Below are 72,089 nucleotides of genomic sequence, written 5' to 3' on the forward strand. Positions count from 1 at the left end.
AGTTTAACTTTCATCCACTTAATCACTATGAATGTTTAGTTCATAATAGAAGATGAACAGAAACGAATACAGAAAATAAAATAGACAAAACAATAAATTAAAGATAGAACCATACCTTGAAAAGAAGGTAGATGTAAAAAGACTTGAATTAAGTCTTGAATCTTGATTACAAAAAAAGTAAATCTAACCTAAGGGCTTAGAGAAAACCCCTAGAAGACGACCTAGAAACGAGAAAAACTATCTACTTCTGACTTAACTTATGAAAACTGAGACCAGAGGCCTTAATTTATAGAATCCTGGGGCGATGGCCAAGCCGGCGGCTTCAGTGGGAAGCCGGCGGCTTGCCTCGAGTCAGTGACTCCTCGTGCAAGTTAAACTTAATCAGCAAGTCAAATCTTGTAACCGTCATACTGAAGCGGGCGGCTTTATGCCATGCTGGTGACTTCACTTGATTCGCTGGATCTTTCTGATTTTATCTTGATTTTGTTTCCATTTTTACTTGAACTTGATCAATAAGTTGAGAAACCGTGTCAACAAAGCCGGCGGCTTCATTGGGAAGCCGGCGGCTTTCTTTGCCTTTTTCTTGATCAACAAGTTCTTTCAATTTTTATCAATTCTGGAACATTCAGGTACTTTCAACATCAAAGCCGGCGACTTTATATACACCATGCCGGCGGCTTCATATAGCCACTTTGCAATTTTTTTCATTTTTGATCCTGTTTAATACATAACTTGGACATAATCATTATAAATATCTTTTTTCCTTTTTTACCCATTTTAGTGTGTTTTGGCATCAAAATGACTCAAAAATACTAAGATAACTCCTCAAAATGTTATCAAAAAACCGTAAAATTTAGGAGTTATAAAATATCCCACACTTAAACCTTTACTTGTCCTCAAGTAAACCTTATGAATTATATCATGGGTATTAAAGTAAAATTGCAAAGTTAAAAGTATGTCTTAATAAGAAGTTAGTATTTATTATTCATAAGAACTAGTCTGAACCAGACCAAGGATTACAAGTAGTCCTAAAAGTTTATTAAGTCAAATTTATACAGTTTGGTCATCATTGAACTCTTTTGTTTTCTAACTTTAAAAAGTGTATGGTTCTCACTGGAACTCTTTTCTTTCGTTGGCCTTCATTGGGCTCTTTTTCCTTTTATTTCTTTTGCTTTCATGCCTAGCTTTTAGCTTTACACTTTGCAAATTTTCTAAATTGGCCCTTACTTTGGACTCTTTTGCTGCCTCAGTGGTCCATGCTTCTTATGCCATATGGTAGTAGCTATAAGCTTGCACTCGTTTCACAATTTTAGGCTTTTAACTTCTTATCTTAAACAAGTAATCCGATCTCGAAATTGAGAGTAGTTCTATTATTAGCATTAAGATTAAGTTAGTAAAAAGACATAAGTTTGACTAAGAATTTATACTTTCGAAAAATCGAAAAAGTTAAAACTATACCATTTTTCAACCTTTTCGGGAAAATTTGATAGTATCTCTTATACTTTTTCAAGTGATTAATCACTTCCCTCCCCACACTTAGATTATGCAATGTCCTCATTGCATTTATAATAAAAGAAATGAAATAAATAAATGAAGGACATAATTAAAAATAAGGGAAAGAGTGATGTTACTCGATTTGTAGTATCATAGAATGATTTGCGAGCAGTTTTGCGGACTTCTTTTGAATTCAATAAGTAACTTGACAAAATATTAAATAACACAAACATAATACGAACATAATATTTCATTAATAACTCTTCATCACTTAAACATTTAAACACTTAGGAGCTATATTACTCTTACATTCATAATAAAGTAATAAAACAATAAAACATTTGGACATAATATAGTCCTAATAAACATATACAAATGGATAGGTAGTTTTGATTATAGAGTCATTTGCGCGTCTCTTTTCTTTTTACGGAATTACTTCTTAGGCTTATTTTCTTCACACTTACTTTTTTCATACTCATTTAACTTCCTTTTCAAACCTGATTTTGCAGTTATAGGCAGGGTTTCACTATGGTTTCCTTGATGAATAATAATAGTATTATTGACATAATTGATGATGGCTTTGGATATGGACAGAAATGGTGTTCCTAAAAGAATAGGTGTGATTTTATGTTCCACCATGTCCATAACAAGGAAATGAATAAGAAATTTAGTTGACCCTATTTTAACCTTAACATTTTTCACAATACCTGTGACGACCCGGAAATTTCTGACCAAATTTAAACCTAAATCTTTATATGATTTCGAGACGATAAGAAAAGTCTGTAATGTTGAGTCTCAAAATTTTTTTGAACCGTTTCATACATTCAATTGACCTTCGACCATTCCCGACGATTCACGAACAACTAATTGTAAATAGATACATATATATTTAAATGCATATATATATACATATATATATATATATATATATATATATATATATATATATATATATATATATATATATATATATATACACACATGTACATTAGGTATATAGGTATATGGATGATTCCTACATGTTTATCTAATATGAATTAGTGAATGTATTATTCACTTTTCCTGTATCATGAAAGATACATATAACAACATAACTTTATCTTGTCACTTTCTTTGTAAAATGAAATATCCGTGATTTGTGATTGAGCAACTGTTTCCATTTCCTTTCACCTTCACTAATACACATATATTGTAGTATATATTTCTACGTTGGTTTTATATTGCGATCTCAATCCATGCCAACTCATCTCCAACTATAACGGTAAATATACATGTTTAGTTTTATGGAAAAGGCTCCACATGTCTCTATTCTAATCCGAATTTCTACTCAACCACAACTTTTCATCTTTTAAACCCACTACTACTTATTATTAATATCTATATCTATATCTCTATTATATATATATATATATATATATATATATATATATATATATATATATATATATATATATTCGATTGTGATTTAAAAATGTGACTAATTATAATATAAAGATTCGGTAGGTTCAATTATGAGAAGAGTCAAGATTTAATCTTGGTTACGTATCAATAATAATGCAAAAGATATGTCCACTTGAGTGCCAACTTTACATACAACCCGTATGTTGTTCTCTTTTCCTCTTTATCTTGTTACATGTGTGTGTTTTTATATGTATTCTAATATGCGAACAATATATTCCTGCAATCCTCAATCGTCACGCTTGTAGTGACCCGAACTTTTCTATGTTTATATATATTAAATGAAATTGATATTTACATGATTAAGTGTTTCTAACATGTTAAGCAATCAAACTTGTTAAGACTTGATTAATTGAAATAGGTTTCATATAGACAATTGACCACCCAAGTTGACCGGTGATTCACGAACGTTAAAACTTTTAAAAACTATATGATGACATATATATGATTATATATATAGTTAACATAATATTATGATAAGTAAGTATCTCATTAGGTATTTTAACAATGTGGTATATATATAAAATTGTGTTTATTGAATTAAGAAACTCGAAACGATATATATATCGATTATCGTTATAACAACATCTTACTAATTACATATGAATCATATTAAGATATTGTTACACTATGTTTAATCATGATAAATGATAAGTAAACATGTCATTATGTATATTAACAATGAACTACATATGTAAAAACAAGACTACTAACTTAAGGATTTCGAAACGAGAAATATATGTAACGATTATCGTTGTAACGACATTTAAATGTATATATATCATATTAAGATATATTAATATATCAAAATATCATGATAATATAATAATTTAAAATCTCGTTAGATATAATAAACATTGGGTTAACAACATTTAACAAGATCGTTAACTTAAAGGTTTCAAATCAACATTTACATGTAACGACTAACGATGACTTAACGACCCAGTTAAAATGTATATACATGTAGTGTTTTAATATGTATTCATACACTTTTGAAAGACTTCAAGACACTTATCAAAATACTTCTACTTATCAAAAATGCTTACAATTACATCCTCGTTCAGTTTCATCAACAATTCTACTCGTATGCACCCGTATTTGTACTCGTACAATACACAGCTTTTGGATGTATGTACTATTGGTATATACACTCCAATGATCAGCTCTTAGCAGCCCATGTGTGATGACCCAAAAATTTCTAACCAAATTAAAACTTTATCTTTAAATGATTTAATGTTTTCGACACGATAAGCAAAGTCTGTAAAGTTGAACCTCAAAATTCTTGAACTACTCAATTACCCTTTGATTGTTCTCAACGATTCACGAACAATTATATGTAAATAGATACATATATATATACTATAACTTGAAAACGTAACAAAGTGTTGTGTATATGATACTGTGCATTAAACTTATTGGTTTGATTATCTGATTGATATAATTAGATAAGTTAACTAGAACGTTTAAGATGAACCAGTAAAACACTAAATTGCTACAGTATTTTCAAATTGCTACAGCACCCAAAAAGCTACAGTGTTTTCGAAAATCATTATTTGCTATAGTAAAAAAAAATTTCTACAGTAACTTTGCTACAGTAATGAAATGGCCCATCCTAATCCACCTGGACGAAGTCCATATCGATTATAAACGATTCATAATAGTTGATTACATCGCGAGGTACTTGACCTCTATGTGATACATTTTACCAACAATGCATTCGTTTTTAAAAGACAAACTTGCTTGACATCGAAAGTTGACGACACGCATATCATTTCATAATATATCCAACTATAATTGACTTAATAATATTCTTAAAGAACTCAATGACTCGAATGCAACGTCTTTTGAAATATATCATGAATGACTCCAAGTAATATCTCTAACATGAGCAAATGCACAACGGAAGATTTCTTTCGTACCTGAGAATAAACATGCTTTCAAGTGTCAACCAAAAGGTTGGTGAGTTCATTAGTTTAACATAAATAATCATTTCATAATTTTAATAGACCACAAGATTTCATATTTTCATTTCTCATAAACATATGTCCCATGCATAAAGACAAAAATATCATTCATATGGATTGAACTCCTGGTAACCGACATTCACAATATGCATATAAGAATATCCCCATCATTCCAGGATTCTCCTTCGGACATGATATAAATTTCGAAGTACTAAAGCATCCGGTACTTTGGATGGGGCTTGTTGAGCCCGATAGATCTATCTTTAGAGTTCGCGTCAATTAGGTTGTCTGTTCCCTAATTCTTAGATTACCAGACTTAATAAAAAGAGGCATATTCGATTTCAATAATTCAACCATATAATGTAGTTTCGATTACTTGTGTCTATTTCGTAAAATAGTTATAAAATCAGCGCATGTATTCTCAGTCCCAAAAATATATATATTGCAAAAGCATTTAAAAAGGGAGCAAATGAAACTCACGCATATAAATATTGTAAAACAGTTATTAAAACATTGCATGTATTCTCAGCCCAAAAATGTAATGAGTAAAAGGGAGCAAATGAAACTCACCTAATGTATTTTGTAGTAAAAATACATATGACGACACTGAACAAGTATAGGGTTGGCCTCGGATTCACGAACCTAAATCATTTGGATATTTGTTAATACACATCATCGTAATCGAATAGATTTATCTATATTTATTAGTGATATCATTCTTATATTAATAACTTATATGTTTCCTAGATATATTCATTTTATGTATTATATAGTTATGTTATATGTATTAAGTATAGTTTTATATAACTAGTAGTTATTTGATAAAATAATAATAAATAAGAAGTTGTATCTTTTGGTAATAATAATAATAATAATAATAATAATAATAATAATAATAATAATAATAATAATAATAATAATAATAATAATAATAATAATAATAATAATAATAATAATAATAATAATAATGATATTAATAATTCAATTAAATCATAAATAAATTTTTAAGGTTAATCATTTTCATAGTACATATAATAATAATAATAATAATAATTCTTATACTTAATGATAATAATAATAATGATATCCTAATCATAATAATACCTATATCAATATTGCTAATAATAATAATAATAATAACTCTAATAATATTTAGTGATGTTACTTGGTAACAAAATGGTAATAATATTAATATTATTTATAATTGGAATTGTAGTCATAATAATAACTAATAATAACAATACCACTACTTAATAATAATAATAATAATAATAATTTTAATACAAGTACTAATAATAATAATTAATAATAATAACACTAATAATAATCGTAGCTGTAACTAAGGTTATGGTAATAATAATAATAATAATCTTAAATATTAATACTTTGTAATAATAATATTAGTAATAATAACATTGGTAACAATTTACTTACCATAGTCATAATAATAATGATAAGTGTTAACTAATAATACTAATAATTATAACAATAATAATAATAACAATAATAATAATAATAATAATAATAATAATAATAATAATAATAATAATAATAATAATAATAATAATAATAATAATAATAATAATAATAATAATAATAATAAATGAAATGATAAATAAATAAAAAAATGAACTACCTTAAATGAAAAGGCTGAAAAAAAAATGCTCCATTAGGGACTCGAACCCCCAACCTCTCGCACACACACAAACACCCTTAACCACTAACCCGTCTGTTTTCTTTCTGTATTAAAACACAAACTTAAATTGATAACCCATAATTCTGTACTTATTCTCATAAACCCCAATCGATGGACTATAAATCGAGGCCCAAGTTTCTAAGCCCAAACGTATCATTCAGTTGCATAGTCCAATAATATGTATCAACAGGTTTCGGTATTTATAAAAAAAAAAATTGGAACGACTTCATTAATCATGTAACAGACATAACTTTCCAGCTCATACCCCATTACCATATCATTATCAATATCGTGCATCATCTTCATTGCACAACACACTTTTTAAATCGAACCGCAACAGAGACACCTCATCATCACCATACATTAAATTCGTAATTATCCTCATCATCCTTCGAGTTTTAACTTCTAACAGAACCCGCTAATAGCAACTGCGGCTACAGTATTTATCAGTTTAGATGGTGTTGGTGATGTTTGCATAATATAATAGAACCAAATAGCAGAAGCTATCATATAGTAGCGATAGAAATAGAAATCGAATACATACGTGGTGTTGGAAGATGGTTGTCGTGATGGTAGTCGATAGAGGGGGTGGTAGTGGTGATCCATTGGTGTGGTTATAATCAGAAAAGAAAAGAAACAAGAAAAAAATATGAGAGATTGAGAGGATGAGAGAATAAAGGGTCTGAGATGTTGGTGATTGCAGTTTGATGATGATGCAGGTGGGTCGTGGTGATCTGTAAAACAGAAAGAAAATACGGTGGTGTAATGGGTTAGGGGTTGGTTTAAGGTTGGGTGACGTTGTTCATGCCATAAAATAAATAAATGATAGTCGTTGGTGTTTTATCAATGGTGTGGGTCTTCAACGGTGGTAATCATTCGAGAAATAGAAACACAAGGGTGAAGGAGGTGATGAGAGTGGTAGTTTTAGGTCTCGTTTCTGTTGCTGGCCGAACAGGTGCAGTAGCGACCCAGTTGCAGCACTCTTCGAGGGTTCTTGTGATGGGTTTTATCGGGCAGGATTAACAAGGAGTGAGTTAGTTTGGTGGCGTTTATAGTGGTAGTTTATGATCATGTTGTGGTGGAAAGGTGGCGATGTGGTGATGTAGATTGAGTAGAAAAATAGTTAATCGAATACTGCAGTGGGTTTGTTAATGTATGAGGATATATGCCTATGTATATGTTTAGGGTAAAGCAAGGGTGATTGTTTTTGTGTTTTTACTGTGTAATCGATATGTACATGTTGATATCGATAATATAGATAGATATAATTAGTTAAAGATAGATAGGGACAGGTAGTATAACAACATGTACCAAAAGCAGAAAGGGAGTGATGGTTTGTTCTAATCGAATAATTCTCCAAAGATACTGTTACAGATTGTTTAGTGGAAGACAACAAAGATTTAATCAGGATATACAAACAAAATAAAAAAAATAGGATTGAGATTGGTAACCAACTTGTACGATTCCTATGACTTTTATGACTCACTTTTAGTTAATATTATTAACTAATAAATATATATATATCGATAATTTTATTAATACTACTAAAAATATACTAATATTATTAATAATAAAAATAACCATAATATTAATGATAATGACAATAATATTAATAATTATAATAAATTAAATGTATCAACTTCATATTGGTATGTTATATGTTATAATAATATTAATAATACTAATAACTAATATTAATATTACTAATAATAATAATAAGAATAGTAATAATAATAACATAACAATTACATTTAATATATTAGCCTTTCATATTACTAATTATGTACACTTAGTTATATATTTAACATATTTGAATGTTTAATGTTTATATATTTTATACTTATCACAATATACTAATTCTTATTAATAGAATTCATATATATATAGATTTATAATAATACCATATATACATATATATATATATATATACGTTTTAATAGTTTAATTATTCTAATTATTATTTTACATTTTTAATTTCACTTGATCAAAGTATACTTTACAAATTTGAGATGTTTATATATATATATATATATATATATATATATATATATATATATATATATATATATATATATATATATATATATATATATATATATATATATATATATATATATATATATATACTTTTATTTATATTCATATTTATTTACATATTTATTTACACACAATTGTTCGTGAATCGACGGGCATAGTTAAAGACTAAATGAATCCATGTAAACTATTCAAAGATTTTGAAACACGGTTTAACAGACTTTGCTTATCGTGTCAAAATCATATAAGATTAAGTTTAAATTTGGTCAGAAATTCCCGGTTCATCACAAGTAAAACACTATTTCAAAATGAAAATGTATATATGTATATGTATATACTACGAGACGATGATTTATAGAAGGAAATAACCAAAACACTTAATTGATTAAAGCTACACTTCGAGTGACATAGTTTATCAATGATTAAGTTTAATTTTTGATAATGGTACACGTCACGTAACGAAAAGTACTAGTTTTCTCAGTCTACGAAAGGACGTTCGAAAAACCGGAACCGGGACATAAGTCGAGTGACGACATACGACTTATCGGAACGAAAATTACAAGTCAACTATGCACATGAATTTAATATAATATATAATTAATTATATAAATTAAATATATTATAAATATAATTAATAAATATGTCGACGAGGTACACGATAAAACATTGTGAGCTATAAAACCAATCCATACAATCGCATGGGAATTGGTCATGGGAGCCATGTGATCGCATGGTGACAGATCCCAGCAAACATCTATAAATTTCGACGATTTTTGTTCATTTGTTGCACAATTACTCCCTCTGTTATATTATTATTATTATTATTATTATTATTATTATTATTATTATTATTATTATTATTATTATTATTATTATTATTATTATTATTATTATTATTATTATTATTATTTTTATTATTATTATTAAGATTAATCTTATTATTAATCTTATTATTATTAGTATTATTAATAATTAGTATTATACATAAAATACTACGACGAGGTTATGAGCGTGTCACTTTCAAAAATGGGTTTTCGAGCGGGATAGAGCTAAGGAAATTATGGGCTATTTCCATGGAGGTTATGGGTAATGTTCATGGGTAATATTCACAAGTCAAACCTAGTGTTTATCATCTCCGTTACGTCTACGTACTTTCCTACAATATTGAATCACAATATTCATACGTGAGCATTCATATCTTATCTTTTATATATTAAATGTGTATCCATGTCAAGTGCTCGAGTATATATATTTATGCATGCATGTATGCTAAATTTTGTCATTAAACAGTTTATAATGAATCATGAATTAAATACATATATTACTGGTAAATGGTATATGATATACATGTTTTTGGAAAGCTGGCGAAAAATCAATAACTTTTCATTTAGATATCGAATAATTTCGATGAACGGATTAAAAGATATGATCAACTGAATTATGATTGACGTTAATTGAAATTGCTTTTGAATCTACAATTAAGATTTAAACAACTTGTTTACGAGATTGATAAATTGGATTTTTTTGAATATTACCAACCGAGTAAATGAATCCTTATATAAGGTACGTCTCGTTTTGTTAAACAACTGTCAAAATTGACTTTTTGAATCGACTTTGGATAACTTTTGTATGTCGTTATCGAGCATTAGGATTGTGATACACTATGACCTGACCTAGCTTGATAGACATTTATTGACCAACATATGTTCTCTAGGTTGAGATCTACGGTTATTTGGTAATCCGAGTTTCGATCACATTTTGGTGAACGACTTTATATGCTGCTAAGGTGAGTTTCATTGCTCCCTTTTTAAATGCTTTTGCAATATATATTTTTGGGCTGAGAATACATGCACTTTATTTTAAACGCAATGGATACAAGTACATACTTAATTCTACACTGAGTTTGAACCGAAAATCCCTTAGCTTTGGTAACTAGTAACTGTCAGTTATAAGAACTGGTGGGCGCGAGTAGTTGTATATGGATCCATAGGGTTTGACATCCCCGTCTGTTCCAGGTATAGAAACCCAAGCCTGAACTATAAAACAGACGTATACTATTTGAGTTTAGTACACGTTGTAATGCGTGTATTGTACATGTTGGTTGCATGTATGTTAAAACAGGGGTACTTATTATAACGTTAAAGCTTAGTTACCAGGGTGCTCAATCTTGTAGAATATTTGATAAACGTTTCTGGATGAAACAACTGAAATCTTGTGATCCACTTTTATATACAGATTATGCGAAACACTAAAACTATGAACTCACCAACCTTTGTGTTGACACTTGTTAGCATGTTTATTCTCATGTTCCTAGAAGTCTTCCGCTGTTTGCTTATATGTTAGACAAGCTATGTGCATGGAGTCTTACATGGCATATTTATCAAGGAAACGTTGCATTCACCAAATCATCACCATGTATCTTATTTTGACTGCATTGTCAATAGAAGTACTATTGTAAACTATTATTTACGGTGATTGTCAATATGTAGAAATCATCAGATGTCGAAAACCTTTGATTTAAATAATCATTTATGGTGTGCCTTTTCAAAAGAATACAATGTTTACAAAACATATCATATAGAGGTCAAATACCTGGCAATGAAATCGATGAATGACGTGTTCGTCCATATGGATTTGGTGCGATCGTCACAGTTGGTATCAGAGCGTTGGTCCTAGTGAACCAGGTCTTGCAAGAGTGTGTCTAACTGATAGTTGTTAAGATGCATTAGTAAGTCTGGACTTCGACTGTGTCTGCATGTCAAAAGTTTTGCTTATCATTTCTTATCGAAAATTACCTGTCTATCATCTTAAGTCTAAATGCGTCTTATTGCATTGATTGCATAGATAGTGATGAAGTATTAACACCGACAACAACACCAACAGTACCAACAGTACCATTACCACCACCAACAACATCCGCATCGCAAACCTCAAATTCATAATCTGTTCCACGAGCATCAACGTCATACGCACCATAGTTACCAAGAAATACCAACAACAATAACTGATGAAGTATTAACTCATTTTCCCTGAAGAAATTTTATGTATATTTAATATATATGAATTTTGAAATCAAAATAAATCTTTTCGTACTAAGCTATTACGTGTGAATCTTAACTGGTAGGTACTACTCGGTTAGTTCATATTACTAATATGCAATGATGTACATCCTTCCTTAACAACTTAACCATTGTTAACTACAATCTCTGTTTCAACTTAATGAATTCCATTTCATAATAAACCAAGTGTATTATTCAATTACATAACTAATTTTACTTTTTCATTTTCGTTATACTCGAAACTTTCTAGAAAACATCATTTGTACCTTGCGAAGTTAGCAAGAGTTCCATAAGCACCAACATGATTCACTGAGGAAATATCAATAAAACTGAATAACGAAGTATTGATTACATTAGTAAAATACTCCACGAAGATTATGAAATCTTTAATGTTTTAGAGATTATTCATTTCTAATCCAGCCAAAAATTAAATGAGCTTAATATGATATTAACTCATTAAATCTGTGTTACATCTGAAGAAAATATACATACATATATTTTCAAAAAGACGGTAATAAAAATTCTTTTGTACAAAGTATTAATTGTGAAATCTTTAACGGGTAGGTAATACCCGGGAAATATATAAGTTCACAATTAACATGTTATACTGTACATTCTTCAACTTTGATTCAAAAAATTATTAACTATGCTCACAGCGATATACAATCGTTTCCATACAAATTCAATTACATATTCTGATATTGACGGATCAGAATCCAAGTCAAGATTTAACAAGTGATATCATTCTTAGATCTCTACATCTTTCAAAGCTATACTTTGACTTCAAAACGGTGAAAGATCCTTTAGCATTGTTATTACTGAAAATAATCTTGCAATTTCTTTTCAAAGTATCCAGTTTTATCACACTTCCAACTAGTCAACTTCGACTTTTCAGATTAACCTTATTATAACCTTGATATATACGTTCTTGTTACTGGGGAACCTTTCATGTTCCACCACATTAGCAGTAAATTTACCAAACAACTTTATTAATCCTTGACCTTTCGAAAAATCCTTATACTTATTGAAACCCTATCATGTACTCATCCACATCTTGTAACAATAATTGCCATACCAACCACCGGGAATTAGCAATCAGTATTTTGAATCTCGCAGCATTTTCTACGACAACAGTTATATATAGATAACATCTACCTTCTAGACTTACATACTTCGAATGTGAAGTTTCTGAAAAACACCCCAAACTACGAAACTAGTTCTCCGAATTTTGAAAAAATGCTGATGAAGCAGCAAAAACTGTAAACGACTTTAACAGTCGAAAGTTTGATGATAAAGAATAGTATGGTGGTAAAGCTGAGAAAAAGAAAAGGTTTGGAACTGGAAAACGGATTGAGAAGACCATGAAGGAGGCTGTGGACAAATCACAAAGACGAAATCTACCTTCAACGAATACAAATGATTCAGTGTCTGCTGAAACCATTAGTAAGAACCTTACTTCTTATTCTAAACCTTCACAGACAGATTTTCCGCATCATCCTCTGATATTAGAAATTCTAAGATATCATCGTATCTTCCATTATAAATATCCTTCATATTTCTGAAGATATTTTCATAACTATTCTTATCTGAAATCATTTATCTCTTCACGCTATCGGTGTTACATCATAAAAGAAACTATTTTAGTTTCTAATTTCTGAAAATTTCGAAAAATGGATGTTTTTGAAGTAGTGTTGGGAATTGAAGCATGAGTTAGTATAATATAATGACACTTGATCAACATGATTATATTACTGTAAGTCATGCTAAGTTTCTAATGGAACGTGATAACGGTTCACAGATTCCACCCACATCATGAACCATGTTACATAACTCTTTCATTCTATTTAATCTCTAAATATATCAAGAAAATACTTTTCTTGATGATTCGGTCTTTTCCAGATATTCTGGTAATTTGATAAATCAAGATCGTGTCATTACAATTTCTTTCTTAGAACATTAACTATGTTCATTCCGAAATGTATAGCTACGAATTCTGGACCATTATTCGCTTGACTTGAAGTTGGGAAGGAAAAACGAAAGCATGGAGCTCATAAATATAAGAGAAAATATAAAGCCTGACAACAACACATATATTATAAACCGTTTATATCAATGCGTATAGCAATATAAAGACACGGGAGAATAAAAAATACTATAACCCCAAGGTAATAGTAGAAGAAAATAACTTCCTCTGGTGGCAGATGAAAAAGAAGAATGAAGGATACGATAGCCAAGAAAATATCAAGAATCAGAACTGGATTAAGCATTTCACAATCTTTTGGAAATATGAAATAAGGAAGAAGATGTAGGAGTGGTGAAAATAATGAAATGGAAGTGGTTAATTTATAGCGAAATATCAGACATAACAATCGAGGCGGATTACGCATTTAAAGGAAATCTTAATTTCCTTAATTTTTGAAGAATCAAATCGTATTTAGATTATGAAGATTTTCTATTCCTTAAATTCCGGAAATCAATCTTAACTACGTCAAAAGTTAAGACGAATCTCTATTCTTTCATTTCACTCTTTTACGATAACTTCTCTCATACGCTTCGAGAAATCGGATTGTTTTATTAATATTATTCAACGGTGATAAAATTTTATTTATCAACTCATATTTGTTATGAAAACATTTTTATTGTTAGCCATGACGACCTCACTTAAATTTCGGGACGAAATTTCTTTAACGGGTAGGTACTGTGATGACCCGGAAATTTCTGACCAAATTTAAACTTTATATTTAATTGATTTAATGTTTTCGACACGATAAGCAAAGTCTGTAAAGTTGAATCTCAAAATTCTTGAACTACTCAATTACCCTTCGATTTTTCTCAACGATTCGCGAACAATTATATGTAAATAGATACATATAAATATACTATAACTTGAAAACGTAACAAAGTGTTGTGTATATGATACTGTGCATTAAACTTATTGGTTTGATTATCTGATTGATATAATTAGATAAGTTAACTAGAACGTTTAAGATGAACCAGTAAAACACTAAATTGCTACAGTATTTTCAAATTGCTACAGTACCCGAAAAGCTACGGTGTTTTCAAAAATCACTATTTGCTACAGTAAAAAAACTTTGCTACAGTAAAACACTATTTCAAAATAAAAATGTGTATATGTATATACTACGAGATGATGATTTATAGAAGCAAATAACCAAAACACTTAATTAATTAAAGCTACACTTCGAGTGACATAGTTTATCAATGATTAAGTTTAATTTTTGATAAAGGTACACGTCGCGTAACGAAAAGTACTAGTTTTCTCAGTGTACGAAAGGACGTTCGAAAAACCGGAACTGTGACATAAGTCGAGTGACGACATACGACTTATCGGAACAAAAATTACAAGTCAACTATGCACGTGAATTTTATATAATATATAATTAATTATATAAATTAAATATATTATAAATATAATTAATAAATATGTCGACGAGGTACACGATAAAACATTTTGAGCTGTAAAACCAATCCATGCGATCGCATGGGAATTGGTCATGGGAGCCATGCGATCGCATGGTGACAGATCCCAGCAAACATCTATAAATTTCGACGATTTTTGTTCATTTATTGCACAATTACTCCCTCTGTTATATTATTATTATTATTATTATTATTATTATTATTATTATTATTATTATTATTATTATTATTATTATTAAGATTAATCTTATTATTAATCTTATTATTATTAGTATTATTAATAATTAGTATTATACATAAAATACTACGACGAGGTTATGAGCGTGTAACTTTCAAAAATGGGTTTTCGAGCGGGATAGAGCTAAGGAAATTATGGGCTATTGCCATGGAGGTTATGGGTAATGTTCATGGGTAATATTCGCAAGTCAAACCTAGTGTTTATCATCTCCGTTATGTCTACGTACTTTCCTGCAATATTGAATCACAATATTGATATGTGAGTGATATTGCTATAAATATACATATACTTCGTCGCAATATCAATCCAAAATGTTATGATTTTTATGTGTATTCGAGTAGTTTTCGGTTTGTAATTGGTTAAAATGAAGATCAAAATGAAGATAAAATGAAGATTTCTAATGAGCAACAAAAGACTACAACATCGCGCCTCAAGACTACAAGTAAAAACGGTCGAAATCACGAAATATGCGCGCCTGCACGAAAAAAATCATAACTAAATCATACTGACTCGAAAAAGGGGAATCAGGTGTCCAGACGTCCGTAACTAAAAAATCTACAACTTTCAAGAAGACATCTTATGCGAAACGTGTACTTATCTACGCGAAACGCGTGGTTTTTTGGCCAGATTTAGATTCACAGTAACATGGGGCGGTACACTTTATGATATAAAAAGTTGCTACTTTCGGCCGGTTCAATGCTAGTACAGAGTTTCAAGATTCACTTTTAATAAGATAATAAATAAAATAATAATAATATAAATCTTAAATCTCTGAATTCGATTATAAAGAGAGAGGGAAGTTGCGGAGAAAAAAAGAAAAAATATATATAAAACACTCAGTAGGATAGTAGTAGGTAGTATAGATAAATTTTAGTGTACTACTGTCCTAAACTAAATCCTTATATACTCCGTATCACATTTATTTTATCTTAATTCTGTCTTATTTATTTCTAAGTTCAATTAGGATAGTTTCAGTTTTGTATGGGTTATATTGTTCGTGTGCACGGGTGCTGTCATTTCCATTTTCTACCATTTGTAATCATTAAATTGAAGACCTTTTGTAAGTTTGTTACTTCCATTTTTATTATTGTCATTGTTACTTATTATTATGTTTATGTTTATGTATTATTATTTTTACTCCCGTATCATTATCATGATTAGTTAGTAAATTCCAATAGTGTTCGCTTAGATGTAGATCCATAGTGAAATGGATTGTTATCATTTGTAAAAATTAAAATGTAACTTAAGTATTTTTAACATTGAGCCTAATTAAAAGAACCATAATTATGTACCTAGATATTTAACCCTTGTCACTTAATTTATTAGATTTAAATAACGAAAGTTATTTTTATTTATATAAATTAAGCTTCAACATTAAAAGTGATTTAGATGAACTTATGAATAAGTTATTAACACTAATTTAGAAATAAAGTTCGGTGGTTTGGGTAATATCTTTAGTTATATAAAAGTGAAATTGTAAAAAGGGAAACCGTTATGATTTGGGTTTTGGCGAAAGTCAAAACTAGATTGGGTCTCAATTTAAATACTTGAGAAATAGTAAACTACCTAAATAAGGTTTTTATGAAAATGAGATTTAATTTAGCTAGTTAAACCTTTATTTATTTGAAAGAAAAATATTAAGTTTATACTAAAACCTTTTAATAGAGCTTAACTTTAAAACAATCCATGGATCTAGAGGCGAAACATTTAAGTGAACACTCCCATTTATTTATTGCAAATAATTATTATTTTTATTTTTACTTATTATTACTCAGAAAATTAAAATACAAATAGATTTTCTTCAGTTCAAATACCTACTGTTTTGTCACATCAAACATAACATACGCAGATCGCTTATAATTTCACACGAAACGTGTATCTCCAATTCGTACGCGTAACGCGTAGATATACACGCGGAACGCGTAAGTGTAATAACAGTACTATTACAATTTTTGTTAAATTCCAAGTTTTAATTAAAACATTTTATTATTACTTCCCTTTTCTACTAGATTAACTATCGATAATTTAATCTCTTGAACTTCATTCTCCCCGTGGAACGAACCGGATTTACCAACAAACTAAACTACGCGAATATGACTAGTTGCCTATATGTGTGAAATCAACCTGAATTCATTAAAACACCATATATACAATAAAACAATTTGTGTAACAAAATAACTCAAATCCGTTCATAAATAAAGGTTACATTTCAAACCATCAACTTTTTGGCGCCGCTGTCGGGGAGAAATTGTTCATTCAGAAATTTAATTACTTTTAGTTATTTGATCCTTTCATCGGGATTTATTTTCCTACAAAAGTTCTATTTTATTTTTCTCTTTGTTCTTTTTTAAATTTCAACTAGGTTCTAGTCATACTGTAATATGGATGATTTTGAGAATATGACCATGGAAAATCTTTTTAATGCCCAACAATTTAATCAATACTCTCAAACAAGTTTTGATGATAACTGGTGCGATTCATCTATGTTTAATAGGGTTGAAACTACATACATTTGTGAAAATTGTGGAGATTACCATTTGACTTGGAAATGTGATTATCATATTTCTATGGATCAAATGGAGAGTTATGAACCCATGAACTATATATGGAATGAATATCAAGAGAATAACTCGAATCCAGATTTTTATTATCCAAACCAACCTTATTACGATTCCCCACAAAATTATCAACAATACCAATTTTCTAACCAAATGCCACAAAATTTTCAATAAACTCAAAATGAAGAAAATTACTCGTATGATTTTCAAAATATTATGATGAGTTTTATTGAAAGTCAAACCGAAACTAGGGAATTACTAAATCAACAATGGCAACAAAATCAAACATCTATTCAAAATCTAAAAAAAGAAATGGAGTGTTTGTTTACTATTCTTTCGGAAAGACAATCAGATGATTCATCGGTTGAGTCTTCATATTGTTATCCTAACCCTATTTTACAGGTTCCAAATGAACAAACAGTTAAACAGGAGGACAAGGTGCAAATTGAAATTGTAAAAATAAATTCACAGGATCCTCTTGAATTAAAAGAATATGAAACCTCTATGAAATATATAAATAGGATAAGTCAAAATGAATATGTAGTGAATGGAAAGAATAATGATGAGGATTCTAATTCCGGGGTCGAAGTGGTAGAACCGGTTATTCATACACCCGAGAACTTTTCAGTTTATAATAATTCACTCGGGTATAATTGTGATAATGAGGAGGTCGAGTTGATGAAATCATCAGGGATCAGTGAGGATGAGGAGTTTAATATATTAAAACCACTTGATGAGTCACCTTCTCATGTTGAATTCATATATTCTCAAGAGGTTAACACTTGGAATACCTTGAAAGATGATCCATTTGGGCAGGATCCACCTAGGAGAATAAAATTTTTATTGCAAGCCACATTTAGAGAAGAGTTGTGCGTTGACTCTCGGGTTGAGTCATTTTTTTCGGTCAACTGAAAAAGGATTTATCTGATATATTATATACCACCCGAGATGTAAATGAATGGCTCACTTTTCTGATTCGTGGAACTTTCTCCACTAATTTTACATGGCGTCCGATAAAAATAGAGAAATTTGACCTCACTAGGCAATAAAGTGTGGGGTCGAGTCGAGAAAACGACTTGTTAAAAAAATCATTTTTTGTGTGCCTTTTATTCATTATGTGCTTTATAAAATAAAAGTGAAAAATTAATACAGAGTGCATTTAATTCTTATTAAATTTGTGTGATTTTTTAAAAAATCTAAAAAAACATTTAATTTTTTAATACATTAAATTTTAAAAATTGAACGTGGAACTTTCTCCACTGATTTTACATGGCGTCCGATAAAAATAGAGAAATTTGACCTTACTAGGCAATAAAGTGTGGGGTCGAGTCGAGAAAATGACTTGTTAAAAAAATCATTTTTTGTGTGCCTTTTATTCATTATGTGCTTTATAAAATAAAAGTAAAAAAATTAATACAGAGTGCATTTAATTCTTATTAAATTTGTGTGATTTTTTAAAAAATCTAAAAAAATATTTAATTTTTTAGTACATTAAATTTTAAAAATTATAAACGGATAAAGACTAGGTTTTACAACCGAACTTTCCGTTATGAGAAATATAAATTTTATAAATGATATTTTAAAATTTTAAATAGTTACTAAGTTGAAAAAAAATAATAAAATAATCGTGTTTTTAGTATTTTTGTTTATTTATATATATACAAAAAATTTTAAGTGTGGGGTAAAATTTTTGTACTATAAATGTACAACCCCATCTTGTGTGTGATTAACATGGTTGTTTGACTGGTACTTACGATGATGATGCATTCAACATAACGAAACACCAAATTTATATTGTGATATAAGGATTGGATATGTTCATACGATAAGCATTTTACGATCTCCAATTTTTAACTAAGGAAGTTCTAACTAACTTTACACTTTTTGTCCTCTCAAATTTATACATTATTATCTGATTTTATGTAATGAGGACATTACATAATCTTAAGTGTGGGGTGGGAATATAAATTCTCGAGAACTTAGAACTTGGTCATTTTTATGAAAATTTTGAAAAATTTTAAACAAATATACATCAGTTATTTGATTAAAACATATAAAAAGAAAACCAAGTATACCATAATTTATAAACCCATATGTTTAGAACCATTTATTACATGTTTCTATGAAGTTTATTGCAGATATCATTGCTTTGAAATGTATAAACCTAAATATCCCATTGATGCGAGTAATAAAGGATGAATCAAGTCCATCCTTTAAGGAAGTAAAGTCTTCCAAAATGACACACTTACTAACTTATGTTAGAAGATGTAGTCCAGAACAGCTGTAGGTTGATGAAAAATCTTAAAAAGTCATCTCTATCATCGGCTGGAAATCTACCTCACCTCAACATCAAACAGGGTTTTTGGTGGTCAGACTAATCCTAACCATGAGATGGATATGTCTCGTACAATGGGGGGTACATTGCAAATTAGCTTTTAAGACTAATGAATCTAATCCCCAGATGGATGATCTCCGTAAAGATAAACCGCATCTATGTTTGACCGCTGTCAACATACATATGCCATAACAAATTGAGGTGTGCAAACTCATGGTTCACCGATGATATTTGGACACGATATAAGTTTCTTCTAAAACTTATGCTATTTTATGAACTATATTGTGTAAAACCATTTTTAGGACATTCGGTTTCAAGTTCCATGATACTTCAATCATCGGGGCGGATAGCTTGCTAATCGCCGACTGAGGCTTCGGTTTTCAGTTACCCTCAACCGGAATTTGAGGTTAAAATCGAAAAATGTGTCTAGTGTAAAAACTAGCATGACATTTTAAAAAAAATCATAAAACGTTTTCACAAGGTTCAATTTTCCCTAAGGATCCAAATTTTTAATTATTCGTGAGACTTAAATCACGAAGTTTCAACTTTGTTTCTATTGTCAGAATTTCATTTCGTGTGGTGTGTGTGATCCAATAAATATCTTGTGATGTTTTCAAGTCGTTTCATAAAGCGTGGGTTTTCATTTCATGTGACGTGTGTGTGTGATGAATGATTGATATGGAAAAATATGTAGTATTCCGAGTCTATTAAAAAGATGTTATTGCTTGAGGACAAGCAACGTTCAAGTGTGGGGTAATTTGATATTGCTATAAATATACATATACTTCGTCGCAATATCAATCCAAAATGTTATGATTTTTATGTGTATTCGAGTAGTTTTTGGTTTGTAATTGGTTAAAATGTCCAAAGCGTCGAATGAAGTGTTATTATGGATTTTCAATGATATAAAGATCAAAATGAAGATAAAATGAAGATTTATAATGAGCAACAAAAGACTACAACATCGCGCCTCAAGACTTCAAGTAAAAACGGTCGAAATCACGAAATATGCGCGCATGCACGAAAAAAATCATAACTAAATCATACTGACTCAAAAAAGGCGAATCAGGTGTCTAGACGTCCGTAACTCAAAAATCTACAACTTTCAAGAAGACATCTTACGCGAAACGTGTATTATCTACGCGAAACGCGTGGTTTTTTGGCCAGATTTAGATTCACAGTAACATGGGGCGGTACACTTTATGATATAAAAGTTGCTACTTTCGGCCGGTTCAATGCTAGTACAGAGTTTCAAGATTCACTTTTAATAAGATAATAAATAAAATAATAATAATATAAATCTTAAATCTCTGAATTCGATTATAAAGAGAGAGGGAAGTTGCAGAGAAAAAAAGAAAAAATATATAGAAAACACTAAGTAGGATAGTAGTAGGTAGTATAGATAAATTTTAGTATACTACTGTCCTAAACTAAATCCTTATATACTCCGTATCACATTTATTTTATCTTAATTCTATCTTATTTATTTCTAAGTTCAATTAGGATAGTTTCAGTATTGTATGGGTTATATTGTTCGTGTGCACGGGTGCTGTCATTTCCATTTTCTACCATTTGTAATCATTAAATTGAAGACCTTTTGTAAGTTTGTTACTTCCATTTTTATTATTGTCATTGTTACTTATTATTATGTTTATGTTTATGTATTATTATTTTTACTCCCGTATCATTATCATGATTAGTTAGTAAATTCCCATAGTGTTCGCTTAGATGTAGAGCAATAGTGAAATGGATTGTTATCATTTGTAAAAATTAAAATGTAACTTAAGTATTTTTAACATTGAGCCTAATTAAAAGAACCATAATTATGTACCTAGATATTTAACCCTTGTCACTTAATTTATTAGATTCAAATAACGAAAGTTATTTTTATTTATATAAATTAAGCTTCAACATTAAAAGTGATTTAGATGAACTTATGAATAAGTTATTTACACTAATTTAGAAATAAAGTTCAGTGGTTTGGGTAATATCTTTAGTTATATAAAATTGAAATTGTAAATAGGGAAACCGTTATGATTTGGGTTTTGGCGAAAGTCAAAACTAGATTGGGTCTCAATTTAAATACTTGAGAAATAGTAAACTAACTAAATAAGGTTTTTATGAAAATGAGATTTAATTTAGCTAGTTAAACCTTTATTTATTCGAAAGAAAAATATTAAGTTTATACTAAAACCTTTTAATAGAGCTTAACTTTAAAACAATCCATGGATCTAGAGGCGAAACATTTAAGTGAACACTCCCATTTATTTATTGCAAATAATTATTATTATTATTTTTACTTATTATTACTCAGAAAATTAAAATACAAATAGATTTTCTTCAGTTCAAATACGTACTGTTTTATCACATCAAACATAACATACGCGGATCGCTTATAATTTCACACGAAACGTGTATCTCCAATTCGTACGCGTAACGCGTAGATATACACGCGGAACGCGTAAGTGTAATAACAGTACTGTTACGATTTTTGTTAAATTCCAAGTTTTAATTAAAACATTTTATTATTACTTCCCTTTTCTACTAGATTAACTATCAGTAATTTAATCTCTTGAACTCCATTCTCCCTGTGGAACGAACCGGATTTACCAACAAACTAAACTACGCGGATAGGACTAGTTGCCTATATGTGTGAAATCAACCTGAATTCATTAAAACACCATATATACAATAAAACAATTCGTGTAACAAAATAACTCAAATCCGTTAATAAATAAAGGTTACGTTTCAAACCATCAGTGAGCATTCATATCTTATCTTTTATATATTAAATGTGTATCCATGTCTAGTGCTCGAGTATATATATTTATTCATGCATGTATGCTAAATTTCGTCGTTAAACAGTTTATAATGAATCACGAATTAAATACATATATTACTGGTAAATGGTATATGATATACATGTTTTTGGAAAGCTGGTGAAAAATCAATAACTTTTCATTTAGATATCGAATAATTTCGATGAACGGATTAAAAGATATGATCAACTGAATTATGATTGACGTTAATTGAAATTGCTTTTGAATCTACAATTAAGATTTAAACAACTTGTTTACGAGATTGATAAATTGGATTTTTTTGAATATTACCAACCGAGTAAATGAATCCTTATATAAGGTACGTCTCGTTTTGTTAAACAACTGTCAAAATTGACTTTTTGAAACGACTTTGGATAACTTTTGTATGTCGATATCGAGCATTAGGATTGTGATACACTATGACCTGACCTAGCTTGATAGACATTTATTGACCAACATATGTTCTCAAGGTTGAGATCTACGGTTATTTGGTAATTCGAGTTTCGATCACATTTTGGTGAACGACTTTATATGCTGCTAAGGTGAGTTTCATTGCTCCCTTTTTAAATGCTTTTGCAATATATATTTTTAGGCTGAGAATACATGCACTTTATTTTAAACGCAATGGATACAAGTGCATACTTAATTCTACACTAAGTTTGAACCGAAAATCCCTTAGCTTTGGTAACTAGTAACTGTCAGTTATAAGAACTGGTGGGCGCGAGTAGTTGTATATGGATCCATAAGGCTTGACATCCCCTTGTGTTCCAGGTATAGAAACCCTAGCCTGAACTATAAAACAGACGTATACTATTTGAGTTTAGTACATGTTGTATTGCGTGTATTGTACATGTTGGTTGCATGTATGTTAAAACAGGGGTACTTATTATAACGTTAAAGCTTAGTTACCAGGGTGCTCAATCTTGTAGAATATTTGATAAACATTTCTGGATGAAACAACTGAAATCTTGTGATCCACTTTTATATACAGATTATGCGAAACACTAAAACTATGAACTCACCAACCTTTGTGTTGACACTTGTTAGCATGTTTATTCTCAGGTTCCTAGAAGTCTTCCACTGTTTGCTTATATGTTAGACAAGCTATGTGCATGGAGTCTTACATGGCATATTTATCAAGGAAATGTTGCATTCACCAAATCATCACCATGTATCTTATTTTGACTGCATTGTCAATAGAAGTACTATTGTAACTATTATTTACTGTGATTGTCTATATGTAGAAATCATCAGATGTCGAAAACCTTTGATTTAAATATTCATTTATGGTGTGCCTTTTCAAAAGAATGCAATGTTTACAAAACATATCATATAGAGGTCAAATACCTCGCAATGAAATCGATGAATGACGTGTTCGTCCATATGGATTTGGTGCGATCGTCACACCATGTGAGTCACCTAACACATGTGGGAACCATTGATGTTATGCGAGGTGTATATGAAATAGCTTATATTTTACTAGGAAAAATTATTAAATACGATACAATTTTACACAAGATATTTATTTATTTATAGAATGGATATACCTAAACCTTGCTACAACACTTATAGGCAGTGTACCTAATCGTACAGTAGTGTAGTTTTTAGTAAGTCCAGTTCGTTCCACAGGGAAATCTTTTAAACAAAGCTTAACGCTATATTAGTTTTAATTTATAAAAATACAAATATATATAAGTAATATTATTATTATAAAAAGGGGGGTTTTTACCGTTTAATGACCGGTTTGTCGATTTTTAAAACTTTTAGTCGCAGTTAAAACCTAATGTAAAATATTAAATAAATAAAAGACTTTAATTTAAAGCGTAAAGTAAATAACGATAATGAAATTGCAATAAATAAAAGTGCGATAAAATAAACTTGCGATAATTAAAAAGTACGATAATTAAAAGTGCAATTAAATACAATGACAATAAATAAAAGTGCGATAATTAGAAGTGCAATTAATTAAGAAAATAAAGGAATTATGCTTATTTAAACTTCCGTAATCATGATGTTTGACGTGTTGATTTTAGTTTATTCCCATGGGTTAATTGTCCTTTGTCCTGGATTATTTAATATGTCCGTCTGGTTTTTGTCCATAACAGTCCATCAGTCATAAATATAAAGTGCGAGTGTCCTCGTCAAATTATCCTTATACCCGAAGTCAAATATTCCAACTAATTGGGGACTTAAACTGTAACAAGGTTTTAATACTTTGTTTAATAATTACACCAGGTTATAGACTGCGTGTAACCCAAGGTTTTAATACTTTATTATCAATTATGCCAAGTGTCCTTGTACATAATTTCACCCCTGTTTTAATAATTCCATAGACTATTAATCCATTCCCGTGTCCGGTTAAATGAACGATTATTCGTACATATAAATATCCCGCCCATCGTGTCCGATCGAGTGTATATGGTTATTTATAAGGACGTCCAATTGTAAATCTTTATATTAAAATTAACAAACTATCATTTAGTTAAACAAATATAAAGCCCATTAATAGCCCATAGTCTAATTTCCACAAGTGTCGTTCTTTTGTCCAAACCCCAATTATGGTACAAAGCCCAATTACCCAAATTTAAATATTTAGCCCAACATCATGATTACTTTGTTTTAAATAAGCATAATAATAACTTAGCTACGAGACATTAAATTAAAAAGGTTGATCATAACTTACAATGATTAAAAATAGCGTAGCGTTACACGGACAGAATTTCGACTTACACCCTTACAACATTCGCTAACATACCCTTATTATTAGAAATTAAAATTAAAATTAAAATTAAAATTAAAATATATATATATATATATATATATATATATATATATATATATATATATATATATATATATATATATCGTATAATGAATGAGGAGAAAAAGATGTGTTTTACTTTGATAAAAACCGCGAGTTTTATAGGCATGTGGGCTGGAAAAGTCAGCCATGCGATCGCATGAGTTTTGCTCTTCAAGGCCATACAATCGCATGGCCATCTGGAGAGGCTCACATGTCTATGTTTTTTCTGCCGACGGTTTTTATAATATAATATAATATAATATATATTAATTTTAAGAATTAATTATATATTATATTATATTCATGTGCATAGTTGACTTGTAATTTTTAGTCCGTTGCGTCGAGCGTTGAGAGTTGACTCTGGTCCCGGTTCCAGATTTTCGAACGTCCTTGCGTATAATTTAATATCTTGTACTTTGCGTTTTGCTTCTTGTACTCTTGTAATTTTGAGACGTTTCTTATCACTAATTGGAACCACTTTGATTGTATTTTGTACTTTTGAGCTTTTTGGTCGTTTACGTCTTCAATTCGTCGAATCTTTCTTTTGTCTTCACCTTTTACTATTTAAACGAATATCACTCGTAAATAGAACAATTGCAACTAAAAGCTTGTCTTTCTTGAGGGATAATGCTATGAAATATATGTTCGTTTTTAGCATTATCAAATATTCCCACACTTGAGCGTTGCTTGTCCTCAAGCAATATAGTCTTGAAATATACTAGAATCACTTCTTTATTCTTCACACTTTGTACATCAGTGATTTCTATACGGCGGTATAAACAATGGTAGTAACGATGTGGTTTACAGTCCCACATGACTATAAAAGTTTAGATCCATTAAGGAAATTGGATCTTTATGAAAACATTTGATCTTTTGAAAATTAAATCTAGCTTTTACCCTAGATAAGTTTTCCGGAATAACCCTTCACCGGTGTTTGCAAATTATTTTTGTGGGTTTTGTGGGTTTCAGATTTGAAATTTTTTAGCTCAAAACTTAAGGTTTTGTGTCACCCACTTGCTAACCTTGTATTGGGAAAGCAACACGTCCAGTATACTTGCTTCGTATATTACCTTTCGATAAAATACCGTCCGGTTGTAAAGGAAAGCGTTGAACAAGCAACTGTTAAGGCAATGTCCCCTGACATGCGGTTAAGTTTTTGGTCTATAACGTGTCGGATGCAATTACTATCCTTTGTAGGAGCAATAGTAAAGCTCACCCTTATAATTTTTCTTCGATCTGGCACAAGGTCCTGTCTTTGACCATGCTATGCAACCACCCTTCTTACGGTTGACACCCAATTTGGTTCAGGTGACCTAATGAATTCCTGGTGAATTACTAGGATTTTACGTTCAATGGTAATGAACGCATTGAAAATAGGTTTTTAGAAAACAAATCGATTTGCAATTTTGATAAAAATATTTTCTCATTCAAGCTCGAGTTTAGATATTATCGAATTTCATGAGTTTGTAATTCTCAATCTTTAAGGTCAATCTCTAGGATTGAGTAATATCAGTCTTAAAAGCTGATTTTTAATCTTTAAGGAGATTATCCTTTCTAGGGATCTGATTCATTAGTCTTATCCAGCTAATTTGCACGGCGTACTCCTCATTTTACGAGACAGATCCTCTTATGGTTAGGATAAGTCTGACCACTTGGCGACCCTGTTTGATGCTGAGGTCCATGGATTTCCTGCTGATTTTAGTGATGACTTTTCTAGATTTTTCATCAACCTACAGCTGGTCTGGACGACAACTTCATAACCTAAATCAAGAAGCGCGTTTCTTTTTCGGAAGACTTTACTTCCTTTTAATGATGGAATTGATTCATCGTGTAGATCCATCTTTCTTTCAAATATATTACAGTAAATTGGGTAAAACTGTTTAGTTTAGTCCAATAGCAAAAGTATCTTCATTTATTTGTTACAAAAATATGTGACTTATGTTTTAAATAACTTGATAAATTTTCCCACACTTGGCTTTTATTTTCTTTTATTTGCCTTTTTATTGTCCTCTATTCCATTTTATATGAATTCTAACATTTTGGTTTGTTTCTCAATTTATGTCCTTTCCGAGGTAACAATAATTTCGGTGTTAACACCTAGTTTTATCGTTCATAAATATGTATAAACATGATTTTGAATTCATTTAATTGAAAATTTTGAAAAAATTTACTAGAATTGGGTAGTCAGTATATAAGACTAGGGCTGTTCTTTATTATCAGAGAGCACTAGATTCTAATACAACTACTGCGTTACTAGTATTTTTAATGGTAACCAAGTGTATAAGTTAAAAATTTTAAAAATCCGAAAGAATTTAACCCCTTCCCACACTTAAGATCTTGCAATGCCCTCATTTGCAAGAAATCAGTAACAATTTAAATTATTGAGGGTGATTAGCGTAGAAAAATAATTAAATTTTACCAAAATTTCCAAACATATTGGCGTTTGTTTGCTGAATGATAAATGGTGCACATCATTTGTTCATTCCGTCTGGTTGTTACATCACATTTGTTTTTCGTTTTGTCGTCAAAAGTACTAGCTTTTGCTGAACTTAATGCCAGTCTTTGAAAATGCGCTGTTTTACCCTGTTTTGTACAATCGACAATATACATACAATACAAATATAAACATGCATGGAAATTTGAAATGGGACTTAAAATCCCACTTTCAAACTTTAAAATCCTAAATGGGAAATATTAGTACACAATATTAATAAAAATGATAAAAAATACACAAATATATCCAATAACATAAGTTTAAACATGAATAAGTAAAAAGATAAAAACATAAAAATCATAAAAATAACCAATGGAACCAAATCAGTCTGGATAGGGGTTCCAGTTCATCTCGTCAGGTGGGTTCCATTGTTGGTTATAGGTGTTCTGATAGGCTTGGTTATAGTCATACCGGTTAAAGGGTGGTCGGATGTCGGGGTTGTGTGGCGGAAAATGAGCAGGTCGAGTAGGCACGTAATTATTTGGTACCTGATATGATAGCTGGCTCATAATTTGGTGCTGATGAACTAACCAGCTATCGTGTTAGCGTCGCCTATAATCCTCGTATACTCGCTCGGAGTTCCACTGCTCATACATACTATGTCTGGCCACGTTCGTCATTGCTTCCTCATCTATACGAACGTGGACGTCAAGAATAGCATCTCGAAAGACATCCCTAATGTCTTTCGCTTCCTCCATTTCCTCATCTGAGCCTCTCTCTACCTGAGGATGATTACCTTCATAGGAAACTGCCTGGTTGCGTCTACTCTTCAATACCTTAGCACCCGCATAAACCCGCAATCCTATGGTCTCATCCTGTTCTCTACAAACCTGTAATGGACCCCCTTGGTTCCTATCAATACCTAAATACTCTCCAATGAGAGTAACAAAAGTACCTCCTCCTATTATACTCCCATCCTGCATTCCTTCTACCATTTTAGATAAATAAAAACCAACACAGTAAGGGATATTAACAAAGCTTCTCGGGTTTCGAATACACTTTAGGTAAAATAAATCATGTAAGGTCATTTTCTCCTTATTGTGACCTCTCTGTGTAATCGAGTTAGCCAAAAATCTATGAATTACACGAAGCTCGGCTTTGTTAATATGTAAGTAGGAGTGTTTTCCTCCAAGTGTAAAAACATTATAGTTTGACATACGCCTCCAAACGGCGTTCGTGTCAAAATTCCTATCTACCCTTTCACCACGATAAATCAAATTCATACAATCGGGTAGTAGCAATTCACTAGGAGTGTAAATCTGTAATGCCCTGGCCATGTCCATCATGGACATTCTGTACATCCTACCACCAAGGATAAATCTAAGAAAACTTCTATCATCTAACCTATCTACATCTACATTTAACGCTATAGTACTCATCAGCTCAACACACCATTCCTTATATACAGGTCTACGAATGGTGAAAAGACGTTCCCAATCTGTAAAAGAAGAACTGCCATACCTTTGAATCAAATGCTGTCTAACACGGTCAGCTAGATGGACTGTTTCCAAAAGGATTCCAATCAATTACCCTCGGCACCTCTACCTCTTTTGTTACCAATTTAAATTTATTACTTTGATATGCCGGGTAATCTCTCCATCGTCTATCGAATCTCAGATTAGGATGCAACGAGTGTTCAGGAATCGTTGGGTATTCTACAGGCGGATGCATCGGAAATACTATGAATTCATTAGGTAACTGTAGCGGGTCATAATAAGGTATATGTTGATCAGGCTGTTGTTGTGGTTCCTGTTGTGGTACTTGTTCGGGTTCTGGCTCATATTGCATTTCTGGTTCTGGTTCTGGAGCTGGAGCAGGTTGTCTAGATGATGATGATCCTGAACCTCCAGTATCGGCTCTCTGCAAAACACATTAAACACAAAATTTGTGCATCCAAATATGCATTAGTGTTAGCAAAATAACAACTTAAATTAACCACAATAACATGTTAAATCATAAGCATTTAAATAAGCACATATGAAAATGTAGACAAAGTTCATAAGCATTTAACTCAAATAACATGTCAAAATAGTCATTACTAACAATTAAACAAGTCTCAAATGGCAATTATATCAAATTAATCATGTTCATGAATTTTGCACCTAAAAAGTCCACTTTAATCTTCAAAAATCATGTTTAGGATCAATGTTTGGATCATTTAACTACCTAAACATGTTACACTACTTAATTTAGCAATAATTTATGATAAAAATCGGCCATAACCTGTTTATATTAAAAAGCCCCAAATTGCTCAAGAACACAAACCCTAGATTTCTAAAAATTTTGAAGTTTTTGTCTTCAAATCATGTTAAATAGCATCAATCTAGGTTATACATGCATAAAATACTACCAATTTAACACTAATTACACTAGAAATTAACAAAATTGCATTAGGTAAAATATTGGTAATTATCACAAAAACTAGAAAATTTATGAGTTTAGGGGTGTAATTTTTACCTTCTTTGAAAAGCTTCTGAACAATTTCATGATTAAAGCGAGAAATTTGACGAATTACGGTGAAAAATTGCGAATTTTAGAGGTGATTTGGGAGTAGGTTCGTATATGTGTGTGTATTTTGTGGACAGAACTGCTAGCTGTTCTTTTTATCAAACTGGCCTGAAATCCAGCCTCATGCGATCGCATGAAGTTGGAGTGTAAACCCCATGCGATCACATAGGGGGTCCGGGTACAGTGTTTTGGCAATTTTTTTTTTTTTTTTTTTTTAATAAAAACCTTATAACTTCTAAAACATAAATTAATAAAATTAAAATTTTGCTTCTTTTTAGGATGAGGGCGTTTTGGATCGTTGTCCTAGTCCGTCCCTCGACAAAATTTGTCAATTTTTAAGCGCGGTTTTAAAAGTAAAGATTTTTGGGTTTTTTAAATGTTTTTGGCATACTTTAATTCAATAAGATTAAAAATAATGATAATAAAAGTTCTCGTCCCTCCCTTGGGTAGAGCAATTTCGGTTTAACGACCTAGTCTTCAACTCACGACGAATTTTAAAAATCATATTTTTAACTTAACGAAATAAAGTAAATTTTTGTTTTTAAATTCAAACCAAACTTTAATTTAAAATGCATAAAATTAAAAATTCATATTAAAAATTCACACCAAACTTAAATTTAAAATGCATAAAATTAAAAATTCACACTAAACTTATATTATATTTTTGTTTTTATACATACAAACTTATATTAAAAATATTAATTTTCCAAATATTTACAATTTTAAATATATTGATTTAAAAAGTTTACAATATTATTTTAATATTAATTTTAAAAACAAAGTAAAAATAGAATTAAAAATCTTTTTGGTCTTTTATCCCACTTTAATCAATCAAATATTATCAAAAATATACGCCTCTCTTTTCGGTAAAGTAATTTCGGTTTCATAACCTAGTTTAACTCATGACGAATTTTTGAAATATTTTATGTTGATTGATTAAAGATATTTATACCTTAAGAATAAACAGTAAATTTCGCAGTGATGTAATAAATTTTTGTATGATATCAATAATTTCGGTCGCAAGACCTAATTTTTTCGAATACCAATTTAATACTTTATAGCAAACAAATTAGCGTTTATTATCAAAAGGTTAAAAATAAAAATAAAAATAAAAACTGTACAAACTTACCTGTGAGATAGTATTCTTAGTGATATACTCTAGCCCACTCATAAGATAGTCGGACTAATTGATTTTCCATAGCTACATAGGCGTAACCTCGAGCATTCAACATTTTTTCTTCTAAACATATGAACGGTCCGTCTCTGCATAAAGTAACAAATTCGGTGTTTGAATAGGTTTGATTATTTGAACATTTACCTTCGTGTGACCATTTTCCGTATTTGTGACATCTTTCAAGGTGTCGTGCTCTTCTTTTCGCTGCGGATTTTGATTTTTCTTTACCAAATTGTCACTTATTATTTTCGCATCTGGATTCTTTTCTTACTCCGTCCAATTTGCCTCTTATTAATGATACTATTTCACTTGGAAGGGTGTCATTATTACGTTTAGTGATCAAAGCGTGTAGCATTAGACCATGGTTTAATTCACAGGAAGTCTTCATCTCGTAAAACCTAGAAAAATAAAAATTCAGAATGGGGGGAGAAGACTAGTTCTTTAGGGTCTGCTAGGGAAAGACCATTCGGGTTCCATTCTCGGAAACTACACGAAAACAGAACATCTAACTCTAATAGAAATACATATTATCCTTTAAAGACTTGATTCTCCCCACACTTAGTTGGCTGTGGTGTCGAAATTGTGATTTACTTCGTTGTCGACTTCCATCGGACTATCTATGTAATGTTTAACTATGTGACCATTAACCTTAAATTCAATCCCATTTGAATTTATTAATTCTATTGTTCCGTATGGGAAAACTCTTTTGACTATAAACGGTCCAGACCATCTTGATTTCAATTTTCCAGAAAATAGCTTGAATAGTGAATTGAAAAGAAGAACTCTATCTCCTTCTTTGAATTCTTTTGAACTTCTGATTCTCTTATCATGCCATTTCTTCGTTCTTTCCTTATAGATTAATGAATTTTCGTATGCTTCATGTCTTAATTCTTCTAATTCATTTAGTTGACTTAACCGTAGACGTCCAGCTTCATGTAAATCAAGATTACATGTCTTCAAAGCCCAAAATGCTTTGTGTTCAATTTCTACTGGAAGATGACATGCTTTTCCGTAAACGAGTTTAAAAGGTGTGGTTCCAATTGGAGTTTTGCAGGCTGTTCTAAAAGCCCAGAGTGCATCCTCCAATTTCATGGACCATTCCTTCGGATTTGATCCTACGGTTTTCTCTAGAATACGTTTTAAAGCTCGGTTGGTATTTTCAACTTTTCCACTTGCTTGTGGATGATAAGCAGTGGAGATTTTATGAGTTACTCCATATCTTTTAAGAACTTTCTCAAGTTGGTTATTACAGAAATGAGATCCCCGATCACTTATTAAAGCTTTCGGTGTTCCAAACCTTGCAAAAAGATATTTTAAAAAGTTGACTACAACTCGTGCATCGTTAGTTGGGAGAGCTTGTGCTTCCGCTCATTTAGATACATAATCAATGGCTACGAGAATGTAGAGATTATTATGAGATTTTGGAAATGGACCCATAAAGTCAATACCCCAAATGTCAAATACTTCACATACTTGAATGACATTTTGTGGCATTTCATCACGTTGACTTATTTTTCCGGCCCTTTGACATGCATCACAGGATTTGCAAAGAAGGTGTGCGTCTTTGAAAATTGTAGGCCAATAGAATCCAGCATCGTAAACTTTTCTTGCTGTTAATTGAGGCCCATAATGCCCTCCTGTTGGTCCTGTGTGACAATGGTTTAAGATTTTACTAGCTTCATCTCCGAATACACATCGGCGTATTATTCCATCGGGACAACTTTTAAACAGATGTGGATCTTCCCAGAAATAGTGTTTTATATCACTAAAGAATTTCTTTCGTTTTTGGTACGATAATCCTTTTTCAAGGAATCCACACACTAAGTAGTTTGCATAGTCTTCAAACCATGGAATTTCATTATAATCTATCTTCAATAGATATTCATCAGGAAAGTTGTCTTGTATGGCCGATTCATTTAGAACTTCTAATTCGGGATTTTCTAGACGAGAAAGATGATCAGCGGCGAGATTTTCTGATCCCTTTTTATCTCAAATTTCAACATCAAACTCTTGTAAGAGTAAGATCCAACGGATTAATCTTGGTTTGGCATCTTGTTTTGAAAATAGGTATCTAAGAGCAGAATGGTCGGTATAGACCACCGTTTTAGCTAGAACGAGATATGATCGAAATTTGTCAAAAGCAAAGATAATAGCAAGGAGTTCTTTTTCAGTAGTTGTATAATTAGTTTGTGCTCCTTGTAATGTCTTACTAGCATAGTATATAGGTTGAAATCGTTTTTCAATCCTTTGTCCTAAAACGGCTCCCATTGCAAAATCACTTGCATCGCACATAAGTTCAAACGGTAGATTCCAATTTGGAGTTATCATGATCGGCGCATTAGTGAGTTTCTCTTTAAGAATATTAAAAGATTTGATGCATTCATCTGAAAAGATGAATGGAGCATCCTTTTCTAGGAGTTTATTCATAGGAGTGGCAATTTTAGAAAAATCTTTTTTGAAACGTCGGTAAAAACCAGCATGCCCTAGAAAACTCCTAACTCTTCTAACATTGGTGGGATGTGGAAGTTTAGCAATTACATCTACTTTAGCTCTATCCACTTCAATTCCTTCCTTTGAAATTTTATGTCCAAGAACGATGCCTTCTTTAACCATGAAATGGCATTTCTCCCAATTAAGAACTAGATTTGATTGTTCACATCTAATAAGCATTCGTTCAAGATTAACTAAACATGATTCAAAAGTATCACCGAAGAATGAAAAGTCATCCATGAAAACTTCCATGCATTCTTCTATCATGTTGTGAAAAATCGCCATCATGCACCTTTGAAAGGTTGCAGGGACGTTGCAAAGTCCAAATGGCATGCGTTTGTAAGCAAAAGTACCATAAGGGCACGTGAATGTGGTTTTCTCTTGATCCTCGGGTGCTATTGGAATTTGAAAATATCCGGAAAAACCATCAAGAAAACAATAGTAACTATTTTCGGCTAATCTTTCCAACATTTGATCAATAAAAGGTAAGGGAAAGTGATCTTTTCTGGTGGCGTCATTTAATTTTCTATAATCAATACAAACACGCCATCCTGTTACAGTCCTAGTAGGAATACGCTCATTTTTCTCATTTGTAATGACAGTCATGCCACCCTTTTTAGGCACGCATTGAACTGGGCTTACCCATGGACTATCAGAAATTGGATAAATTAAACATGCATCTAGCAGTTTAATAATTTCTTTCTTAACAATATCTTGCATATTAGGATTTTGTCTTCTTTGGCGTTGCACATACGTTTTATGACCTTCTTCCATAAGGATTTTATGTGTGCAATACGAAGGACTTATTCCTTTAATATCATGAATCTTCCATGCAATGGCTGGTTTATGAGCTTTTAGCACAGAAATGAGTTGAGATTTTTTATTTTCAGTAAGAGAAGACGATATTATTACAGGTAATTCAGATTCACCATGTAAATAAGCGTATTCCAAATGGTTTGGAAGTGGCTTTAACTCTAATGTCGGAGGTTCTTCTATCGATGATTTATATCGATATCTGTCTTCTTCTTTTAGCATTTGAATTTCTTCTGTTGTTGGTTCATATCCATTAGCCATAAGTGTAGCTAACATTTCAGTTTCATCAATTGGTTCAGTACCTTCTCCTAAAGTACATCCTCCTGTTCCTTGTAATTCTGGAAATTCTTCTAACAATTATGCATGTGATTCTATAGTTTGAATATAATAACATGTATCATCTGCAGATTGCGGTTGTTGCATTTCTCTATCAACTGAAAAGGTAACACTCTCGTCCTCTATACTTAGGGTCAGTTTCTTACCAAACACGTCTATTATTGCTTTAGCCGTGTTTAAGAATGGTCTTCCTAATATGAGAGGTACTCGAGAATCTTCTTCCATGTCCAGAACAACAAAATCTACTGGAAATACTAAAGTACCAACTTTAACTAGCATGTTCTCCATTATCCCTCTAGGATATTTTACTGATCGATCGGCTAGTTGTATGCTTATTCGTGTTGGTTTCAATTCTCCAAGGTCTAGTTTAGTGTATAGTGAATACGGCATCAAATTTATACTAGCACCTAAGTCTGCCAATGCTTCTATTGAACTAAGACTACCCAGAAAACATAGAATTGTGAAACTTCCTGGATCTGATAATTTTTCTGGTATCTTATTCAACAGCACTGCAGAACAATTAGCATTCATAGTAACGGTCGAGAGTTCTTCCATTTTCTTTCTATTTGTGATTAGATCTTTCAGAAATTTAGCATATCTAGGCATTCCTGAAATTACATCAATGAAAGGAAGGTTTACATTTATCTGTTTAAACATATCCAAGAATTTGGATTGCGCGGCATCAAGTCTCTCTTTTCTCATTTTACTCGGATAAGGAAGTGGTGGTTGGTATGGTTTAACATAAGGTTTAGCCTTAACTGTGTTATCTTCATTAACCTTTTCAACTACCGGTTCTTTTTCCTTATCTTGATCAGGTTGTGGTTCTTGTAGAGTAGGAATAGCTTCATCAGAAATTACAGGTATTTCAGGTGGTTTAAGTGTAATACCACTTCTTGTGGTAATAGCTTTAGCTATTTCATTTCGGGGGTTAGCATTTGTATCACTAGGTAGACTTCCCGGTTTTCTTTCACCTATTAACCTTGCTAGGTTACTTACTTCTTGTTCCAAATTTTGAATAGAAGCTTGTTGATTTCTAAATGCTTGAGCATCTTGTTCATTGGTTTGTTTCTGAGATGTGAAAAACTTTGTTTGAGATTCAACCAGCTTCGTCATCATATCTTCTAAATTTGGCTTTTTATCATCGGTTTGTGGTGGTTTGTTTTGAAAATTAGGTCTTTGCTGATTGTAAGTATTATTGGATACTTGTTGATTGCTAGGAACTTGTTAGTTGTTGTATGGAACATTTCGGTTATAATTCTGGCTTTGATTGTAGATCGGTCGTGGCGGTTGATAATTATTCTGATAATTATTTCCAGGCCTTTGGTTTATATATGAAACATTCTCTCTTTGTTCCATTGTTAGTTCAATACTGAGACAATCTTTGGTCAAATGTGGTCCTCCACACTGCTCACAACTAATTCATATTTAGTGAATATCCTTAGTCATCTTTTCCATTCGTCTCTCGACAGCATCTATTTTTGCAGAAATGGAATCTAAGTCATGGCTAGAATCGGCTCTAGCTGCTTTAGATGATCTAACGATATCTTTTTCTTGGTGCCACTCATGTGAGTGGGAAGCAGTGTTATCAATAATTTTGTAAGCATTAGTTTCTGTTTTCTTCATAATAGAACCACCAGCTGCTATATCTATGTCTTTCCTTGTAGTGATGTCGCATCCTTGGTAGAATATTTGTACTATTTGACAGGTGTCTAAACCATGTTGCGGACATCCTCTCAACAACTTTCCAAATCTTGTCCACGCCTCATATAGAGTTTCATTTGGCTTCTGTGTGAACGTAACAATTTCTCCTTGAAGTCTTACGGCTTTAGATGCCGAAAAGAATTGTTTAAGAAATTTTTCAACTAAAACGTCCCATGTATCAATCGCCCCTTCAGGTAACGATTCTAACCAATCTTTGGCTTCTCCCTTTAAAGTCCAGGGAAATAACATGAGATATATCTATTCATCCTCCACTTCTCTTATTTTAAATAAAGTGCAGATCCTATTAAAGGTACAAAGATGTTCATTTGGATCTTCCTTCGGCGCACCACTAAATTGGCATTGATTAGTCACCATGTGTAGAATTTGTCCTTTGATTTCATAATCTGGCACATTAATGTCTGGTTGAGTAATTGCGTGACCTTGGCCAGTGCGTTTAGCTATCATTCGGTCTTCCATACTTAGAGGTTCCAGATTCTCCATAATTGAATTTGTTGAATCTGAATCACTAGAGGATTCTGATTTAATGGTTCGTTCCTCGACAATCTCTGTTTGAATGATTGGTGGTTCCGGAGGAAAGATTAATGGTTCAGGATCTATGAATTGTCCCTGAATATTCTCCGGATTCTCAATTGTGAGGTCGGGTTCAAAAAATGGATTATCAGAAATTTGAATTGGAGTATTTGTTTGACTGGATGACGATTCTAAAGAAAAATTAACAGCACAATATTTGCTAGATGTCTTGATCGAGTTACAGGTGGTGAACGTACAAAAGGTGGTGAACGTTTTGCTCGGTGCATTCACTGAATATCCTATTAGTTATAAAAAAGAAAGAAAAATTATATAAGTTATCAAATTAATAGACTTTTCTGATTTTGCCCACGTTTCGAATAGCCAAAAGATGCAGCAGAGGGGCAGGATTCGTTTGGTCTCAATATAATTGAGTACTATTTGGCTCCAATAACCCGGTCCACGTACAAATTCAACTATTACTACGAACAAGAAAATTTTGATGTCTATCAATTTAACCGCTTAAAATAAATTTTCGTAATTTAAAGAAATTTTAGAGAAGAAATAGAATAAAAATCTATGTTCTAAAACTAGTATGTCGAGAAATAAGAAAGAAAAAGAGCGCGTCGAAAAACGTCGAAAAATAAAAGATTGAAAAATAATAGGCGTCGAAAAATAAAAATAAGAAAGTAGCGCGTCGAAACTTAAAAAGGAACTAAAAACTAAAAATTAAAAGTTGCGTCTAAAAATATTAAAGCTTAAAAGAAATACTATATCCCAAATGGCAATAACTTAAAAAAGGTACTAAAATATATAAAAAACGGCGTCGCAAAATTCTAAAGCACCTATATCTTAGTCTAAAGAAAAAGCACTTAAGGGATTTTATGGCAAATTTTAAAAATCTAGAAATAAAAATAACTATGGCAAAAAACTATGACTTAAAACTAAATACGAGCGAAAAATACAAATATTACGCTAAAACGAATAAAAAGGGACAAAATATAAAAATATACTTAAAGTTGTAAAAAGTACAATTTTTATAAAAATATTATTTTTATATTATTTATTTTATAAAACTATTAATTTTATTATTTAATTAAACTAACTATAACTTAAATTACAAATTAAATAAAAACTAAATAATAAATTAATTATAACCTAATTAGGGTTTTATAATAATAATTAAATATACACCGTAATTAATGCTGAATTAGGGTTGTTTGTGGCCTGTCAGAAGACCTCATGCGATCACATGGTCCTCACCTTAATAATCCATGCGATCGCATGGAGTAGGTTTTCGGGTCAGGTGGGTTGGGCTGCTACAGTGTAGCCCGTAAACTTTTATATATATATATATATATATATATATATATATATATATATATATATATATATTTTTCCGTTTTAATGATTTATATATTTATAATATATTTATATAAATTAAATAAAACTTATATTTTTATAAAATAAAGATAAAGAAACTTTTATAGAACTTATATATTTAACAAACTCTTAAAAATATTTATATTTTTGTTTTTCTTTTTATATTTTTTCAATTTAAAACGTATTTTTACAAAAACGTATTTTTACAAAAGGAAACTAAAAATTAATAAATTTTTTTTTCTATATATATAGCGTTGCGCTTCCGGCGTTTAAGCAGAATTGTCCCCAGTAGCGGCGCCAAAAATACTTGATGTTATGCGAGGTGTATATGAAATAGCTTATATTTTACTAGGAAAAACTATTAAATACGATACAATTTTACACAAGATATTTATTTATTTATAGAATGGATATACCTAAACCTTGCTACAATACTTAAAGGTAGTGTACCTAATCGTACAGTAGTGTAGTTTTTAGTAAGTCCGGTTCGTTCCACAGGGAAATCTTTTAAACAAAGCTTAACGCTATATTAGTTTTAATTTATAAAAATACAAATATATATAAGTAATATTATTATTATAAAAAGGGGGGTTTTTACCGTTTAATAACCGGTTTGTCAATTTTTAAAACTTTTAGTCGCAGTTAAAACCTAATGTAAAATATTAAATAAATAAGAGACTTTAATTTAAAGCGTAAAGTAAATAACGATAATGAAATTGCGATAAATAAAAGTGCGATAAAATAAACTTGCGATAATTAAAAAGTACGATAATTAAAAGTGCAATTAAATACAATGACAATAAATAAAAGTGCGATAATTAGAAGTGCAATTAAATATGAAAATAAAGGAATTATGCTTATTTAAACTTCCGTAATCATGATGTTTGACGTGTTGATTTTAGTTTATTCCCATGGGTTAATTGTCCTTTGTCCTGGATTATTTAATATGTCCGTCTGGTTTTGTCCATAACAGTCCATCAGTCATAAATATAAAGTGGGAGTGTCCTCGTCATATTATCCTTATACCCGAAGTCAAATATTCTAACTAATTGGGGACTTAAACTGTAACTAGGTTTTAATACTTTGTTTAATAATTACACCAGGTTATCGACTGCGTGTAACCCAAGGTTTTAATACTTTGTTATCAATTATGCCAAGTGTCCTTGTACATAATTTCACCCCTGTTTTAATAATTCCATAGACTATTAATCCATTCCCGTGTCCGGTTAAATGAACGATTATTCGTACATATAAATATCCCGCCCATCGTGTCCGATCGAGTGTATATGGTTATTTATAGGGATGTCCAATTGTAAATCTTTATATTAAAATTAACAAACTATCATTTAGTAAACAAATATAAAGCCCATTAATAGCCCATAGTCTAATTTCCACAAGTGTCATTCTTTTATCCAAACCCCAATTATGGTACAAAGTCCAATTACCCAAATTTAAATATTTATCCCAACATCATGATTACTTTGTTTTAAATAAGCATAATAATAACTTAGCTACTAGATATTAAATTAAAAAGGTTGAACATAACTTACAATGATTAAAAATAGCGTAGCGTTACACGGACAGAATTTTGACTTACACCCTTACAACATTCGCTAACATACCCATATTATTAGAAATTAAAATTAAAATTAAAATATAATATATATATATATATATATATATATATATATATATATATATATATATATATATATATATATATATATATCGTATGATGAATGAGGAGAAAAAGATGTGTTTTACTTTGATAAAAACCGCGAGTTTTATAGGCATGTGGGCTGGAAAAGTCAGCCATGCGATCGCATGAGTTTTGCTCTTCAAGGCCATGCGATCGCATGGCCAGCTGGAGAGGCTCACATGTCTTTGTTTTTTCTGTCGACGGTTTTTATAATATAATATAATATATATATTAATTTTAAGAATTAATTATATATTATATTATATTCATGTGCATAGTTGACTTGTAATTTTTAGTCCGTTGCGTCGAGCGTTGAGAGTTGACTCTGGTCCCGGTTCCGGATTTTCGAACGTCCTTGCGTATAATTTAATATCTTGTACTTTGCGTTTTGCTTCTTGTACTCTTGTAATTTTGACACGTTTCTTATCACTAATTGGAAACACTTTGATTGTATTTTGTACTTTTGAGCTTTTTGGTCGTTTGCGTCTTCAATTCGTCGAATCTGTCTTTTGTCTTCACCTTTTATTATTTAAACGAATATCACTCGTAAATAGAACAATTGCAACTAAAAGCTTGTCTTTCTTGAGGGATAATGCTATGAAATATATGTTCGTTTTTAGCATTATCAACCATCATTTGGCAACTAGCATGAAATATATCATAAAATTACAAAAATATGAGTAATCATTCATGACTTATTTACATGAAAACAAAATTACACACCTACAAACACTTTCATTCTTCAATTTTCTTCATCTAAGTGATCTCTCTCAAGTTCTATCTTCAAGTTCTAAGTGTTCTTCATAAATTCTATAAGTTCTAGTTTCTTAAAATCAAGAATACTTCCAAGTTTGCTAGCTTACTTCCAATCTTGTAAAGTGATCATCCAACTTCAAGAAATCTTTCTTATTTATAGTAAGATATCTTTCTAATACAAGGTAATACTCATATTCAAACTTTGATTTAATTTCTATAACTATAACAATCTTATTTCGAGTAGAAATCTTACTTGAACTTGTTTTTGTGTCATGATTCTGCTTCAAGAACTTTCAAGCCATCCAAGGATCCTTTGAAGCTTGATCTATTTTTCTCATTTCCAGTAGGTTTATACACAAAACCTGAGGTAGTAATGATGTTCATAACATCATTCGATTAATATATATAAAACTACCTTATTCGAAGGTTTAAACTTGAAATCACTAGAACATAGTTTAGTTAATTCTAAACTTGTTCGCAAACAAAAGTTAATCCTTCTAACTTGACTTTTAAAATCAACTAAACACATGTTCTATATCTATATGATATGCTAACTTAATGATTTAAAATCGGAAAAAACGAAAAACACCGTAAAATCGGATATACGTCGTTGTAGTAACACCGCGGGCTGTTTTGGGTTAGTTAATTAAAAACTATGATAAGTTTTGATTTAAAAGTTGTTCTTTTGGGAAAATGATTTTTCTTATGAACATGAAACTATATCCAAAAATTATGGTTAAACTCAAAGTGGAAGTATGTTTTCCAAAATGGTCATCTAGACGTTGTTCTTTCGACTGAAATGACTACCTTTACAAAAATGACTTGTAACCTATAATTCCGACTATAAACTTATACTTTTTCTGTATAGATTCATAAAATTAAGTTCAATATGAAACCATAGCAATTGGATTCACTCAAAACGGATTTAAAATGAAGAAGTTATGGGTAAAACAAGATTGGTTATTTTTGCTTGTTGTAGCTACGTGAAAATTGGTAACAAATCTATATTAATCATATTCTAGCTAACTTATATTGTATTATACATGTATTCTAATATATTATGTAATCTTGGGATACCATAGACACGTATGAAAATGTTTTGACATATCATATCGACCCATCTATATATATTATTTGGAACAACCATAGACACTCTATATGCAGTAATGTTGGAGTTAGCTATACAGGGTTGAGGTTGATTTTAAAATTATATATAGTTTGAGTTGTGATCTAGCCTGAGACGTGTATACACTGGGTCGTGGATTGATTCAAGATAATATGTATCGATTTATTTCTTTACATCTAATTATGGACAACTAGTTGTAGGTTACTGTAGTGACCCGAACTTTTCCATGTTTATATATATTAATTGAGATTGATATTTACATGATTAAATGTTTCCAACATGTTAAGCAATCAAACTTGTTAAGACTTGATTAATTGAAATATGTTTCATATAGACAATTGACCACCCAAGTTGACTGGTGATTCACGAACGTTAAAACTTGTAAAAACTATATGATGACATATATATGGATATATATATATATATAGTTAACATGATACTATGATAAGTAAACATATCATTAAGTATATTAACAATGAACTACATATGTAAAAACAAGACTACTAACTTAATGATTTTTAAACGAGACATATATGTAACGATTATCGTTGTAAAGACATTTAATGTATATATATCATATTAAGAGATATTCATACATGATAATATCATGATAATATAATAATTTAAAATCTCATTTGATATTATAAACATTGGGTTAACAACATTTAACAAGATCGTTAACCTAAAGGTTTCAAAACAACACTTACATGTAACGACTAACGATGACCTAACGACTCAGTTAAAATGTATATACATGTAATGTTTTAATATGTATTTATATACTTTTGAAAGACTTCAATACACTTATCAAAATACTTCTACTTAACAAAAATGCTTACAATTACATCCTCGTTCAGTTTCATCAACAATTCTACTCGTATGCACCCGTATTCGTACTCGTACAATACACAGCTTTTAGATGTATGTAGTATTGGTATATACACTCCAATGATTAGCTCTTAGCAGCCCATTTGAGTCACCTAACACATGTAGGAACCATCATTTGGCAACTAGCATGAAATATCTCATAAAATTACAAAAATATGAGTAATCATTCATGACTTATTTACATGAAAACAAAATTACATATCCTTTATATCTAATCCATACACCAACGACCAAAAACACCTACAAACACTTTAATTCTTCAATTTTCTTCATCTAATTGATCTCTTTCAAGTTCTATCTTCAAGTTTTAAGTGTTCTTCATAAATTCTACAAGTTCTAGTTACATAAAATCAAGAATACTTTCAAGTTTGCTAGCTCACTTCCAATCTTGTAAGGTGATCATCCAACCTCAACAAATCTTTGTTTCTTACAGTAGGTTATCATTCTAATACAAGATAATAATCATATTCAAACTTTGGTTCAATTTCTATAACTATAACAATCTTATTTCAAGTGATGATCTTACTTGAACTTGTTTTCGTGTCATGATTCTGCTTCAAGAACTTCGAGCCATCCAAGGATCCATTGAAGCTAGATCCATTTTTCTCTTTTCCAGTAGGTTTATCTAAGGAACTTAAGGTAGTAATGATGTTCATAACATCATTCGATTCATACATATAAAGCTATCTTATTCGAAGGTTTAAACTTGTAATCACTAGAACATAGTTTAGTTAATTCTAAACTTGTTCGTAAACAAAAGTTAATCCTTCTAACTTGACTTTTAAAATCAACTAAACACATGTTCTATATCTATATGATATGCTAACTTAATGATTTAAAACCTGGAAACACGAAAAACACCGTAAAATCGGATTTACGCCGTCGTAGTAACACCGCGGGCTGTTTTGGGTTAGTTAATTAAAAACTATGATAAACTTTAATTTAAAAGGTGTTATTCTGAGAAAATGATTTTTATTATGAACATGAAACTATATCCAAAAATTATGGTTAAACTCAAAGTGTAAGTATGTTTTCTAAAATGGTTATCTAGACGTCGTTCTTTCGACTGAAATGCCTACCTTTACAAAAATGACTTGTAACTTATTTTTCCGACTATAAACCTATACATTTTCTGTTTAGATTCATAAAATAGAGTTCAATATGAAACCATAGCAATTTGATTCACTCAAAACGGATTTAAAATGAAGAAGTTATGGGTAAAACAAGATTGGATAATTTTTCTCATTTTAGCTACGTGAAAATTGGTAACAAATCTATTCCAACCATAACTTAATCAACTTGTATTGTATATTATGTAATCTTGAGATACCATAGACACGTATACAATGTTTCAACCTATCATGTCGACACATCTATATATATTTCGGAACAACCATAGACACTCTATATGTGAATGTTGGAGTTAGCTATACAGGGTTGAGGTTGATTCCAAAATATATATAGTTTGAGTTGTGATCAATACTGAGATACGTATACACTGGGTCGTGGATTGATTCAAGATAATATTTATCGATTTATTTCTGTACATCTAACTGTGGACAACTAGTTGTAGGTTACTAACGAGGACAGCTGACTTAATAAACTTAAAACATCAAAATATATTAAAAGTGTTGTAAATATATTTTGAACATACTTTGATATATATGTATATATTGTTATAGGTTCGTGAATCAACCAGTGGCCAAGTCTTACTTCCCGACGAAGTAAAAATCTGTGAAAGTGAGTTATAGTCCCACTTTTAAAATCTAATATTTTGGGATGAGAATACATGCAGTTTTATAAATGATTTACAAAATAGACACAAGTACGTGAAACTATATTCTATGGTTGAATTATCGAAATCGAATATGCCCCTTTTTATTAAGTCTGGTAATCTAAGAATTAGGGAACAGACACCCTAATTGACGCGAATCCTAAAGATAGATCTATTGGGCTTAACAAACCCCATCCAAAGTACCGGATGCTTTAGTACTTCGAAATTTATATCATATCCGAAGGGTGTCCCGGAATGATGGGGATATTCTTATATATGCATCTTGTTAATGTCGGTTACCAGGTGTTCACCATATGAATGATTTTTATCTCTATGTATGAGATGTGTATTGAAATATGAAATCTTGTGGTCTATTATTATGATTTGATATATATAGGTTAAACCTATAACTCACCAACATTTTTGTTGACGTTTTAAGCATGTTTATTCTCAGGTGATTATTAAGAGCTTCCGCTGTCGCATACTTAAATAAGGACGAGATTTGGAGTCCATGCTTGTATGATATTGTATAAAAACTGCATTCAAGAAACTTATTTTGTTGTAACATATTTGTATTGTAAACCATTATGTAATGGTCGTGTGTAAACAGGATATTTTAGATTATCATTATTTGATAATCTACGTAAAGCTTTTTAAACCTTTATTGATGAAATAAAGGTTATGGTTTGTTTTAAAATGAATGCAGTCTTTGAAAAACGTCTCATATAGAGGTCAAAACCTCGCAACGAAATCAATTAATATGGAACGTTTTTAATCAATAAGAACGGGACATTTCAGTTGGTATCCGAGCATTGGTCTTAGAGAACCAGAATTTTGAATTAGTGTGTCTTATCGAGTTTGTTAGGATGCATTAGTGAGTCTGGACTTCGACCGTGTTTACTTGAAAAATGATTGCTTAACAAATTTTGTTGGAAACTATATATGTTTAACATGTGAATATTATGTGATATATTAATCTCTTAACGCATTTGATATTATATGATAGATGTATACCTCTAGAACAAGTCCCATTGACTCACCTAATAATAATGAAGAGTCAAATGTAAATTGGAATGATTCGTGGACTGATTCACAAGTTCCCGAAGAGGAACCGGAAGAAGTGTCGGAACCGGAAGAGGAATCGGAACCGGAAGAAGAATCGGAACCGGATGAAGAAATAGAACCGGTGGGGGAAATAATAAAACGGTTAAGTAAAAGAAAATCCTCAACCAACCGACCAAGGTTAATTATGGTCAATGGTGTTTCCGCCAAGGAAGCAAAATATTGGGAGGATTACCAATTCTCCGATGAATCGGATTCCGACGAGAATTCCGATGATGTTATAGAAATTACCCCAACTGAATTTAAAAAGGCAAAAGAAAATAATAAGGGAAAGGGAATAAAAATAGAGAAATCTAATTCCAACCCCGATGAACTTTATATGTATCGTCAACCCCCGAAGTCCTTAAGTTGTAACAATGACCCGGGAACCTCTAAACCACCAGGTTTTTCTAAACCAATGTGGAAAACGACGGCTCGTATTAGGGGAACATCATATATCCCTAGAAACTTGGCAAAATGAACCAAAACCGAAGAAGAAGAAACAAGCGAGTCGGAATAAGATAGTTGTATTCGTGTGGTGTAATATATGTAATATAGTGTGCTTATGCTTTATGATATATGTAAAAATTGCTTGTATTAATAAGTATTTTTTTATGAATCTAACTCGTGTCTATTTTACAGTATAAAAACACAAAATGGATAGACAACCCAATATTTTAAGAGACCTACCCGGAGACATGATTGATGAAATCTTGTCTAGAGTCGGTCAGAATTCTTCGGTACAACTATTTAAGGCGAGATCAGTTTGTAAGACATTCGAAGAACGTTCTAAGAATGCCTTGGTTTATAAAAGGCTTTCGTTCGAAAGATGGGGGATATCACATTGGGAAATCCATAAGATACGATGTGTTTACTTTGACGCATATATTGCGGGGAACCCAAATGCTATTTTACGCAATGGGTTAAGAAATTATTTTGACTCAATATATCCGAATATTGGATTTCGTGATTTAGAAAAAGCGGCTAACATGTAACATAAAGAAGCATGTTATGCTTATGGATTAGTAATGTTCGCTTCTCACCAAAGTGAGAACATGAACATCGGGCTACAACTATTAAACAAAACGTTCCCACAAGTGACGGAGTCGGTAATTGGGGTAAGAAATGAGGTTTTTAGATTGTTACGGGACTGTTAGACATTACGTAACCCTCGTCCCTTTGACGATGTTACAACACGCTGTCTTATCAACGGCCATAACGGTTATGTTCCACAAGACCAAGGATGGGAAGTAATCCTAGTAAAACCAGAATGCATGACTTGTTTCTGGACGTATGAATTACGTGTCTTTATTGCCTTTGCTGAACGACTTGTGTACTAGCTAGAATTATCTTCACAACCATCTTGTATCAAATTTATTGTGTGCTATATTTCATGCTATATGTAAAATAAGCGGTATTGTAAGTTTGTAAAATATTGTGTAAAAGTTTGAACGCGAAATATTATTATAATCAGTTTTTCATATAGAATTTTAGTAGTTGAATTGTATATTAGCTACTAAGTATGAACTTAACGGGTAGGTACTACCCTAATTTAAACTTATAAAACGCTAATATGAAGAAAAAGCTTTTATAAATGAGTTCATATTATGCTACGAAATACTATTAACTACTCTTAATATTCTGTATGATTAACTTGTTCCATTTGACTATTTTAAAGGAAATGGCACCGACTACTTGACACACCGTGAATATGAATGAAGAAGAATTCCGTACTTTTCTAGCTTCAAACATAGCCGCAGTACAGGCTGCGCTACATACCAACAATAACCTTGGATCTAGCAGTACAGGAAATCGTGTAGGATGCACCTACAAAGAATTCACTGCCTGCAAACCTTTGGAATTTGATGGAACCGAAGGACCGATCGGGTTGAAACGGTGGACCGAGAAGGTCGAATCGGTGTTTGCCATAAGTAAGTGTACTGAAGAGGACAAAGTGAAGTATGCTACGCATACCTTCACAGGTTCTGCATTAACATGGTGGAATACCTATCTAGAGCAAGTGGGACAAGACTGAAACGCCCCGTCCTAATCCATCCGGACGTAGTCCATATCGATTATAAATGATTCATAATAGTTGGTTACATCGCGAGGTACTTGAACTCAAAATGATATATTTTACAAACATTGCATTCGTTTTTAAAAGGCAAACTTTCATTTCATCCAAAGTTGACAGGTATGTGAAATGTCCCGTTCTTATTGATTAAAAACGTTCCATATTAATTGATTTCGTTGCGAGGTTTTGACCTCTATATGAGACGTTTTTCAAAGACTGCATTCATTTTTAAAACAAACCATAACCTTTATTTCATAAATAAAGGTTTAAAAAGCTTTACGTAGATTATCAAATAATGATAATCTAAAATATCCTGTTTACACACGACCATTACATAATGGTTTACAATACAAATATGTTACATCGAAATCAGTTTCTTGAATGCAGTTTTTACACAATATCATACAAACATGGACTCCAAATCTTGTCCTTATTTTAGTATGCAACAGCGGAAGCTCTTAGTATTCACCTGAGAATAAACATGCTTTAAACGTCAACAAAAATGTTGGTGAGTTATAGGTTTAACCTATATGTATCAAATCGTAACAATAGACCACAAGATTTCATATTTCAATACACATCCCATACATAGAGATAAAAATCATTCATATGGTGAACACCTAGTAACCGACATTAACAAGATGCATATATATAAGAATATCCCCATCATTCCGGGACACCCTTCGGATATGATATAAATTTCGAAGTACTAAAGCATCCGGTACTTTGGATGGGGTTTGTTAGGCCCAATAGATCTATCTTTAGGATTCGCGTCAATTAGGGTGTCTGTTCCCTAATTCTTAGATTACCAGACTTAATAAAAAGGGGCATATTCGATTTCGATAATTCAACCATAGAATGTAGTTTCACGTACTTGTGTCTATTTTGTAAATCATTTATAAAACCTGCATGTATTCTCATCCCAAAAATATTAGATTTTAAAAGTGAGACTATAACTCACTTTCACAGATTTTTACTTCGTCGGGAAGTAAGACTTGGCCACTGGTTGATTCACGAACCTATAACAATATATACATATATATCAAAGTATGTTTAAAATATATTTACAACACTTTTAATATATTTTGATGTTTTAAGTTTATTAAGTCAGCTGTCCTCGTTAGTAACCTACAACTAGTTGTCCACAGTTAGATGTACAGAAATAAATCGATAAATATTATCTTGAATCAATCCACGACCCAGTGTATACGTATCTCAGTATTGATCACAACTCAAACTATATATATTTTGGAATCAACCTCAACCCTGTATAGCTAACTCCAACATTCACATATAGAGTGTCTATGGTTGTTCCGAAATATATATAGATGTCTCGACTTGATAGGTCAAAACATTGTATACGTGTCTATGGTATCTCAAGATTACATAATATACAATAAAAGTTGATTAAGTTATGGTTGGAATAGATTTGTTACCAATTTTCACGTAGCTAAAATGAGAAAAATTATCCAATCTTGTTTTACCCATAACTTCTTCATTTTAAATCCGTTTTGAGTGAATCAAATTGCTATGGTTTCATATTGAACTCTATTTTATGAATCTAAACAGAAAAGTATAGGTTTATAGTCAGAAAAATAAGTTACAAGTCGTTTTTGTAAAGGTAGTCATTTCAGTCGAAAGAACGACGTCTAGATGACCATTTTAGAAAACATACTTCCACTTTGAGTTTAACCATAATTTTTGGATATAGTTTCATGTTCATAATAAAAATCATTTTCTCAGAATAACAACTTTTAAATCAAAGTTTATCATAGTTTTTAATTAACTAACCCAAAACAGTCCGCGGTGTTACTACGACGGCGTAAATCCAGTTTTACGGTGTTTTTCGTGTTTCCAGGTTTTAAATCATTAAGTTAGAATATCATATAGATATAGAACATGTGTGTAGTTAATTTTAAAAGTCAAGTTAGAAGGATTAACTTTTGTTTGCGAACAAGTTTAGAATTAACTAAACTATGTTCTAGTGATTACGAGTTTAAACCATCGAATAAGATAGTTTTATATATATGAACATAATGATGTTATGAACATCATTACTACCTCAAGTTTAGTAGGTAAACCTACTGGAAGTGACAAGAAATGATCTAGCTTCAAAGGATCTTGGATTGCTTGAAAGTTCTTGAAGTAGGATCATGACACAAAAACAAGTTCAAGTAAGATTTTTACTCGAATTAAGATAGTTTATAGTTATAGAAATTGAATCAAAGTTTGAATATGAATATTACCTTGAATAAGAAAGATAACCTACTATATATAACAAAGGTTTCTTGATCTTAGATGATTACTTGGAATGGATTAGAAAGCTTGGAAGTAAATTAGTAAACTTGAAGGAATTTTTGAAGTGTTCTTGAAGTGTTCTTGAAGTGTTCTTCCTATGATGATTATAGCTTGATTCTTGAAGTGATTTTTGATGAAGATGATGATTAACTACTGGAAAAATACGTTCATAATAGTGTGTGTGTGTTGAGAGAGAATTAGAAAGAGAATTGGAAGTGAAATGGAGTGAATGATGAGTGGTAATTGGTGAGTGGTGAGTGGGGTTAAAAGGAGTTCTAGTTAGTTGACTAGCTCATGGTAGAAGTTGAAATTGATTAGTCATACATGACATAATCAAGAGTGGAATCCCATGCTAGTTCCTATTGGTATATACTCATAGTAAGTACGTTTTGAAGCTGTGTATAATACGGGTAAGAATACGACTAGAATTCTTGATGAAAGAAAAGAATGGGAAAGTAACTGTAACCATTTTCGTTAAGTATGAGTTTTTTGATATATGTCTTGAAGTCTTCCAAAAGTATTTTAATACATCTAAATACACTACATGTATATACATTTTAACTGAGTCGTTAAGTCATCGTTAGTCGTTACATGTAAGTGTTGTTTTGAAACCTTTAAGTTAACGATCTCAATTAATGTTGTTAACCCATTGTTTATTATATCTAATGAGATGTTAAATTATTATATTATCATGATATTATGATATATTAATATATCTTAATATGATATATATATACATTTAAATGTCGTTACAACGATAATCGTTACATATATGTCTCGTTTCGAAATCCTTAACTTAGTAGTCTTGTTTATATGTATATAACTCATTGTTAATATACTTATGGAGATACTTACTTATCATAATCTCATGTTAACCATATGTATATCCATATATATATCGTCATGTCGTTTTTACAAGTTTTAACGTTCGTGAATCGCCGGTCAACTTGGGTGGTCAATTGTCTATATGAAACATATTTCAATTAATCAAGTCTTAACAAGTTTGATTGCTTAACATGTTGGAAACATTTAATCATGTAAATATCAATCTCAATTAATATATATAAACATGGAAAAGTTCGGGTCACTACAGTACCTACCCGTTAAATAAATTTCGTCCCGAAATTTTAAGCTGTTGAAGGTGTTGACGAATCTTCTGGAAATAGATGCGGGTATTTCTTCTTCATCTGATCTTCACACTCCTAGGTGAACTCGGGTCCTCTACGAGCATTCCATCGAACCTTTACAATTGGTATCTTGTTTTGCTTAAGTCTTTTAACCTCACGATCCATTATTTCGACGGGTTCTTCGATGAATTGGAGTTTTTCGTTGATTTGGATTTCATCTAACGGAATAGTGAGATCTTCTTTAGCAAAACATTTCTTCAAATTCGAGACGTGGAAAGTGTTATGTACAGCCACGAGTTGTTGAGGTAACTCAAGTCGGTAAGCTACTGGTCCGACACGATCAATAATCTTGAATGGTCCAATATACCTTGGATTTAATTTCCCTCGTTTACCAAATCGAACAACGCCTTTCCAAGGTGCAAATTTAAGCATGACCATCTCTCCAATTTCAAATTCTATATCTTTTCTTTTAATGTCAGCGTAGCTCTTTTGTCGACTTTGGGCGGTTTTCAACCGTTGTTGAATTTGGATGATCTTCTCGGTAGTTTCTTGTATAATCTCCGGACGCGTAATCTGTCTATCCCCCACTTCACTCCAACAAATCAGAGACCTGCACTTTCTACCATAAAGTGCTTCAAACGGCGCCATCTCAATGCTTGAATGGTAGCTGTTGTTGTAGAAAAATTCTGCTAATGGTAGATGTCGATCCCAACTGTTTCCGAAATCAATAACACATGCTCGTAGCATGTCTTCAAGCATTTGTATCATCCTTTCGCTCTGCCCATCAGTTTGTGGATGATAGGCAGTACTCATGTCTAGACGAGTTCCTAATGCTTGCTGTAATGTCTGCCAGAATCTTGAAATAAATCTGCCATCCCTATCAGAGATAATAGAGATTGGTATTCCATGTCTGGAGACGACTTCCTTCAAATACAGTCGTGCTAACTTCTCCATCTTGTCATCTTCTCTTATTGGCAGGAAATGTGCTGATTTGGTGAGACGATCAACTATTACCCAAATAGTATCAAAACCACTTGCAGTCCTTGGCAATTTAGTGATGAAATCCATGGTAATGTTTTCCCATTTTCATTCCGGGATTTCGGGTTGTTGAAGTAGACTTGATGGTTTCTGATGCTCAGCTTTGACCTTAGAACACGTCAAACATTCTCCTACGTATTTAGCAACATCAGCTTTCATACCCGGCCACCAAAAATATTTCCTGAGATCCTTGTACATCTTCCCCGTTCCAGGATGTATTGAGTATCTGGTTTTATGAGCTTCTCTAAGTACCATTTCTCTCATATCTCCAAATTTTGGTACCCAAATCCTTTCAGCCCTATACCGGGTTCCGTTTTCCTGAATATTAAGATGTTTCTCCGATCCTTTGGGTATTTCATCCTTTAAATTTCCCTCTTTTAAAACTCCTTGTTGCGCCTCTTTTATTTGAGTAGTAAGGTTATTGTGAATCATTATATTCATATATTTTACTCGAATGGGTTCTCTGTCCTTCCTGCTCAAGGCGTCGGCTACCACATTTGCCTTCCCCGGGTGGTAACAAATCTCAAAGTCATAATCATTCAACAATTCAATCCACCTACGCTGCCTCATATTCAGTTGTTTCTGATTAAATATGTGTTGAAGACTTTTGTGGTCGGTATATATAATACTTTTGACCCCATATAAGTAGTACCTCCAAGTCTTTAATGCAAAAACAACCACGCCTAATTCCAAATCATGCGTCGTATAATTTTGTTCATGAATCTTCAATTGTCTAGACGAATAAGCAATCACCTTCATTCGTTGCATTAATACACAACCGAGACCTTGCTTTGATGCGTCACAATAAATCACAAAATCATCATTCCCTTCAGGCAATGACAATATAGGTGCCGTAGTTAGCTTTTTCTTTAATAACTGAAACGCTTTCTCTTGTTCATCATTCCATTCAAATTTCTTCCCTTTATGCGTTAATGCAGTCAAGGGTTTTGCTATTCTGGAAAAGTCTTGGATGAACCTTCTGTAGTAACCATCTAGTCCTAAAAACTGGCGTATGTGTTTCGGAGTTTTCGGGGTTTCCCACTTTTCAACAGTTTCTATCTTTGCCGGATCCACCTTAATACCTTCTTTGTTCACTATGTGACCGAGGAATTGAACTTCTTCCAACCAAAATGCACACTTTGAAAACTTAGCGTACAATTCTTCCTTCCTCAATACTTCTAACACCTTTCTCAAATGTTCACCGTGTTCTTGGTCATTCTTTGAGTAAATAAGTATGTCATCAATGAAAACAATGACAAACTTGTCAAGGTATGGTCCACACACTCGGTTCATAAGGTCCATGAACACAGCTGGTGCATTAGTTAAACCAAACGGCATGACCATAAACTCGTAATGACCGTAACGTGTTCTAAAAGCAGTCTTTGGAATATCATCTTCTTTCACCCGCATTTGATGATACCCGGAACGTAAGTCAATCTTTGAATAAACAGACGAGCCTTGTAGTTGATCAAATAAGTTGTCGATTCTCGGTAGTGGGTAGCGGTTCTTGATGGTAAGTTTGTTCAACTCTCGGTAGTCGATACACAACCTGAATGTACCATCTTTCTTCTTGACAAACAAAACAGGAGCTCCCCACGGTGATGTGCTTGGTCGAATGAAACCACGCTCTAAAAGTTCTTGTAATTGGCTTTGCAGTTCTTTCATCTCGCTTGGTGCGAGTCTGTAAGGAGCACGAGCTATTGGTGCAGCTCCTGGTACAAGATCTATTTGAAATTCAACGGATCGATGTGGGGGTAATCCCGGTAATTCTTTCAGAAATACATCGGGAAATTCTTTTGCAATGGGAACATCATTGATACTCTTTTCTTCAGTTTGTACTTTCTCGACGTGTGCTAGAACAGCATAGCAACCTTTTCTTATTAGTTTTTGTGCCTTCAAATTACTAATAAGATGTAGCTTCGTGTTGCCCTTTTCTCCGTACACCATTAAGGGTTTTCCTTTTTCTCGTATAATGCGAATTGCATTTTTGTAACAAACGATCTCTGCTTTCACTTCTTTCAACCAGTCCATACCGATTATCACATCAAAACTCCCTAACTCTACTGGTATCAAATCAATCTTAAATGTTTCGCTAACCAGTTTAATTTCTCGATTCCGACATATATTATCTGCTGAAATTAATTTACCATTTGCTAATTCGAGTAAAAATTTACTATCCAAAGGCGTCAATGGACAACTTAATTTAGCACAAAAATCTCTACTCATATAGCTTCTATCTGCACCCGAATCAAATAAAACGTAAGCAGATTTATTGTCAATAAGAAACGTACCCGTAACAAGCTCCGGGTCTTCCTGTGCCTCTGCCGCATTAATATTGAAAACTCTTCCGCGGCCTTGTCCATTCGTGTTCTCCTGGTTCGGGCAATTTCTAATAATGTGGCCCGGTTTTCCACATTTATAACAAACTACATTGGCATAACTTGCTCCGACACTACTTGCTCCGCCATTACTCGTTCCGACACCATTTGTTCCTTTTGTTCTATTAACCCCTGGTTTGTAGACCTCACACTTCGCCGTGCTATGACCATTTCTTTTACACTTGTTGCAAAATTTGGTGCAGAACCCCGAGTGATACTTTTCACACCTTTGGCATAGCTGCTTCTGATTGTTATTGTTGTTGCGGTTATTATTGTTGTTGGGATGATTGTTGTAGTTGCTGTTGTTGTTGTTGTTGTTGTTGTTGTTGTTGTTGGGCCGTTTGTTGTAGTTGCGATTGATGTTACGATTGTTGGGATAATTGTTGCGATTATTGTTGTAATTGCTGTTGTTGTTGTATTGGTGATTCTTATCACCGTTTTCCTCCCACTTTCTTTTGACTTGCTTCACATTGGCCTCTTCAGCAGTCTGTTCTTTAATTCTTCTTCAATCTGGTTCACTAGTTTGTGAGCCATTCTACATGCCTGTTGTATGGAGGCGGGCTCGTGTGAACTTATATCTTCTTGGATTCTTTCCGGTAATCCTTTCACAAACGCGTCGATCTTCTCTTCCTCATCTTCGAATGCTCCCGGACACAATAGGCACAATTCTGTGAATCGTCTTTCGTACGTGGTAATATCAAATCCTTGGGTTCGTAACCCTCTAAGTTCTGTCTTGAGCTTATTGACCTCAGTTCTGGGACGGTACTTCTCGTTCATCAAGTGCTTGAATGCTGACCACGGTAGTGCGTACGCATCATCTTGTCCCACTTGCTCTAGATAGGTATTCCACCATGTTAACGCAGAACCTGTGAAGGTATGCGTAGCGTACTTCACTTTGTCCTCTTCAGTACACTTACTTATGGCAAACACCGATTCAACCTTCTCGGTCCACCGTTTCAATCCGATCGGTCCTTCGGTTCCATCAAATTCCAAAGGTTTGCAGGCAGTAAATTCTTTGTAGGTGCATCCTACACAATTTCCTGTACTGCCAGATCCAAGGTTATTGTTGGTATGTAGCGCAGCCTGTACTGCGGCTATGTTTGAAGCTAGAAAAGTACGGAATTCCTCTTCATTCATATTCACGGTGTGTCGAGTAGTCGGTGCCATTTCCTTCAAAATAGTCAAATGGAACAAGTTAATCATACAGAATATTAAGAGTAGTTAATAGTATTTCGTAGCATAATATGAACTCATTTATAAAAGCTTTTTCTTCATATTAGCGTTTTATAAGTTTAAATTCGGGTAGTACCTACCCGTTAAGTTCATACTTAGTAGCTAATATACAATTCAACTACTACAATTCTATATGAAAAACTGATTGTAATAATATTTCACGTTCAAACTTTTATACAATATTTTACAAACTTACAATACCGCTTATTTTACATAAGGCATGAAATATTGCACACAATAACTTTGATACAAGATAGTTGTGAAGATAATTCTAGCTAGTACACAAGTCGTTCAGCAAAGGCAATAAAGACACGTAATTCATACGTCCAGAAACAAGTCATGCATTCTGGTTTTACTAGGACTACTTCCCATCCTTGGTCTTGTGGAACATAACCGTTATGGCCGTTGATAAGACAGCGTGTTGTAACGTCGTCAAAGGGACGAGGGTTACGTAATGATCAACAGTCTCGTAATAACCTAAAAACCTCATTTCTTACCCCAATTACCGACTCCGTCACTTGTGGGAATGTTTTGTTTAATAGTTGTAGTCCGATATTCTTGTTCTCACTTTGGTGAGAAGCGAACATTACTAACCCATAAGCATAACATGCTTCTTTATGTTGCATGTTAGCCGCTTTTTCTAAATCACGAAGTCCTATATTCGGATATACTGAGTCAAAATAATTTCTTAACCCGTTGCGTAAAATAGCATTTGGGTTCCCCGCAATATATGCGTCAAAGTAAACACATCGTAACTTATGGATTTCCCAATGTGATATCCCCCATCTTTCGAACGAAAGCCTTTTATAAACCAAGGCATTCTTGGAACGTTCTTCGAATGTCTTACAAACTGATCTCGCCTTAAATAGTTGTGCCGAGGAATTCTGACCAACTCTAGACAAGATTTCATCAATCATGTCTCCGGGTAGGTCTCTTAAAATATTAGGTTGTCTATCCATTTTGTGTTTTTATACTGTAAAATAGACAAGAGTTAGATTCATAAAAAAAATACTTATTAATACAAGCAATTTTTACATATATCATAAAGCATAAGCACATTATATTACATATATTACACCACACGAATACAACTATCTTATTCCGACTCGCTCGTTTCTTCTTGTTCGGTTTTGGTTCGTTTTGCCAAGTTTCTAGGGATATATGATGTTCCCCTAATACGATCCGTCGTTGTCCACATTGGTTTAGAAAAACCTGGTGGTTTAGAGGTTCCCGGGTCATTGTTACAACTTAAGGACTTCGGGGGTTGACGATACATATAAAGTTCATCGGGGTTGGAATTAGATTTCTCTATTTTTATGCCCTTTCCCTTATTATTTTCTTTTGCCTTTTTAAATTCAGTTGGGGTAATTTCTATAACATCATCGGAATTCTCGTCGGAATCCGATTCATCAGAGAATTGGTAATCCTCCCAATATTTTGCTTCCTTGGCGGAAACACCATTGACCATAATTAACCTTGGTCGGTTGGTTGAGGATTCTCTTTTACTTAACCGTTTTATTATTTCCCCCACCGGTTCTATTTCTTCTTCCGGTTCCGATTCTTCTTCCGGTTCCGATTCTTCTTCCGGTTCCGACTCTTCTTCCGGTTCCTCTTCGGGAACTTGTGAATCAGTCCACGAATCATTCCAATTTACATTTGACTCTTCATTATTATTAGGTGAGTCAATGGGACTTGTTCTAGAGGTAGACATCTATCACATAATATCAAACACGTTAAGAGATTAATATATCACATAATATTCATATGTTAAAAATATATAGTTTCCAACAAAAATGTTAAGCAATCATTTTAAAAAAAAACACGGTCGAAGTCCAGACTCACTAATGCATCCTAACAAACTCGATAAGACACACTAATGCAAATTTTATGGTTCTCTAAGACCAACGCTCGGATACCAACTGAAATGTCCCGTTCTTATTGATTAAAAACGTTCCATATTAATTGATTTCGTTGCGAGGTTTTGACCTCTATATGAGACGTTTTTCAAAGACTGCATTCATTTTTAAAACAAACCATAACCTTTATTTCATAAATAAAGGTTTAAAAAGCTTTACGTAGATTATCAAATAATGATAATCTAAAATATCCTGTTTACACACGACCATTACATAATGGTTTACAATACAAATATGTTACATCGAAATCAGTTTCTTGAATGCAGTTTTTACACAATATCATACAAACATGGACTCCAAATCTTGTCCTTATTTTAGTATGCAACAGCGGAAGCTCTTAGTATTCACCTGAGAATAAACATGCTTTAAACGTCAACAAAAATGTTGGTGAGTTATAGGTTTAACCTATATGTATCAAATCGTAACAATAGACCACAAGATTTCATATTTCAATACACATCCCATACATAGAGATAAAAATCATTCATATGGTGAACACCTGGTAACCGACATTAACAAGATGCATATATATAAGAATATCCCCATCATTCCGGGACACCCTTCGGATATGATATAAATTTCGAAGTACTAAAGTATCCGGTACTTTGGATGGGGTTTGTTAGGCCCAATAGATCTATCTTTAGGATTCGCGTCAATTAGGGTGTCTGTTCCCTAATTCTTAGATTACCAGACTTAATAAAAAGGGGCATATTCGATTTCGATAATTCAACCATAGAATGTAGTTTAACGTACTTGTGTCTATTTTGTAAATCATTTATAAAACCTGCATGTATTCTCATCCCAAAAATATTAGATTTTAAAAGTGGGACTATAACTCACTTTCACAGATTTTTACTTCGTCGGGAAGTAAGACTTGGCCACTGGTTGATTCACGAACCTATAACAATATATACATATATATCAAAGTATGTTTAAAATATATTTACAACACTTTTAATATATTTTGATGTTTTAAGTTTATTAAGTCAGCTGTCCTCGTTAGTAACCTACAACTAGTTGTCCACAGTTAGATGTACAGAAATAAATAGATAAATATTATCTTGAATCAATCCACGACCCAGTGTATACGTATCTCACTATTTATCACAACTCAAACTATATATATTTTGGAATCAACCTCAACCCTGTATAGCTAACTCCAACATTCACATATAGAGTGTCTATGGTTGTTCCGAAATATATATAGATGTCTCGACATGATAGGTCGAAACATTGTATACGTGTCTATGGTATCTCAAGATTACATAATATACAATACAAGTTGATTAAGTTATGGTTGGAATAGATTTGTTACCAATTTTCACGTAGCTAAAATGAGAAAAATTATCCAATCTTGTTTTACCCATAACTTCTTCATTTTAAATCCGTTTTGAGTGAATCAAATGGCTATGATTTCATATTGAACTCTATTTTATGAATCAAAACAGAAAAGTATAGGTTTATAGTCGAAAAAATAAGTTACAAGTCTTTTTTGTAAAGGTAGTCATTTCAGTCGAAAGAACGACGTCTAGATGACCATTTTAGAAAACATACTTCCACTTTGAGTTTAACCATAATTTTTGGATATAGTTTCATGTTCATAATAAAAATCATTTTCTCAGAATAACAACTTTTAAATCAAAGTTTATCATTGTTTTTAATTAACTAACCCAAAACAGCCCGCGGTGTTACTACGACAGCGTAAATCCGGTTTTACGGTGTTTTTCGTGTTTCCAGGTTTTAAATCATTAAGTTAGCATATCATATAGATATATAACATGTGTGTAGTTAATTTTAAAAGTCAAGTTAGAAGGATTAACTTTTGTTTGCGAACAAGTTTAGAATTAACTAAACTATGTTCTAGTGATTACGAGTTTAAACCTTCGAATAAGATAGTTTTATATATATGAATCGAATGATGTTATGAACATCATTACTACCTCAAGTTTAGTAGGTAAACCTACTGGAAGTGACAAGAAATGATCTAGCTTCAAAGGATCTTGGATGGCTTGAAAGTTCTTGAAGTAGGATCATGACACAAAAACAAGTTCAAGTAAGATTTTTACTCGAATTAAGATAGTTTATAGTTATAGAAATTGAATCAAAGTTTGAATATGAATATTACCTTGAATAAGAAAGATAACCTACTGTATATAACAAAGGTTTCTTGATCTTAGATGATTACTTGGAATGGATTAGAAAGCTTGGAAGTAAATTAGTAAACTTGAAGGGATTTTTGAAGTGTTCTTGAAGTGTTCTTCCTATGATGATTATAACTTGATTCTTGAAGTGATTTTTGATGAAGATGACGATTAACTACTGGAAAAATACGTTCATAATAGTGTGTGTGTGTGTTGAGAGAGAATTAAAAAGAGAATTGGAAGTGAAATGGAGTGAATGATGAGTGGTAATTGGTGAGTGGTGAGTGGGGTTAAAAGGAGTTCTAGTTAGTTGACTAGCTCATGGTAGAAGTTGAAATTGATTAGTCATACATGACATAATCAAGAGTTGAATCCCATGCTAGTTCTTATTGGTATATACTCATAGTAAGTACGTTTTGAAGCTGTGTATAATACGGGTAAGAATACGACTAGAATTCTTGATGAAAGAAAAGAATGGGAAAGTAACTGTAACCATTTTCGTTAAGTATGAGTGTTTTGATATATGTCTTGAAGTCTTCCAAAAGTATTTTAATACATCTAAATACACTACATGTATATACATTTTAACTGAGTCGTTAAATCATCGTTAGTCGTTACATGTAAGTGTTGTTTTGAAACCTTTAAGTTAACGATCTCAATTAATGTTGTTAACCCATTGTTTATTATATCTAATGAGATGTTAAATTATTATATTATCATGATATTATGATATATTAATATATCTTAATATGATATATATACATTTAAATGTCGTTACAACGATAATCGTTACATATATGTCTCGTTTCGAAATCCTTAAGTTAGTAGTCTTGTTTATATGTATATAACTCATTGTTAATATACTTATGGAGATACTTACTTATCATAATCTCATGTTAACCATATGTATATCCATATATATATCGTCATGTCGTTTTTACAAGTTTTAACGTTCGTGAATCGCCGGTCAACTTGGGTGGTCAATTGTCTATATGAAACATATTTCAATTAATCAAGTCTTAACAAGTTTGATTGCTTAACATGTTGGAAACATTTAATCATGTAAATATCAATCTCAATTAATATATATAAACATGGAAAAGTTCGGGTCACTACAGTATGCATACCATTTCATAATATCCAAACAATAAATGACCTAATCCGTCATTTACTTAATAATAATCTCTAATGAACTTCAACGACTCGAATGCAACGTCTTTTGAAATATGTCATTAATGACTCCAAGTAATATCCTTAAAATGAGCTAATGCACAGCGGAAGATTTCTTTCAAACCTGAGAATAAACATGCTTTCAAGTGTCAACCAAAAGGTTGGTGAGTTCATTAGTTTATAGTAATCATTTCATTTTCATCATTTTAATAGACCACAAGATTTTAAATATTATAAAACGTGCAGAAGTCCCATTCCAACTGCACAAAAAAATTATCTTTCATATGAAGAACACCTGGTGAGGATTCAAAATGTAATAGTAACCATCTGTGCCGGTCTTTCACCCCACGGCTGAATACATGTGCCTTCAAAATATAGAACCTCTGTGCCGGTCTTTACACCGCACGGCTGAACACATGTTTATAAAATATAGGACAACCGGTGCCAAAATGTCATAAATAATAAACCATCCACCCGACTCGGGAGCTCATACGCTCTAACAGAAACCGGGGGCTAATGCGTGTCATAATAATCAACCCCAATCCCAGATAATTCTATCATAGAATGCAGTTAAGGTACTTGTGTCTATTGCGTCAAACATTTATAAATGCGCATGTATTCTCAGTCCCAAAAATGTAAAGAGTAAAAAGGGAATCAAATGAAACTCACCATACTGTATTTTGTAGAAAAAATACATATGACGATATTTAACAACTGAACAATGCAGGGTTGGCCTTGGATTCACGAACCTATATCATTTATATATATATTAACACATATCATATTAATTAACTAAGTTTATAATGTATTAAGATTAATTTTTACATATATAATCATATTACTATCTATATTGTATAAGATATTTATATTTTATGTATTACTGAAAAATAATATATATTTTTTAAAAAAAATATAAAACTATGTAATATTAGTATAGGTATGTAATAAATATATTTTAGATAAATAATATTTGTTGTACTAATAATAAAAATATTACTAATGATATTAATAATAATAATGATAGTGTTAATGAAAATAAAATGATAATTTTTGTAAGTATGATAATTTTACTAATAATGATATCTTTAGCAATAAAGATACTTTTAATAATAATAATAATAATAATAATAATAATAATAATAATAATAATAATAATAATAATAATAATAATAATAATAATAATAATAAATATAAAATCACAGTAATAATAATAATAGTAATAGTGATACTACCTCAAAGAAGTAGCTCTTAAAAAGAATGCCCAAGTCCGGGTTTGAACCCGCGATGTCCCGCTAACCCGATAACATCCTTAACCATTACGCTATGTGTTTCAATTCTGAAATAACATCCAACTTAAATTGTTTTTAACTTTACTTCTGTATCCTTCTTCCAACTTAAATTGTTTTTAACCTTTACTTCTGTATCCTTCTTTTTCTATTTAAAAAAAAAAATGTCTGAGCCCAGACTCGAACTCGAGACCTCTCACTCACTTGCTAACACCCAAAACTTGTTGAACCATTTCACTTTTCTGTTATAGTATGGAACCCATTTATATTTACTCTATTTATTTTGGCCCAATCCATTGTAACAAGAAAACACGGCCCAATCCAGACTTAGGAAATACGGGTCAAAATTTATTACAGCCCATAATCGATTTATTGATAGATAGATAACTCAGTTCATCAATGTAACAAAGCTGTCACTGTTAACCTTACTTTTAATATCCTTTACGTGTTTTAATCCCAAACAGAAATAGATATCGAAAGTGAAGATTATCAAATAAACCATATCACTAACTATCATCATCATTCTTCCAAACTTTCATCATCATTTCCATCTTAACATAATTTAACTTATCATCTCAACATTAACATCATTATGATACTGTTAACATCTAGACTTCCTCATCATAACTATCAAATCATCATCAAACGTCTATAATCATCTTCATTTAATCCTCATCTCGATCACTATCACTATCTAGTTATCATTATCAATACCATTATCAACATTATTTAATTAAAACATCATCATGTATCATGTCGTCATCGCCTATCTTAATCATACCCTTCATCATCAATTAAATGTCATAAAAACCATCATCATGTTAATAGGGATAAAGAAATCGAATAGCAAGAGATGAGTTTGCAATCTCGTGGACCAGTTAAAAAAGCAATTAAATCTTTACCGTCCACATACTGCAGCCCAACCGATAAGGAAATTTGGATTCGGTAAAGGAAAAAAAAAATATAGAATAGGAAGAAAAGGCGGTGCATATATCGAGAGTTTTTAAAGAAAAAGCTAGAGGTTAAAGTAGATGGAGACTTTGGTTAAAAAAGAAACTAAAAGCAAATGGTATTATAATTCTTCAACTGGTCGCCATGATTATTTTCCCTAATCCCACTTGCATTGATTTACTATATAGGTTAAATAAGTGAGATATTAATATACCCCATACCTCCCATATTCCTCACGTTCCTCTCACTTTCTTTTTGGTTTGAGTTGAAATGCAAACACAGCATCAGCGGTATTCGATCAAAGCAGGTATAAGGTGTTTGAATGGTGTTTTAAACTAACATGGAGCTGTAGAAATTCGGTTATAAGATGGTGGTCAACGGTTGATGTTTGGTGTAGTGGTTATTTGGGTTATGGTTAAGGATTGTGTATATGAAGTTCATGGTGATGTTGTTGGGTTGATGGTGTTCTTTGGCCGAAGGCAAGGATAGCAGAAAGAATATTGTTAGATATTGTTTAATGGTACTTGATACAATCACAGTGAACCGGTTATTGTTTGCGTGTGGTTTATCTATCCGTAGTAGTAATCGAAGGACAACATAGGTGGTGGTTTAAGGTGAATCGAATCAAGTGTGGAACAAGGTGTGTTTGCAGAAGTCCAAGGTGGTGGTTGAATAGGTTAGTAAAAGAAATAAAGGTGATAGTGTTATCAACAATTTTGCTACGAAGCTATATTATATAAATGGAAGGACGTTGTTTGTGTTAAATTGAGCCAAAAACTGAAATGGGTGTTCAAGTTTTTCAAGTGGGTTGGTGACATGTCATGAATATGCATTGTATGTATGTAATTAATGTTTGCAAGAAACAAAAATAATAACAAGAGAATAGTACGTAAAGGTAAGTTGGTGATGTGATGTGATTGAAAAGAAAAGACACATATAATACTATATTTTCACATGCATGAACTAGCAACTCTCCGATTTAGATTTATATAACAATATATATGTGTATAAGTTAAAATATTAGTGTAGTAGGTTAATCTCAAACAAACACAGTAACAAGTTTGAGAAAAGTAATGGTTGTGGGGTTATCGACTAACAAGAAGAAACAATAATGGTTCTTGATTCTTGAAATGCATGTATATATGTATATAATTTGAAAAGGTTACAGTAACAAACATATTTAATTGACCAAGTCCCATGTTTTTGAAAAGTGAGCCATCACTTTATCATTCATGCGAATTTTCTTTGTTTGTTGCTTCTCCATAATTGATACTCCATACAATTAGTTTTTAATAATTGATCTAAATATAAATCGATGGAAAGTAATACACGTAATTTCCAAAAAGTAATTCATGACAATAATTATTTTAACGAGAAGGTAAAATTCTGGGTGTCATTTTAATAAGTGTAATCCAAAACTATTTATATTTAAAATACCCTATATATCTAAATATGTTTTTAATAATATGTTTTATTATATCGTATATTATATATATATATATATATATATATATATATATATATATATATATATATATATATATATATATATATATATATATCTATTTCTAACAACAAAATCATATAACATTTTATTAATGTATTTCAAGTTATAATATATATACATATATATTTACATATCTATTTACAATTAATAGTTCGTGAATCGTCGGGAATGATCGAAGGTCAAATGAATTCATGAAAACAGTTCAAAATTCTTGAGACTCAACATTACAGACTTTGCTTATCGTGTCGGAACATATAAAGATTAAAGTTTAAATTTGATCGGAAATTCCCGGGTCATCACAGTACCTACCCGTTAAAGAAATTTCGTCCCGAAATTTGAGTGAGGTCGCCATGGCTAACAATAAAAAAATGTTTTTATGACGAATATGAGTTGATACATAGGGTTTTATCATCATTGAGTCATATGGATAAAACTATTTGATTTTGTGAAGAGTACGAGTGAAGCTATCACCAAAGAGTGAAATGAGTAGGTATAGATTCGTCATATCTTTTGACGTAGATAAGATTGATTTCCAAGTTCAAGAGATTTGGGGAAAATCTTTGTAATAAGATTTGATTCTTCGGTAATCAAGGGAATTAGGATCCGCTTTAAATGTGATCATATGTTTTGATTGCTCAGTCGGATATTTTACTATAAATCCATCCCCGTCGTTTCTTTATAACTCACACCTTCCATTCTTTCTCCTTAATTTATACTTTAAGTATTTGTTAATATGCTCCATCCTATTCTGATCCTTGATATACTCTTAACTTTCATATCTGTCATTCTTCTTTTTCATCTGCCACCGGAAGAATCTATTTACTTCTACTATACCCTAGGGTTTATAGTGTTTTTAGTTCTCCCGTGTCTTTATATTGCCATATGCATCGACATATACGGTTTATAATTTTCTGGGTGATTGTTGGGTTTTATATCTTCCCTTATACTTCGATGTCCTTGCTTCTGTCTTCTATAATTATTGTCATTAACAGTTAATGTCCTCTCATATTTGCAGCAATTTATACCCCAATTTCTATTTCAGGGTTTTGTCCTTTCGTTTCTTCTTCTTGTGACTAAACATCGTATGTAATGGTCCAGAATTTGTAGATACGGATTTCAGAATGAACATAGTAAATGTTCTAAGCAGGAAATCGTAATGGTACGATCTTACTTTGTCAAATTACCAGAATATCCCGAAAAAGACCGAATCATCAAGAAAAAATATTTTCCTGATATCTTTAGAGATTTGATAGAATGTAAGAGTCGTGTAAATGGTACATGATGATGGTACTGCGAATCATCACATTCCATTAGAAACTCAGCATGAATTACTGTAATATAATCACGTTGATCAAGTGTCATTATATTATACTAACTCATGCATCAATTTCCAACACTACTTCAAAAACATTCACCATTTAAACTCGAATTTTAAAGAAATTTAGAAACTAAAGTAGTTTCCTTTATGATGTAATATAGATAGCACGAAGAGATAAATAATTTCAGACGAGAATATTTATGAAAATATTCTCAGAAATATCGAAGATATTTATGATGATATTTTGGAATTTCTAAGTTCGATGGTTGATGAAGAAAGATTTTCCGCAAGATTTTAACATGAGTACGGAGCTAGATATTCACTGAAGGTTTCATCGGATCCAGAATTACCTAGTTTCTTTGAATATATGGTATGACTCTCCTTCATGGTTTGCTCAATCTGTTTTTCAGTACCAAATTTTCTATCGAGCGTTCCTAACACTCCTTTCTTTATCATCAAACTTTTGGCCGTTTAGACCATCTACAATTTTTCTGTTTCCTCTGCATTTAATGCTACGATATATGACTCATCGGTTATCAATCCGAGGTGGTTTCAGGAGAATTGTGTTTTTAGATGATTAAACGCTGATGGTAATATGGTGAAATATAAAAGGTTCCCCGGTAACGATAAAGGAAAAGGCAATTATATACATCAAAGTTATAATAAGGCTAATACGAACGAAAGTCGAAGTTGATTTGCTGGAGCTGTGATAAAATTTGCTACTTTGAAAGGGATTACTATGTTATTTTGAGTAATAATAACACTAAAGGAATTAACACAGCTAGGTGTTAAACATTTGCTCCATTTCCGAGAGTTTTTTTTTTCTTCAGGCGCATAACTATACGCATCAATCTTTTCTTCCGTAGATGAAGTGTGGTTGATTCATTCTCCCAATTGTGGTGTTTTCAAGAATCACGAAAGGTTTGAACGCAGATAGTAATCATCAAGATACAAATGATATTTAAGATGGAATCAAGTGGCAAACTTGAGGAAATATTTAACTGTAGTAGATGTAATTTATTTACAATCTTTTAAGTCGAAAAGTGTTGTATTTAACATTTCATACTCTTTTAATACTTTTTAATTGTCCATGATAGTAGTCCAATAGTCCGATAGTTCAATAGTTCAATAGTTCCACCAAAACTAGTATATTTTAAGGAAATAGTCATATAGAAACAGTATGCTAGGATTTGGTTAATATAGTTTTAAAGTTTTTACATAGTTAATTAATTGGTTACTAATAACTTTTATTTTGTTCATTATTTTCTTCATTATGCCACTTGTTGGATTCTGATAGGTCAAAATCCAAATATGAAATTGAATGAAAATGGTTATTCTGTGGTGAACGGATACGTATATCTGTGGATGTAAGTAAGATAGTAAATGACTGTTGAATTAGATTTGAAAGAATGTACAATGTAACTTATTAATGTGAAATCTAAATATTCCTCGGGTATTACCTACCCGTTAAAATATTTTCATCATTAACAGTTTGTACGAAAGAATTTTTAATCACAAACTTTATGAAAATATACTTACATATCTATTTTCTTCAGATGTAATCATGGATTTAATGAGTCAGTATGATATTAGACACATTTGATTTACCGTTAGAATAAGAATAACTAATCTCTAAAACATTAGAGATTATATAATCGCCATGCCGAACGAAGATAAATGATGTAGAACTATTCATGGAACGATAATTATACTCGAGGTACAGAATGAGATGTTGAGGCATGGATTGTTGATAGTACTGGGGTTGTTACTGATGGTACTGTTGGTGCCGGTGATGTTGTTGAAGCTGGTACGTTTTGCACCATATTTTTCAAGGCTACAGCTCGGGCGCAAAGCTTGTTGACTTCTGCTATTACTCCGGGATGATTGTCGGTCGGAACAAGTGGATGAATAAGGTTTAGAATTGTGGATAGAATATAATCGTGTCGAGATATCCTGGAAATGAGGCTGAAGATGGTGTTTCGGATAAACTCGCCGGTAGGTGCTTCAGGTTCTTCGCCAAGAGGACAATTTGGTGGATGAAAGGGATCGTTTCTTCTTGTCTCCAATGATTAAGTCAATTACGAACCCATCAGATGAATTGGGGATGACTGATTGGTTGATTCATTCCGGTGATGCTGATAGGTGAAACTTCATATCGGAATAGCTGTCGGAATCCGAGGAATTCGAACTGGCTGAAGGATTCATCCCGTACGATCAGATGAAGGATTTTCGATAAGAAATAGATTATAAGACGTAGATTAGTACCCTGCAATACATAATTTACATATGCATATATAATACTAAAATCCTATAAGTTACAGAGGAATCTACGAAAGCTGTCAAGCAAAGGAAACAATAACAGATACGCTAAGATATGAATTTATCTATACACTATCTACGCAATAGAGGCAGTAAGACATGTCTAGACTAAAAATGATAAGCAGGTAATTTCCTAAGGATGATAAGTAGATGATTTCCGACTAGAATTGATAAGCAAAACTTTTGACATGCAGACACGATCGAAGTCCAGACTCACAAATGTATCCTAACGACTTATCAGTTATACACACTAATGCAGACCTGGTTCGCTAAGACCACCGCTCTGATACCAACTGAAACGCCCCGTCCTAATCCATCTGGACGTAGTCCATATCGATTATAAACGATTCATAATAGTTGGTTACATCGCGAGGTACTTGACCTCTAAATGATACATTTTACAAACATTGCATTCGTTTTTAAAAGGCAAACTTTCATTTCATCCAAAGTTGACAGGTATGCATACCATTTCATAATATCCAAACTATAAATGACCTAATCCGTCATTTACTTAATAATAATCTCTAATGAACTTCAACGACTCGAATGCAACGTCTTTTGAAATATGTCATGAATGACTCCAAGTAATATCCTTAAAATGAGCTAATGCACAGCGGAAGATTTCTTTCAAACCTGAGAATAAACATGCTTTCAAGTGTCAACCAAAAGGTTGGTGAGTTCATTAGTTTATAGTAATCATTTCATTTTCATCATTTTAATAGACCACAAGATTTTAAATATTATAAAACGTGCAGAAGTCCCATTCGAACTGCACAAAAAAATTATCTTTCATATGAAGAACACCTGGTGAGGATTCAAAATGTAATAGTAACCATCTGTGCCGGTCTTTCACCCTACGGCTGAATACATGTGCCTTCAAAATATAGAACCTCTGTGCGGGTCTTTACACCCCACGGCTGAACACATGTTTATAAAATATAGGACAACCGGTGCCAAAATGTCATAAATAATAAACCATCCACCCGATTTGGGAGCTCATACGCTCTAACGGAAACCGGGGGCTAATGCGTGTCATAATAATCAACCCCAATCCCAGATAATTCTATCATAGAATGCAGTTAAGGTACTTGTGTCTATTGCGTCAAACATTTATAAATGCGCATGTATTCTCAGTCCCAAAAATGTAAAGAGTAAAAAGGGAATCAAATGAAACTCACCATACTGTATTTTGTAGAAAAAATACATATGACGATATTTAACAACTGAACAATGCAGGGTTGGCCTTGGATTCACGAACCTATATCATTTATATATATATTAACACATATCATATTAATTAACTAAGTTTATAATGTATTAAGATTAATTTTTACATATATAATCATATTACTATCTATATTGTATAAGATATTTATATTTTATGTATTACTGAAAAATAATATATATTTAAAAAAAAAATATAAAACTATGTAATATTAGTATAGGTATGTAATAAATATATTTTAGATAAATAATATTTGTTGTACTAATAATAAAAATATTACTAATGATATTAATAATAATAATGATAGTGTTAATGAAAATAAAATGATAATTTTTGTAAGTATGATAATTTTACTAATAATGATATCTTTAGCAATAAAGATACTTTTAATAATAATAATAATAATAATAATAATAATAATAATAATAATAATAATAATAATAATAATAATAATAATAATAATAATAAATATAAAATCACAGTAATAATAATAATAGTAATAGTGATACTACCTCAAAGAAGTAGCTCTTAAAAAGAATGCCCAAGTCCGGGTTTGAACCCGCGATGTCCCGCTAACCCGATAACATCCTTAACCATTACGCTATGTGTTTCAATTCTGAAATAACAACCAACTTAAATTGTTTTTAACTTTACTTCTGTATCCTTCTTCCAACTTAAATTGTTTTTAACCTTTACTTCTGTATCCTTCTTCTTCTATTTCAAAAAAAAATGTCTGAGCCCAGACTCGAACTCGAGACCTCTCACTCACTTGCTAACACCCAAAACTTGTTGAACCATTTCACTTTTCTGTTATAGTATGGAACCCATTTATATTTACTCTATTTATTTCGGCCCAATCCATTGTAACAAGAAAACACGGCCCAATCCAGACTTAGGAAATACGGGTCAAAATTTATTACAGCCCATAATCGATTTATTGATAGATAGATAACTCAGTTCATCAATGTAACAAAGCTGTCACTGTTAACCTTACTGTTAATATCCTTTACGTGTTTTAATCCCAAACAGAAATAGATATCGAAAGTGAAGATTATAAAATAAACCATATCACTAACTATCATCATTATTCTTCCAAACTTTCATCATCATTTCCATCTTAACATCATTTAACTTATCATCTCAACATTAACATCATTATGATACTGTTAACAGCTAGACTTCCTCATCATAACTATCAAATCATCATCAAACGTCTATAATCATCTTCATTTAATCCTCATCTCGATCACTATCACTATCTAGTTATCATTATCAATACCATTATTAACATTATTTAATTAAAACATCATCATGTATCATGTCGTCATCGCCTATCTTAATCATACCCTTCATCATCAATTAAATGTCATAACAACCATCATCATGTTAATAGGGATAAAGAAATCGAATAGCAAGAGATGAGTTTGCAATCTCGTGG

This window comes from Rutidosis leptorrhynchoides, chromosome 1 (genome assembly GCF_046630445.1).
Source record: "Rutidosis leptorrhynchoides isolate AG116_Rl617_1_P2 chromosome 1, CSIRO_AGI_Rlap_v1, whole genome shotgun sequence".
Classification (NCBI taxonomy): Eukaryota; Viridiplantae; Streptophyta; class Magnoliopsida; order Asterales; family Asteraceae; genus Rutidosis; species Rutidosis leptorrhynchoides.